Source organism: Vicugna pacos, unplaced genomic scaffold, assembly GCF_048564905.1.
Source record: "Vicugna pacos unplaced genomic scaffold, VicPac4 scaffold_118, whole genome shotgun sequence".
NCBI classification, from domain to species: Eukaryota; Metazoa; Chordata; class Mammalia; order Artiodactyla; family Camelidae; genus Vicugna; species Vicugna pacos.
The window spans coordinates 401562-454436 of record NW_027328798.1 but is presented as its reverse complement, the minus strand read 5'-3'; the positions used below and the strand labels follow the sequence as shown (position 1 = coordinate 454436).

General features: G+C 48.2%; 3 long non-coding RNA genes across 4 annotated transcripts; 2 read left to right on the top strand and 1 right to left on the bottom strand.

Annotated features, from left to right (window-relative positions):
• Nucleotides 1–25700: 25700 nt before the first annotated feature.
• LOC140694999 (uncharacterized) lies at nucleotides 25701–29341 on the bottom strand. Of its 2 annotated transcripts, none has more exons than XR_012070674.1 (3): nucleotides 29090–29341; nucleotides 28735–28942; nucleotides 25701–25969 (listed from the first exon to the last, which is right to left on the bottom strand). It is a non-coding gene; the product is annotated as an uncharacterized lncRNA (long non-coding RNA). The 2 variants fall into 2 exon arrangements; XR_012070675.1 differs by lacking the exon at nucleotides 25701–25969 and adding an exon at nucleotides 26631–26734.
• A 1831-nt stretch (nucleotides 29342–31172) lies between these two features.
• On the top strand, nucleotides 31173–36126 carry LOC140694998 (uncharacterized). The gene is made up of 5 exons (XR_012070673.1): nucleotides 31173–31300; nucleotides 33259–33379; nucleotides 33645–33843; nucleotides 35436–35552; nucleotides 35971–36126. It is a non-coding gene; the product is annotated as an uncharacterized lncRNA (long non-coding RNA).
• A 3231-nt stretch (nucleotides 36127–39357) lies between these two features.
• On the top strand, nucleotides 39358–48139 carry LOC140694997 (uncharacterized). Its single transcript, XR_012070672.1, has 9 exons — nucleotides 39358–39432; nucleotides 39582–39668; nucleotides 40003–40162; nucleotides 43075–43203; nucleotides 43547–43679; nucleotides 44067–44120; nucleotides 44397–44591; nucleotides 46360–46469; nucleotides 47865–48139. It is a non-coding gene; the product is annotated as an uncharacterized lncRNA (long non-coding RNA).
• Nucleotides 48140–52875: the final 4736 nt, after the last annotated feature.

Below are 52875 nucleotides of genomic sequence, written 5' to 3'. Positions count from 1 at the left end.
ATTTTTATGGTATTCTGGTGGAAATAACGCCCTGAGTCATGTGAAGTTGTGGCTGCAAAATTGAACAGGGGACTGGACATTTTCACATTCAGGACAAAAGTAGCCCCTGGATAGCCACCATATCTGCTCTCCCCTTTGCCTGTTCACCCCAAAAGCTGCAGGACTCTCCTGCTTGCAATGACACCCACCACTTCTCACAAATTCTTGCAAAGTTCACATCAGCAGCTGGTGGTGTCAAAGTCGCCATTTGTACTGCTATGAAGTCCCTCCATTACTTTATATCCCTTCTATTTTCTCTGTTGTCTTCCTAGCTACACTTGCATCCACAAGATGGTTACCGCACTAACATTGCCTCTGTAATCAGTCCAGGATATAGGAAGTAGAGATTCAACTGTAACCAGTCCCAGAATACTTGTCATCCCACTCTAGTGTCCCAAAAAATACTCTGGCATCCCTCATCTCACTCAAAGAACCACTGCATTACTTAGAGGTTGTAAAATTAGAGGGCTTTCTCTACTGGGAAACACTGTGGCTTGTGGTAGAGTTGTGATTTCAGTTTTTGCAACTACTTACAGGCAAAAAGACATGGCCCGCAAATTTTCTTCAAGCGTTTGATATTTAAACTTTCATTAGATACAGAGCCGGTGGACTAACCGCAATCTATGAACATATGGTCATATTATCAAATAATGTTCATGTCTACCTTACAGACATGTAAGGACTTGGATTACACCTGCAGCCTCTAGGCCTTTAGAATTGGATGTGAAGCATCCTGTGAGATAAAAAACCTCCTATCCAGTCACAGAACACAATTACAGACAACATGACACTAATGTCACTGAATACTTTAGTATAGTCCATGTATGGTTAAGTTACATCTCCAATTTCTCAGAGCTGGAAAGGAGATGTCTAGAAAAGCTGGAAAAGCCCAATTACCAAAACAGCTCAAAAGTTAAAGCAGACTCCTGCACCTCCCAGAACAGAGGGCGGAGGGGGCATTGCCCACCACTCTGTCCTCCCCCAGGACGTGGCATGTGGGGAAGCAGGCAGGAATGGGTGGCTGGGACTCGGAGGTGGAGAGGTGATGAAAGCAAGAGTGGAACTGCTCTGGTCCTAGAACAACAGAGCTGTAAAAAGCTCGGCTTCAGTTCAACCAACTCCCTCTCCCACTTTCCCTCCCACCTACGTGACAAACAGAGCACAGCCAGGCACTTTCTGCCCATGACGGTGACTACTAGCAGGAAAGGGACCAGGATAAAAGCATGTCCTATAAAAGATCAGTCTGATTTTAAGGCTATGTTATAAACAATGAACAGCACTCTCAGAGTGGGACACTTGTGAGGCGCTCAAGTAGGGAGGAGGAGGTTGAGGATCCATTTCCAGCACTTCCATGTCTTTTATCACTCCTATTTCTGACCTTTCCTTTGCCACTTTTTGTAGCACTGCCATCACTGGCAGGTAAAGGGGCAGCAATGTGACTTGGCCGTTTGGCTGATGGGGCTACATTTCCCAGCAGTGGAATGAAAAGGCACTGGAAGAGGATCAGCTGGAAGATGTGCACTGCGGTCCTGGCCTGTGCCAAACACTAACCAGGTGATCCTGGGTTAGGCTCTTAGTCTCTCTGGGCTTCCGGCTGTTTACTTATAAAATAAGGTTTTGTCATTACACAAATATATCCAATATGAAATGTAACGTGAAAGTCAAACATAATGACATCTCACCTGCTTGCCTCAGGGAACTGTACAAGCACTGAACACTATGTGAATGTAAACACAGTCTTAAGAAAACTATTGAGATAAAGCGCTAAACTGAACATGGAGATAAAGTTTTTTGGATTTTCTTGGCTTTCTTTTTTAACTGCAACACTGAATTAATAGTTATTAGCTATAATCCACACCACCACCACTGCGAATAAATAAAGAAGGCAAGCACTGCCTGGATGCCTGTTATTGCCCGATGCTAAGCAGGGTGAGGGGTATAAAGGAGGCTGAACAAGTGAGTCTTCTCCAGTTACCAGCTAAGTGAGGAGACACATTGGAAATCACCCAGGAATGGTACCAAGTCAGTACTCAAATCCAAGATTACAGGCTACTGATCATAAACAGTACAGGAATACAAAGAAGAGCTAGAAGTATTTGGAATAAATAGGGAAGACTCTATGAAGGGGATGGGGCTCCAACTAGTTCTCAGGGCAATTCTAATCTGTTTTAACTGAGGACTGGATAGGAAAAGGCTGGTGACTCCTGGTTTTTAATAAGGCACAGGTTACCCTAGGAGGCTAAGTTACATAATGATTGGAAAAAATAATGTAAGTCCAAAATGATGAAGGGTCGAGACTCCCTGGCTGAGATCTGGTTGTGTTAAGTCTTTGACTTGACTGTAGATGTTGGAGCACCAAAACTCTAGGTTGACTGAAAGGGGGGGAGAGAATATCCAAGAATTCAGCAGAAGGAAAAATTCATGTATCAGGGATGAAAGCTCTTCATCAGAGTATCAGCAATCAGAATAGACACTTGAAACCAACAACATACAGTTCAAGAAGCTGACAAAATGTGGAGGGTGGTGAGAGAAAGACAAATCAAAGACCACTCCAAGCCTTTGTGTATTCAAGACCGGAAGAATGATTATCCCACTGAATAAGTGGAGACGCTGCAAGAAAAAAGATTATGAAATCAGCTTTAGACATGTTGAATCTGACGTATGAGCTAAGAGTAGGTTTTCTCTAAGAAGCTCAAAATTCAAAACTGAAGCACAGATGTTGAGTACAGACTTAAGATGCAGATGGACAAGACATGATAAATCTCCTAAAAGAAAACATAGGCAAAACATTATCTGACATAAATCTTAGCAACATTCTCCTAGGGTAATCTACCCAGGCAATGGAAATAAGAGAAAAAAATAAACAAAAGGGACGTAATTAAACTCATAAATTTCTTCACAGCAAAGACAACCATAAGTAAAACAAAAGGAAACAACAAACTACGAATGGGAGAAAATATTTGCAAATGATACAACTAACAGAGGCTTAATTTTCAGAATATATAAGCAGCTCATAGAACTTAATAACAAAAAAACAAACAACTCAATCTTAAAATAGGCAGAAGACCTAAAGAAGCATTTCTCCAATGAAGACACAAATGGCCAATAGGCACATGAAAGAATGCTCGATATCACTAATAAACTGAGAAATTCAAATCAAAACTATAATGAAGTATCAGCTCCCATCAGTCAGAATGGCCATCGCTCAGAAGTTCATGAATGATAAATGCTAGAGAGGCTGTAGAGTGAAGGGTACCCTCTTACACTGCTGGTGGGAATCTAGTTTGGTGTAGTCATTATGGAAAGCATGGAAATCCCTGAAAAAACTAAAAGTAGACTTACCCTATGACCCAGCAATCCCACATCTGGGTATATAACTGGAAAGAACTCCAATGTGAAAAGATACCTGCACACCAGTATTCACAGCACCACTGTATACAATAGCCGAGACATGGAGGAAAGCTAAATGTAGCAACAGATGACTGGATAAAGAAGTTGTGGCATATTTATACACTGGAATACTACTCTACCATGAATAGGACAAAATAAAACCATTTGCAGCAACATGGATGGAGCTAGAGATCATCATTCTAAGTGAAAGCAGCCAGAAACAGAAAAATACCAAATGATACCACTCATATGTGCAATGTAAAAAAAGAGAGAAAAAGACACTGTGAACTCATCTACAGAACAGAAACAGACTTGCAGACTTAGTAAACAGTCAAGGTTACCAGGGAAAGGGGATAGGAAGGGATAAATTTGGGAGTTCGAGATTTACAAATGTCAGCCACTATATATAAAAAGAGATTTTAAGTTAAGTTTCTTCTATATAGCACAGAAACCTATGTTCATTATCTAGCAATAACCTGTAATGGAAAAGCCGATACAGCCACCAACTGAGGAAGCAAGAGAAGAAAGGAGAGTTAGTTATGCTGGGCTAGAGCCGACTTCTAAAATCCTTGTCAGCCACTGAGGCTGCCCCGAGTACACTGAGCTTTCCTTCCAGGGACAGGCGGACATGACATGCGTCCTGCAAACCTGGGGCAGCAGAGGCCGTCCCCAGGTCTGGCCCTAGGGGAGATGGGAGCAAGTCCACCTGCTCCCCTTGGGGCAGCACCCCTCCCTGCAGCCCCCGCCACCTGACTGCACCACGCCTGCCTCTCAGGAAACCACTGACTTGAAAACAAGTGGTCCACGAACATGGGGCAGCGGCAGGGAGATGGGCAGCGACCTGGCAAGCTGGTAGATTTGCCCCCATCTCCCCCACGGCCTGTCAAGGGCTCGGCCTCTGCTGCTCCAGGCACGGTCCGCAGGTCAGCCTGCTCTCGGGAGGAGGGCACGTTGTGGTCAAAGGCAGTGGCGGGTTATGGGGTCTGCCCATGGGAGCCCTTGGATTTGCTTCAAACTCCCCAGCGCATGGCCTGAGCTTGGCCTCTGCTGCCTCAGGTTCGTGGAACTCAGGTTACAGGTCAGCCTGCTCCTGGAAGGCGGGTGCTGTGCTGTCAGGGAAAGGTGGCGGCTGCTATGGCGGGATTGGGGCTGCCCTGTGAGAGCGGGGGTTGCAACAATTTCCCGCTGCTGCTGCAGCCATCCCAGCACACTGATCGCACCGAGCCCATCTCCCAGGAGCAGACTGACCTGTAACCTGAGTCCCACTAACCTGGGTCTTTAGAGGCCGCCCCCAAGGTCAGGCCGCGGGTAAGATGGGAGCAAATCCAGGGGCTCTCATGGGGCAGTCCCCATTCCATCCGAGGCCCCGCGACCGCACCGCACCCGCCTGCCAGGAGCAGGCCATCGTCTGAGGGCCAGTCGGAGATGCTCTGGAACCGTCCACGCGCCCTCCCAACTCCCGGGGCTGTACCTGCTCTCCTAAACCCGGGTAGAAGCGGCGGCAAAAACGCGGTGTTCAGGAACTACTAATACCGGGGTTACCACGAACCACAGCGGCGGCTGGGACCCGCCTCTGGGTCCTAACGGGACGCGCGGCCGGGACCTCACCTCCGCACCCCTCCCTGGGCGCATCCTCAGCTGCACAGCACAGGCGTCACCCGCCGGGTCCCCGAGAAGCGCGCCCCTACCAGCGCCCTCTTAACTGCCCGGCAGCGGCAGCCGAGCCGCGGGCAAGCGGCGGCCCAGGCCCCAGGCCGTGTTCCTCTTCCAGGAGCTGGTCCAGGAGCAACCGGCTGCCGCCAGCTTCCATGCGTTCTGGGTGGGTTCCGGCGTCCGCGCGTCTGTCCGTCTGCGCGTGCGCGCCCCTCCTCCTCCCGCCCGCAGCGCAAACTGCTCGGGTGGGTCTCCTGCTTTACCGGCCCTGGCCGCTGGGGCCGGGAGGAGCCAGGTGGGGCCCCTCCTGCTTGTCCCGCTGGGTCTCCATCCCCAGAGCCTTCACCCAGCCACCGACTGGGTCCTGGCACAGAACTAGAACCACGACTGCCCTAGGCTAGGCCTCACCCACCCAGCCCCACTTCCCCTGATCAACTTCCCCTCCCTGTTACTACCCTCCCACCACTGGCCAGGCCCAGTCTCCCACCAGACCTTGAAGACAGGGCTCCTTCTCCTCACACCATTGTCCCTGCCCTGACACTCCATCCTGCTAGGTCCTAACCTATGGCCCCTACACCCACAAGCTTACCCCTCATGCCTCAACACAGGACACCCAACAACCTGAAATTATCCCCCTCACCTCTCAGCCAGGTCATTTCCACTCTGATCGGGCCCCACACCTCTCAACCTGTACCCCCACACCATGGGATCCCCTTCAATCTGAGTGCACCCCTACTCTGAGCTCACTCACTCACCCCTCACCCTGTGGTTGGGGTGGGGAAATCCGTGCTCCAGTAATGATGACTACTGCCACCAGTGGGGGATCGAGCCTAGTGTGCACCTTCATAGTTAATGTCTGAGACTACAGGGTGAGGCAGGCTGGGCTGAAGGTGGTTCCAATTCCCGCCTTGGCACCCTGATCCCCGCAGCCTGTGCCTCAACTGACACGATGGGTCAGGTTGATCCCAGGCTGCCAGCCACTGGCCTTGGGCTTTGGGTGGTTGATGGTACTGATGGTGATCTGGACCCCTAGGGCGGAGGCACTGGGCACGCGGACCTTTGGTGTGGGGGAGTTCAGAGTTTGCACTTGATCCCAGGGTTACACAGCAGATGGTGGGCTGTGTGCATGGGGCTGTGTGCATGGCATGGACTCAGCACAGGTGGGTGCAGGGACCTTGTTCATTCACACCAGGCCAGAGGGAAGAGGAAAGGGAGTTTTTAAAGTGTCAAAGTGAGGAATCCAAAGCTTTAGAGCAAAGTAGGAAGGTGCACTGGCCAGGCCACCATGGATCTCACCGCGACGCTTGTCCCTTGCATCAGGGGAGACTGGCAGTTGACTGGCCAATGAGACATCCCCTGCTGTGGTATAGTTTACAGGCAATTGAAGGGATTTTGAAAGGTAATTTTAATCCAATAATTGTCAGTTTCTCTGCGGTAGATTAGGTCCAAAATCATGGTGAATCTGGCAAGGATCCTGCCTGAAATCCAGCCTGGGACAGTGGAGGACCCACCCAGGAATCATCCACTTAGCTCTCACCAAAAGTCACTGTAATAGAGAAGAACAAATCTGACTCCATATTGGATCTGTTCCTTTTCTTTAACCCTCTGTAGTGTTTTCTAGGCTTAGACTTGCTAGCTCTGCACTTTTTGTAAAACAGGGTTGCCTTTAGCCTGAAATAAACAGGAGAGCCTATTCTCAAAAGTCTGAGCTTTAAGGATATTAACACTTTGCACTCCTATAAAGATAACAAGTTGCAGAATAGAAAAAGTTAGTTTTGTTGCAGGTTTTGCAGAAACACCATGATCTGACCCACGTGGACAGCTGCAAAGGATTCCAAGAACAAGGAATTTCTACACCAACAAGTTTGCAACAACCAACCACAGCCCCTCCACTTTTTAGCAGAATAAGAGCCTGAAGTTGACATGTGGAAGATGGTTCTCCAAGATATTAGTCCGCCATTATCTTGGTTTACAGCTGTTTATGTAGACCAGGCCTCTGTAAGTCCTCTAACAAAACAAAAGTAGTTTTCTATTCTACAACCTGTTGTCTTTATATAAGTGCAAAAGTGTTAATATCCTTAAAAATCAGAGCCTTGAAAGTAGGCTCTCCTGTATATTTAAGGCTAAAGGCAACATTGTTTTACAAAGGTGCAGAGCTAGTAAAACTAAGCCTAGAAAAGAGGGCAAAGGGTTAAAGCCAAAAGGACAGATCTTCTATGGAGTCAGATTTTTTCTTTTCTATTATACTATATTCTATTTTTGTTTTAAGTATATAAGAATAAAGTTTAGCCTTTTTCCATTTTAAATTGTGCAATTTTAAGGAGCATTAATTGCATTCACAGTGCTGTGAGACCAGCACCACTTGTTTCAGACTATTTCCTTCCTCAAAGTAAAAGCTTGTATACAAAGAGCACCCCACGTCTTACCTCCCCCAGCCCATGACAAGCCCTAATCCCCTTTCTCTCTCTATGTCTTTACCTATCCTGGAGGTTCCCTATCAATGAAATCGTATAAAAGGTGGCTTTTTTTTGGTTTGTCTGCCCACATATCTTAAGTAGGGACGGGTGAATTATTTTTTTTTCACGTGAATTAGCATTTTTGTATTTTGAGAGGAAAGTCCAGATGGATTAAAGATGAGACGTACCATATGAAGCCCTTTTAGTAACTCTGTGTATAATCTCGGGGTAGGCACTGCTGTTCTAAGTGTGAAATCAGAGCCAGAAGGGAGATGCTTAGCTCTTCTTGTGGCAAAATCAAACCAAACAAAAGCAGAAAACAAAGGCCAAGAAAGACAGCTGGAAAGACAAACCACAGCCTGGAAAAACCTTTCCTCATGACCCAAGGTCGGAAAAAAGCTTCACATCCCTGTGGTCCAAAAAGCTCTTGAAGCCCAGTGTTCTGAAAAGAAACAAAACACACAGAGTCAGTTCCAACGAGAGGCAGTGCAGGTGGCCGGTTTGTGCTGGAGATGCTCGACCTCTCAGGTGAGGACACAGGCAGACAGACAGACTGCAGAGACAGCATTGGCCACCATCACCCTGGCAGGTCTTTAGCCCGGTGACAACCAGCCCTGGTGACAATGTGAGCAGGCAGAGGCCCCAGGAGGTACCCTGGAAGGAAGAGCAAATGGACGCTCCTCTCCAGCAGAACAAGGTGTAGGATACATCAAAGTGCCACAGGTGCATCCCTTCCCTAGCAGTGCTGAGCCTTAGAGAAGATCCCACCAAAGTGCTTGCACAATTTTCAAAGATAATGTTTCTTCAGTAACATGAATTCAAAATAATCAATATGTCATCAAGGGATTTTCAGAAGTGACCTGCCCTGGACCCGTACAATACACACACATAAATACACACATATACACATAAATATATACACACATACATACAGGAAAACAGACAGACAGACTGAAACACAGAGAAGCACGGGGAGACAGAGAAACAGAGAGAGAGACAACTCAGAGAGGCACTGAGAGACAGAGACAGAGAGAAAGAACACTGGAGCTGGTAATGAGTGGAACTCACATACATTTTCACAAGTCAGTCTATGTGTCAGAACCTGGTCCCAAAGTCGATCCACCCTCCAGGGGAGGGTGTGGGGATCCCACAAGGGTGTGGGAACAGAAGGCAAAAAATAGGAATCCATTGTGGGGCAGCCCACCACAGAGGCCGAGATGGGACACTGGGCCTGTATTTCAACATGACAGAATGACCTAGGAGGTTGTATGCCAGAGCGGACGATGTCAGAGTTGTATTTAATTTCAGTCTCACGACTGGGAGCGGGGAAGCAAGCAGCAAGGAAAGTGACTTTCTCCAGACCCCAGGGCAGACCCCGGCCTGTGTGGGGTGTGCTTTGAACTCTGCCAGCCCTCTGTGGGGTCCTTCCTTTGCTGAGTCTGTGCACGATCTCCCTGTGATGCCAGCCCGTGGGGGTGACAGAAGCAATAGGTGTTTCTAGGTCTAGAGACAGGATGGGTTCTCTAGGAAGCAGGGGCCAGAATGATCCCCACTGTGCTGATGGGGGATTGGGGAGGCCCTGAGAGGCACATGGCTTGTCCAGGATGATAACACTGCTGACTAGGGGGAGCCAGGTCTGAACCCAGCTGTGTCTTCAGAGCTGCGGCACTGGTTGCATCCAGGCCTCCCCAGGGCTATGGGGGGTGCCTGAGTTGGTGTCACTGTGTGTGGACATGGCATGGAGTGAGAAATGAGAGATTGGAAGCCCAGAAAGGCCCTTGAGGAGCTTTGTGTCAGGAGGAAGCTTGGAGAAGTGGACCCCAGGAAGTGACCTCACTTCCCTGGCAATAGAGCCCAACAGAACTTGGAACCGAAGTCACCAGGCACCCACTCTGTAGAGAAGTCCCTACTCAGCTCACCTGGTTGGAGACAGAGGCATGTTCTGCTGCATTCCATTATCCTGAGGCCGCAGGCCCCAGAAAGCCCGCAGCGAGGGTCTCTACCAACGCTGCCGGCACTGGGTCAGGTCTCACCCAAGGCACCTCTGGCCTTTTGGACAGAGAGACCCAAAGGTAACACAGGGAGGCCCAGGGCAGGCCCCTCCAGGCTGGGCCACCACTCAGATCCCATCCAGGTAGCCACACGGCCCCATCCTGCCTGGTGGAGGTGGAGCAGTCAAGTTGGGGATGGGTATCTGCCTCAAGAAAGAGAAGGACAGAGGCCTGGGGGGCCCAGTCACATAGACAGCCCAGGACAAAGCTGGCTGGCTGAGATGTGGAGAGGCTGGGAAGGGTCCTGCTGCCCGAGGTGGAGCCCATGCTCTCTGGGTATGTATTTTCCCTCCCGGATGTCTGAGCTGAAAAAGGTTCTGGTCTGATCTAGCAGCAGAGGGTAGAGTCTAAGGAATCAGGAGTGTTCCTGGCCGGGAAGGACTCTGAGACTTCCATGCTGGGTCAGCTGCTGGTCACTATCATTGCAGAGCCAGATACCACATATTGAAAAGAAGCTGATGAATAAGAACACCAACGCCCCCTCCCCAAGTGAAGGGCTGGTGTGTCACTCTTCTGAGGGCCAGCGCAGACTCCTGGTGGGTCTGGATATGGAGGGGTCCCCACCACCATGGCCCACAAATCAGTGGGGCAGGCCTCCGACCCAGACATCACCCAGGGCTCTCCCAGGGACCTACCCGGGGCTGACGGGTAGCTCAGCACACCCTGGTCTGACCTGGAGCACCGTGCCCACCTCGCTGCAAGTCAGGTGGAGGACCAGGAGCCCCCGAAGCAGAGACCAAAGGTCAAAAAGGCAGGGCTGGTGTATGTGTGTAGGTGAGGGTGGGGCAAAGGCTGGGCCACACAGGGAGGTGTCCCTAGAGGCTACTGTTGGGACCAGAAAAAAGAATGGCCTCAGACCACCTGTCTGGAAAAATTCAGTCACAGAACACATCCTGTGGGCACTTTCTGGGTGGGAGCTGTCTGGAAAGCTCTGGGAAGATTTCTGTCCTTGTAGAGGCACATGGAAAGGGAGGCAGGTGCGTAAAATTTTCCTCTCTCACAGCATGAGATCTTCCACAAGACTTAAAACTCTCTCCACTTCCAATAGTTACAGAGGAGGCAGGGGCAGGGGAAGATTTCAGAGACCAAAAATGGGACGAACTGGATCCTGCAGGAGACCTCGAGCTACCTCCTGCCGCTCCTGCAGCTCTTCCTGAACCTGCATCTGCAGCTGGACTGCTGGGCAATGGAGAACCAGTTCAGGCATCACCACCACCTGGGGTAGAGCCCCCTCTGCACCCACCCACACCTTCTTCTCCAAAATGTTTTCCAAAATCCCACCGTCAGTCCCCCCACAAACTTGACGTCCCTTCCGCTGGAGATGTTTTTGTTTCATTTTCTTTAGTTTCCTTTGCTTGTTTCACATCATTTATGACATCCTTTATTTTTCTTTTTAGAGTTTCATGTAATAAAATATAGACTTTTCCCCTTTTAAATTATGCAATTCAGGAGCATTAGGGGTATTCACAATGTTGTGCGACCATCACTACCATCTAGTTTCACACTATTTCTTTCCTCAAAGTGAAACCTTGGATCCAGAGCATGCACTCCCCTCCCTCCTCACCCAGCCCCTGACAACCCCAAGTCCTCTTTCTCTTTGCGTGTCTTTACCTCTACTGGTTGTTCCCTGCCAATGAAATTTTAAAAAAGGATTTTTTCCTTCCTGCCCACATGTTTTCACCTGGGGCTGAGGATTTTTGTTTGTTTTCACTTGAAACAGCATTTTTATTATTTTCAGGGGATATCCAGGGGGATTAAAGATGTGATGCACAAAATGAAGCCCTTTTGGTAACTCTGTGCATAATCTCAGGGTAGACACTGCTGTTCCCCCTGTGACACCACAGCCAGAAGACACAAGGGAGATGCTTAGCTCTTCCTGTGGCAAAAACAAAACAAAACGAATCAAAAAAATTAGTAAAAGCCCAGAAAAATTGCTTGAAAGGCAAACCACAACCTGGAAAATTCATTCCTCATAACCAAAGGTTGGAGAAATTTTTCCCATCCCTGTAGTCCAAAATCCTTTTGAAACTCAGTGTTCTAAACAGAAACAGAACAGGCATGGGCAGTTCCAATGAGAGGCAATGCAGGTGGCCAGTGTGTGTTAGAGATGTTTGACCTCTCAGGTGAGAACAGAGGCAGAGAGAAACACTGCAGAGACAGCATCGGTCACCATCACACTGGCAGTTCTTTAGTCAGGTGACAACCAGCCCTGGTGACAATGTAAGCAGGCAGAGGCTCCAGCAGATCCCCTGGAGGGAAGAGTGAAGGGACACTCCTCTTCAGGAGAACAGGGTGCAGGACGCATCAAAGGGCCACAGATGCATCTCTTCCCCAGAAGATCTGATACTTACAGTTCATCCCAATAAAATCCTTACACACCTATTCAAAGATGCCTTTTCAAGGGTGTCCATCACAGCACTGGTTGAAACAGTCGGAATTAAGGCAACACTAATATTGATGGAGAGGGGATGGGGTCCATTCGTTCTGGTTCATGTGGATGAATGAATGCTGTTCAGTTGGAAAAGTGGGTGCCTGGTCTCAACCCAATGTCAAGGGAGGCCTCAGGGTGGAAGTATGCAGACCCACTCTCTGCATCCAGGGTCCCATCTGCACGACCACATGTGTGTGAAATCAATATAGATGGAAATTGACCTGATTGTGAGTGTGTGAGAGACAGAGATGGAGAGAGACATACTGAGAGACACAGAGACTGAGTCATAAGCACCAAATCATTCATGACAGACACCGCTGTGGGTGGGAATTACAAATCACTTCTTTTTTAGGCAATATTTCAATTTTTTGTACTGTGTCTGTATTACTCTACTAATTCTAAAAGGATTAAAATCCTATGCTAATGTGACCCATTCATTACTCATCTATGGAGTAATTAAAGTACATTAATCCTATTTTTAAAAGAATTTAAAGCCTTCTCAGGACTCAGTTCCATGTCAGCTCAGTGGAAGCAGAGGTTCTCCAGGAGGTCGTGTCTCTTCTGAATCAGCATCCAATACAGGTGAGCAAGAAGTACCCGACTTGGACACTGAAGACTACAATAGATGAGAGAGTGTGTTGAGAGAAATTAAGACCTATATTCAAAGAGAATAATCCCATATTCATGGAGCAGAGGCTTCATTCTACTAAGATGACAAAGGTCCACGAATAGATCTAAGGATTCAAAGAATGCCTACCCAAATCCCAGGTGGTATTTTGCAGGAATTGACAATCAATCTAAAATTCACGTGGAAAATCCAGGAGGTCAGAATACATGAGTGAATCTTGAAAAAGAAGAACAAAGTTTGAGGAATGGAAAGTCAGATGGAACCCACGGTTAATACAAAACCTCTTTAAGCTGAAGATAACTGAGATTCAAAAGATGCAGAAGAAAAGCTGTCATGGAAGCCAATTCTCTCCTTTCCCTTTTCCCTATTAAGTTAGGTTGATAAAAAAGCCTTTAACTTTCACCATTTAACATGGTAGTTACTTTTCTGGTTGGCTCCTGCGTGTGCATAAATAAAACGTTTCTCTCGTTCATCTCCTCTTTACTTCTGTGGGCTCTTTGGGAGGGACTCTGGATTATGGGGACCTGCTCTTTTCTCACCTTCTTTAGTGACATCTTTTGTCCATGGTGAAGTTCTTAAAAAAAAGAAAAGTCTCATTGGTTTTGGGTCAGATTTGGAACATGCATACCTTTGGAGACCCCCTGGAGGAACAAGGGGGTTCAATACTGCCTGGAGAATTCACTTGTCAAAATGCCTAACAAGACGCTATTTGCAAGGGTTTTTTTTTTAAAGATTCTTACCCTAAAACAAATCCCCTATCTAAACCTCTTGGATGATCAAATATAAAGAAAAAAGGAGAATCATGTCTGGCCTAAGAACACTTGCTTAACAAAACGGAAGGACAGAATCAGTTTCAGAGCAAAAATTAAAATGCATTTATACCATCAACCCTCCCACCCTTTTGTACACTGTCCTCATGTAATCTGCCAGATGGCCCCCTGGAGAAGGCCCTTTGCCCGGAACTCGTGCTCATTTTCAGAGCTCGGCCAAGCGGGAGGTTGGTCCCCAGGGCCTGAGAGGGGCTATTTGTGAAATCTTCTCTGCTGAGACCCAGCGGACTGAAGGTAACTGTGTTCTCTGAGGGAGAGAGAGCACACCGAGCCTCTGTGGAGGCATCTCTGAGACCCTCCCAAAGGCACAAATCTCTAACTCTGGACACGGGAATTTTTGATTGGCATCTTAGTTGGAAATCTCCTCCTGGATAGAAAGAAGCAGATTCAAGATGTTGCAATTGGATGGGCAGGTCGGCCTCTCGAATTAGTCGATGAGGAGGACACGCAATTCTCTGCAGAAGTAGGAACACCCATCCCTGCTCTGCTGACGTCATGTACAGAGAAACAGACGCGACTCTAGGGGGAATTCAAAACCCACCAACCTTTCTTACCGACGTCAACGTCCCCACTTTATTCTCCTGTCAGGTCTCTGCACAAAAACTGTGGCTCATCCCCAAATATCACACACCCATCACCCTGTACCACTCTGTGTCTGTGTCCAACTCGAGCATTAAGGCCTGTGACCGTTACTGTTAAAACGTGTCCCCCTTTCTGCCCGTCTCCCGCCATCATCCCAGTCCAACCTCGGTGTCTCTCTCCAGGTCAGCAGCACTCTTCCCACTGGCTTCCCATCAGCTTACCTTGCCCTGCTTCCATTGCTTATTCCCCATACGTTACCCACAATGGTCTTATTAAAGTATGAATCAGATCAAGTAGTTCCGCATTGCAAAATACTTTCGTGATTTTCCATTGTATTCAGAAGGATATCCAGAGTCCCTACCAAGGCCCTATGTGATCCGGGCCCTCACCGATCTCTGCAGCCTCAGCTCTCACCGTTCTGCTCCAGCCCATCTTCACCGCCCCGATGGTCCCCACCAGGACAGCTGCGTTTCTAACTCCAAGTCTAGTACTTACACTTCTTCCGGCCTGGGAGGCTTTTCTTGTCTGTTACCTACGTGGCTTATTCTTTTGCTTTATTCAGGACTTTGTTCAAATTATTTACCCTCAGAGAGGACTTATCTGACCAGATTATTTAAAATAGCACACACATATTTCCTATTCAAACATTTTCTCTCCTAATATGCTTTATGTTTCTTTGTGGCAATTATTAGTACCTGGCAGTACATCATATATTTATTTGCTTACTGGTTTACTGTCTGTCTTTCTTACTAGACCTATATTCATGGAACCACAAATAACTGTTTTAACCAGTAACTTTCAAACCACCTTTAAATGAATTCTTTTATAAGATGAGAATTTCAGAGGCTTCCACGGGTTGCTTAGGGGAAAAAAGAAAAAGGATTCAGGTTGAACTAATTTATTAAGGACCTGAGAGTTGGTTATTTATTTTATACATAGTAGTGTGTACCTGTTAATCCCAAACTCCTAGTCTAGCAAAAGGCCTAGCTGACTACTATTTTTAAAGGAATTTTTTCTTTTTAAACTGGGGTTGTTTGAGATCTCTTTTCTTCTTCGTTATTTTTCTTTTTTTAAAGATTTTTTTTATTATTTTTTTACATTGAGGTACCGCAAATTGAATCCAGCATGTACTCTACCCCTTGAACTATACCATCCCCTCCAAAGACAATTATTTTTATACTTTGACAATACCATATTGAATTAAGATTTTTGTTCCATTTTCCCTTCATAGAGTTTATAACTGAGGGAGAGAGTCAGAGGAAGCTCTGGGCCAACCCTTCCTTCTCAGCGGGTCACTACACAGCAGAGGAGCTTGGCTGTCTCCAGGCCCAGCTCACCTTTCTGCTCTGAGGGCCGACTCAGGCCACTTCTCTTACAGGCGGCATGTTAGAAGCAGCAGAAAGCCAACTAGCGAGCAACAATGACAAAACTGACCCACCTGCAGTTGGACATCATCTGGTCTGAAACGTACCTCTTAAATCTCTTCTTCTTATTAGTGGATGGTTTTCAAAAATATTCCCAAGGAGATTAATCTCACTCCATTTATTCTGGATTTCTTGGGCCTTCTATGACTTTAACTGCAGGCTTCATTTTCTGCACAACATCTGCAGGGAAGCCAGGCAGAAAACGTGAACAGACCCTGCAGGCCGCGGCTGAGGCCTCCCGTCAAACATCCTTGTTGTGCAGAGCCTACGTTCATGGGACCAGTTTCATTACTGCTGTAATTAGTTCTTGTCCAAGTGTCCCACCGGAAATGTTTCTAGATAGAACGTGGCCTGACGCAGATGAGCAGTGGGGATGTGGGGTGCAGATGACACACAGACTGGAAGGAGAAAAGGGAAATGTTTCTTCAGGCTTCAGTTTGGAAGATTTCTGATTTTTATATGGACATTAAACTTGGTCAGGCTGAAGCACCATTTGCTCTAAGACGGGGTGATGTACACGTATCCCTACAACTTCAAAAAATATGTTGAAGCTGGGCGTAACAGCCTAGGGGACAGACAGCTTTGAGTGACACCTCCGTTCCAGGATGCCTATGATCTCGGGCTCACAAAGAGGAAAAGAATACACATATTTTGCCTCTGTAGTTCTATGTGAAATTATTTTGACCCTTGCCGGATGGTGTAAGATCAGAGAGCATGTAGTCTTTCGTACATCGCAAAGACGACAAGTCTTCTTGATGAGTCAGCACACTGTTTCCGATGGCCCGGGGTCTATGCCAGACATTAGCTGTCTAGACAAATACCATACAGCCCCCCATCCCTCAAGGAGATCACAGTGTGTCGTGGAAGATACAAATTTAAATAGATTTTCAAAACAATGTGGTAAGAGTCACTTTGCATCATATATACTATATGTTCAGAGGGGCTCTTGCACTGCCTGGGGCTGTGTTCTAGAAGATAGGGAAGGTGTCAGAGAGGAAATGCTTTCTGCACTGACATCTGATGGATTCCAGCAAATCTGTAGACCAGGAGAGTGCATGGTGGGGACGGGATTCTCAGCAGCTTGCGTGTCTCGTGCAGACCCCTGGTCATGTCTAAGAGCACTTTGCACTTAGGGAAGGAACGTCAGTGAGGCTAGAGGCTGTGAGGAACTAACGGAAGCTGAGGCTGAAAAAAAGCAGCAATGAGGTGATGAGAAGGTGTGACGTTAAATCAGAGAGCGTGGACTTCCTCACACACGCAGCGTGGAATTCTTTGCGGTTTTAAGGAGGAGAGTGACACAGATTAGTCATTAAAAGTGAGCAAAGTGGATTGTTCACTCTAAAGTACAGCACTGGGGAGACTAGAAAGGGGTGGGAATTAATGCAGTGGGGAGCGAGGAGCAGGGACTTAGTTGGGGGACATTAAGGAATAGAATTGTAGTACTGATGGGGGTGAGGGAGTGGAAGAGTAAAGGAAAACTCCCAGATGTTTGGCACAGAAAAGAGATGGGACAGTGATGCCATTGTTTGAAAAAGTAAAACTAGTTCTGGGCGAGTGTAAATCCAGACAAACAGAGCTTGAGATTTTTATGTGCTAACCAAATGTGAATGTCTACTTGTCAATTAGAAATATATTTCTGGGACTGAACTGAGATGTCCATGCTGGAAAAGATTTGACAGTTAATCATTGGACAGAGGGCAGTTGAAGCCACGGGAATAAATGCCACCCACTGACAGTTTACCAAAGAAAAGGGAAGGAGGGCACTTCTGGTTCAGAAAATATGGCAGACCAGAATCTTGAAGACCCACTCACTTAAGACACATAAAAACGTAGGACAAAATGCTGCCAGTGTTTTCCTGTTTTTTTTTTAAGGGCACGTTTATTGTGCTATGATACCTGTACAATAAAATACACATATTTCACATGTACTACTTGGTGAACTTGATAAATGTCTACACCCAGAAAACCATAACCACGATCAAGATAGCTAACATTTCCATCACTCCCCAAGAGGGGCACTTTTCGAATCCCCATATTTATCCCTTCCCATCTCCTTCTCTCCCTGTGAACCGTAAGTTTGTTTCTCTATGTCTGTGGGTCTGTTTATCTTCTGTATTTAAGTTCATATGTTTCTTTTTTTGATTCCACATATAAGTGATATCATATGGCATTTTTCTCTTTTTCTGGTTTACTTCACTTAGAATGACTATCTCTACGTCCATCCATGTTGCTGCAAATGACATTATTTGTTTTTTCATGGCTGAGTAGTATTCCATTGTATAAATATACTACTACTTCTTTATCCAGTCACCTGTCAATGGACATTTGGGTTGTTGCCATGTCCTGGCTATTATAAATACTGCTGCTGTGAGCATTGAGGTGCATGTGACTTTTTGAATTAGAGTTTTCTTCTGACATATGCCCGGGAATGGGAAGGCTGGATCATGAGTTAAGTCCATTTTCAGTTTTTAAAGGAACCTCCACACTGACTTCTCTAGTGACAATGCAGCCCATCTTGTGAAAGCAGAGCCATGCTCAGAAAGTAATGGGTATTTCTAAGGGCCAGACATGAAGTGCAGTGAGTGTGGCCTGTTCAAGAATCAGAGGGCAGTCTGCCAGGGCTGGAGGAGAGTGACAAGGGAAGTGTGGTACAGGTAGGAGTCAGACCATGTGGGGACATGGCAGGCTGGGATAAGGAGCCTGGACTTCCAGTAATCCCTTGGTAACCATGGGGCACTGGTTCCAGGACTCACCCTGAAGTCAACATCCATGGATGCTGACGCCTCTTGTATAAAATGACATAGGACTTGCATGGGACTCATGTACATCCCCCCATCTACTTTTATATATATATACAAACTTTTTTTATTGAGTTATAGTCATTTTGCAAAGTTGTATCAAATTCCAGCATACAGCACAAGTTTTCAGTTATACATGAGTATACACATATATTTGTTGTCACTTTCTCTTTCACTGTGTCCTCCTGTGTACTTTAAGTTATCTCTAGATTACTCATGGTATCTAATACAACATGAATGTTATGTAAGTAGTTGCCAGTGTATGGCAAATTCAAGTGTTGCTTTTTGAAACTTTCTGTTTTTTCAACAATATTTTCAATCCACCGTTAGTTGAATCTGCTGGATAGGGAGGCCCTAGATATGGAGAATCCCCAAGCTCCTCCTTCCCACATCCTATATTTTCACTGCAAGCACTGAAGGGGTCCAAACATAGAAGAGACCCATCTACCTGCTGGAAACCCTGAGGAATTCCGTCAGCGTATGTAGAGCAGGAGAGAAGGTTTAGGGCCAACTAGTGGGAAAGGAGGGCCTGCCTGGAGAGGATGGAGGAAGGACAGTAGTGGAAGCCATCACGTACTCTTACTGGAACTAGCTGACAGCAGTGAGGGACGCCAAGGAACTGGGTACACGTCACGTGTGGGGCGATCCTGGCCACCAGGTGCAGGGTTCACATAACTGGGACCCAGTTTGCAAGATCAAAATAACAAGGAGGCAAAGGGGCTGCCTCAGTCCCAGGATCCTGACAACGGCCACAGCGACGTGACCCCAGCTAATGCGGTTCCCCTAGTAAGCCAGAAAAAGGAAACTCTGAGCCAAGATATTGCAGATTCCACTGCAGCCACATGGATAACTAGATCTCTAACCTGACAAAATGTAACCACCAGAAACAGGAATCTTTCCTTTTCTCTTCCTTTGGAACTTTGGACAGGGAGTCACAAATCTTTGACGGGAACCACCTATAAACCAATAGAGAGCTCACTTTTTCAGGAATAAGCATGGAGAAAAAGAGTGGGGTGATGGTTTAAAGCAGAAGTCAAAGTTGAAGCCCATCTGAGAAATGGTAAAAACATGTTTCTCAATGAATTCGAGTTATGGCAAAAAGAAGGAGGAAGGTTAAGGAAATCTCTATTAATATCCATTCACCATAAAAGACTAGCCAGCCATAAAAAGACAACACCTTAAATTAATAATTTTTTTTTTTGGTGATGAAAAACAATGCCTTAATTTAAAACAAGGCTTGGGCCATCAACAACACTCTGAGAATTGTTGACGAGGAGAACATAAATCTGCATATAGATATGTAAGTGTTCCAAGTCCACCACTCAAAAACAATTAGTCAATCATGTGTCCAGTTGATTGGGAAATCCCAATAAGTAAATAACTCAAAAGTGGGAAAGACATGGGATTAAATAGTGGTAGTGAGCAATGAAATCCAAGATGTATATACCTATATTTTCTTTGTTAATGTAACAAACTTAAAGCAACTGTCTAAAAAGTAGTAACTGGAGCACACAAACACACACACACACAATTTAGAACAACAGAGAGGTAAAATATGCTAAATTTATCATTATTGAGGAACAGGATCTAATAGATTATTTCATTTTTGAGACTCTTATAGGAATACTGGTCCAATTGCATAAAAATTTATGAACTTAGAGATGATTTATAAAGATTTAGAGAGAATTTTCTTTAAGAGGCAATATAGCTTCCAAATCACTGAAGAGAAAATTAACAATAAAAAAATTAATTAATCTAGGTAATATGGAGTAACACTGACCATATTTACCACCCTAAAATAAACCACAAAATGGATAAAATATATGAAGCAATGATTTTTAAGACACGTGGAAACGATCATCCACTAGGACCTTGCCTTGCCACCTCGATACCAAGGCTCCTAGGCCTCCTACTGCCATCACAAAGGATGTCCACCAGGAGGCGACATTTCCTTCCTCTGCTCCTACTGCAGAGCCAGTCCTGAGCAGTCCTTTTCCAGGTGTTGGCAGGCAGCTCCCAGAAGTGCTCTCGTGGGCCTTGGTCCCTTTTGGCCACCAGCAAAGGGATCAAGGATGAGCAGTGAGCCTCCTTCCTCATCCAAGACCTAGGAAACTATCTGACTTCTGAGCAGCCCTTCACTCTTGTCTGCTGTCTGGTACTCTCCACCCGGCTTCCCGAGTCCCCGGCACGGGCAGCCTGCACGCTGGCCACAGCCCATCAGAATCTGTTCCCCCGCCAAGAGGCCACGCATGATCATGAGCAGGGCTCCAGGCCTCTGGAGCAGTGCGGCTTGGACTGGGTCCTGGCCCTGGGCGCACGAGCTCCATGCCCTTGGTTGAGTCAGTCAACATCTCTAAGCTACAGTTTCCTCATCAGTAAAATGAGGACATAATCAATATGGAAAAAAAACAGAATCTGAGGGGGACTAAATTTCTGGTGATTGAAGATAATTTTAATTTTGATTTATACAGCAAAGGACATCATACAATTTTTACTACATCGTATTTCTAAAGGACAGCTTCTACTATTAAAAGTAATGCATGCACGTACACACAAACACACGTGCAGACACACTGGCTCTAGTCCACATACATCCCCACGGGCACACACACATGGAGTCATGTACCACCCACACACCCATAACATACGCACAACCACACACATCCTCAGGCGCACACACACACATAACATACAGAACCACATACATCCCCAGGTGCACGTGAGCACACACAAACACACAGTCATGTACAACACACGTCCCCAGGTGTGCGCGTGCACACACACACGTCTTACACACTTTGGCGTTATTCTAAATCAATTTACAATTGAGGGTCACAGTGTCCATTGTTTTATCCACTCAGAAGGTCCTGACTTTGGAGCGTGAAGCAGGAGCTCTCCTCTCTGGAGATGGTCTTTACCAATTACAGTCTCAGTAGAGCCAACATAACTGCTCTGGACCTTTGGAAGTGCAGGCCAGAGCATACCTGGGAGCTCACATCCTGTACATGTAAACATGTTAAGTGCAGTAGGTTCTAAAGTCCTGCCTTTACAAATATACGTTCATTATAAGGGGGAAGACCAGGTTCAAATTTAGAATTCCAAGACACAGGGGAGTCCGGCAAAGAAAGTGAGCGTGTGGGGAGAGCTGATTCCCAGTCTCTGACCACTAGCCTGATCCTTTTCTTCCCAATGCTGGGTCCATCCCTTGCCACAAGTGGCCTTGGATGTTCACAGGGGGACACTCAAAACTCACATTCGGGATCTGCTCATACCCTCCATACATACAGCTGCCCTTTGGCCTCTCTGTGAGTCCTGGGAATCTGAGCTTCCGGGAGAGCCGGTGCAGGCACTAGGAATGGGTCAGGGGCTGCTGAGACAGGGCATCTGGGGTCCTGGGCTTCTAGAGCATGGGATGGAGCCAATGACCCTGCCCCCTTGGCCCTGCTGACTCCACCCCATGGAGGGCGTGGCCAGAGGAAGTGTCAGGGCCAGAGGGACCCTCTGCAGTGCAGGACCCAGGGCAGCGGGCCCCCTTGCCGGGGTCTAAGAGAAGAAGGCCTAAGGAAAGGTCTGAAGAGGCTGTAAGGTATCTTCATTCCCATTAATTAAACAAAAATAAAAGCATACCACAGGCGTGAGTGGAAAGGGATTTGTTAGAACAAGGGAAGGCACTTGCCAAGGTCTGGCCATAGAGGGCTGGTGGGTTTGTCAAGTTGATGAGGAACCAAGAGGCTGTTAGTCCCTTCTGGGTCTAAACACCTCTTGAATTCCTCCGGGTGACACTGAAATGCAGTGAGACACGGAACTCTCTTAAGTTGTTAAAATCTTCATGGTGAACCATTCAACTCTCTCCTCATTCTTGGCTGCGAAAGCACGATAAACACAGGCCAGAAACTCATCAGCCTGTTGGTTGGTTCACTATCCGTCTGGCGCCTCCTCTTGTAGGAGCCTTTATCACATCACCCAGGGCTGACCCGGCTCAGGATTATAGCTGATTTTCCGCAGGTGGCATCACTTGCTAGTGACATGAAGCAGGCACATTAGCCACCTCCCAAACACTGAGGCTCCTCCTGGGAGGAGACTTCAGACCCCCAATCCAGCCTCTGCACCACGATGTTCCTTAGTGTCACTACCGGTTTGCTGCCTTGGCCTCTAGCTTTGACCAGATCCTCGCCAGATTGTCGATAAATATCACCCATATACCACATCTAAGCTTGTGGTCCAGATGTGACCATGGTTCTTATTTTCTTCCCATCGATGGATTGTTTGATCTTTGAGTAATCATGTCGACAGCAAGGCCAGTACAGCCCTCTTGAGGCCTCCCCGAGCCGCCTCTGTGTATAACTGTCCTAGCACCCCAGGGGATCGGGTCTGAAGCCTGGCACTCAGACACGAGGATGTCAGCTGGAGAGACAGGAATTCACTCCTGCTGTGGCTTCTGCTGTGGCTCAATGTGGCCATAAAAACGGATCCCACAGGCCCTGACGTCACTTGACTCACTGCAGGGATGCTCCCACACTGCCGCGTTCCCCCAGAGACTGAGGGCTTTCTGCTTGTTCCGGAAGGCCCCACCCCCGAGGGGACACTGGGTCCAGTGGAGCGTCCAGCCTGCTTCCCCGCCAGCCCTTAGGGCCTTTGTGGGGCCTGGAACATCAACTAACCTCCCCTTAGGGACCCCTTTGTCCTTTGCAGCCAACAGACCTAGGTCATAAGCACTTTAACTCACCTGAGGGTGTTTTCCTCACTTCAGGGGCAGTGAGGACTGGGCTTCTTCACACTCCAAGTGCCCCCGGTCTGGATGCAGACAGTCTGGCTCTCCCCCCAGTCCTGCAGGTTCCGGCCACACCTCCTGCTGGTCACGGAGTCTGTGCTGTATTCTCTTCCAGGACAACAGGTGCACTCTGCCCCCCGCCCCGTCCCCACCAGCAGTGGCAGAGGTGGAGGACAGGCGGGTGAGCTTGGGCCTGAGACACTGCCCTGAAATCAGTGCCCCAGAGGCCGCTGGTGACTAGAGGGACCACGGGGAAGAAGGCAGCATGGGATGGGAGGGGGAGGAAGGTTCAGGATAACGAGATGAAAAGGGGAACAGATAGCACCGTGAGGACCTCGACCATGAAAGGGAAGAAGATAGACAGTGACAGCTGGAGCGGTGTTGGCGTTAAAAGCTGCGGGCATTTTCATTTAATTTTATTAATTACCATTACATATAGTGACATATTTTTATTTGATTAAAGATTAGGTGCCATGTCATATAACAGGATATAGTATATTATTTATTAAATAATACATAATAGTAGATATACTAGCATGTTATGTTCTGTTTATTTATTATCAGATAGTATATAATACATATGTAGTTATTTATATACATAATATATAATTCATGCATCTATATAATATATAACACATAACAATGTAGGATTATGAATATTATATTTTATAACAAGATTACATAACAATAATGATGTAATATTATCCATTGTATATCTTGGCTCATGACACATTCTCACCTTAGGTGCCTGTCAGAAGTATTTATGTATTAAAATTAATATTATAAGAAACAGTTGTGAACCTGTCACCCAGCACCAGAACAGGACTATTGACAGTGACATACTGTGTCCTATCCTGCCCTAGGCCTCTTCTCACAGGAAGCAACCAGCATCCTGAATCCTGGCTTACACTTGCCTTGTGTTACTTTCACACACACAACATTTAAGATCAGTTAAAACAAATGAACTGCAGGTACATGCAACGAAGTGGATGCATCATACACCCTATGTTAAATTGAAAAAGTAAGCCCAAGAAGGTAGCCTATAGTGTGCTAAGCTTTTAACTGTGTATATATATGTCAACTAAACTCACTAAATTAAGAACAACTACAGCTAGAGTCCAGGTGGGAGAGGGACAGATAAAAGGTGAGGTGAGCAGATTTGCTGCAGGTGAGCGAGTTCCCTTCAAGTAACATGTCATTCTCTCTGAAGCAGGAGGCAAGGCCATCTGCTGGGAGTCAGGGAAGAGACAGAGGGAAGCTTAGAGGTGTGCAGAGAGCATAGAATGTTGACACCACTGTGTGGCAAGTGGGGAAATGTGCTCACTAGAGAAATCCTGGAGGATTGCCTGGCAGTGGCAACATGCTGGGCATTGATTTGTAGTCTTAGAAATCTGTGCTGGGAGAGCCTGCTGCCTGCAGGCTCAGAACAAATAGAGCTGGGTGAACCGAGATGGAAGTCATCCTGGTGAGGAAATGAAAAGATCAAGGGTCAAGGGGGTTTTGTTTGTCATAAAGAGAGTGCTGACTGTGGATGCAGAGCTGGAAGGTGGGGAAGTGGAAGTAAGAGGAACGTGGACAGGTAGGAAAGCAGAGGAGTCAGTGCATGATGCCCCAGTGAGGGTGAAGGAGGGCCAACGAGGCTGGTGGAGAAGCAGCTGGATGGCTAGAGTTGGGCACATAAAGGAGAGAGGCTGGACCTGGGGTGGAGACACGCCCGGGTATGAGCCCGGGGGCAGGGTGAATGGGAGGTGTCTGGCTCAGGCTGACGGAGAAGAAGACCCTACAATGACCATACTGGGTGGTGGAGGGAGAATCAACATTGACGTCTTGATGGTAGGCGGTGAGGCAATACAGAGTTGGTGGTCCAGCTGCTCCTGACTGAGGCAGATGAGCAGGGAGGCCAGGGTGGCAGGCACTGCTAGGAATGGACTGGGTTTTCCAGGTGTTCCCAAGAGAGGAGGAGAAATCACCTCATGGGGGAAAGTGAGCACAAGGAGGTCAACCCAGGCTCCTGATCAAACGGAGAGTGTGAGGGGGCAAATCGTCAACTCCAGAGATGGTGGCCTAGGAAGCAGGGACCATGGGTGAAGTGAGGGGACACTCAGAGAAGAGAGAGAGATGAGTCTTCTGGGTGTAGGGGGAAGAGAGGCCCCAGGACAAAGGAGCACAGGGGCACAGTGATGAGGATGGACTGGCTCTGTTGTGACACTGCAGGAATGGCTGGATCTTTGTCCTGAGGGCTTAGTTTGGGGGGGCTACTGGCCTCATGAGGGCCCCCCTCTCAGCAGCCTGGACAGATGCTCCCGCTCCTGATAGCTCTGTGGCCACCACTGTTCCCGGAAGGGCTCTGCCTCCATCTTCTATCAGACATTCCTGCCCAGTCCCCGACTGCCAGCGAGGGAGCCTGGGCCTCAAAGCCGTTTGCCGTGGAGGGACACAGGCTCCTTGGAGAAGCAGGCTGATCTTATTTTTCTCCGTAACCCACGGCCTAGCAAAGCGCCAGCCTATGGGTGGGCCATTCAGGGGCTCGGATACTTCTTAAATTAACTCAAAGCAGTAGAATAGCAGAGCTGGAGGAAGTGACCACTGAGCTCACAGAGTTCACTGCCCACACCCCCATTCTACAGATGAAGAAACAGAGGCCAAGCAGCCAAGGTCATGCTGCTCTTTAATGCTGGCCTCTGTTGGGCATACCAAGTGATGAGCTGCACTGAAGGGCCTGAGAGGGGGCTCTGGGGTCAGACAGCTTGGGTTCAAGTCCCACCCCTGCCATTTACTAGCTGTGTGATTAATGACTGTCCTTCCTGTAAAGTGCCACCTCATTTGTTTGTCATGAACACAGAGTTCCTTGAACAGCAGGACAGAATTCTTTAAAGGTTTGCTGTTGCTTTTGTTACTATTATCACCAAGTGAACCCTGAAATGAAGAACAAAGACAGCAAGATTTTTTATTTTAAAAGATTTAAAATACGATGATGACTGTTTGATTTAATCTATTCAAGTTTGCATTTGACCCTTATTAACAACTGCACAATGGATGACTTTTGAGGAAATGTTACTTCATGTCTTTAATTCTCACTAACTACACAGGCTATTCAACAGGAAGCAATTTTTTTTCCAGGAAGAGGGACAAAAAGTTAACAATATCTCTGTACCTCTCGGTTCCCAGTGAGTTGGTTGTGATCTGTCAACCCAACTTTGGGGAAATGCCCTCTCCTCCTGGGCTCGCTGCACTGCCACGTGGCCTCCAGGGGGCGATTTACCCCCACACGAATCCAGTATCTTGGTTCATATCTTTGCTTCAGATCCCTCAAGGACTGCCCATGCACCAGGGCCCCATCTGCCCCGCCAGTCTCACCTGCTGGCCTCCAGGAAACTATCCTGGGTCTCAACCATCCTCTGTTCCTATGCCCGCCCCACTACTCTTCATTTTGTCCTTCAAGTGTGGGCTCCTGTGGCTTGCCACCAAGCAGGGGTCTCCCAGTCCTCCACCTTGGGGAACTGCATCGTCCTGCACAGTGCCTAGCGAAACTGTGTGGAGGCCGGAAGAATACAGGACAACAGGTGCTCAGAGGGGCTGCCTTTCCCACTGCAGGGGCCCTGGAGAGCTTTCTCCCAGCTGGTTATTCACAGGCGCTGAAGCTGTGGAATCTCGATCTTACCAATTTAAAGGGCATCATCACTAATTACAAAAGAAATCATTTTTTCAGTAGCAAAAGGAGAAAAGACTTTGTGCCCCATGCCCCCATCTTTCTTCCTCCGCCTTCAGAGGTGATTCTCACTCTCTGGGCAAGGGTAGAAAGCAACAAACAGAATATTATTTTTCAATGATTCTTCTTTCCCACTCTGAAGATTGCATCCCAAGACTGATGAAGGCTAGGATGGTTTGGCTTCCCTGTACTGAGTATTCAGAGGCTCAGGGTGGAGGGGGTTAGGGAGATAATTCAGCATTATGGAACCAAACAGAGACATTAAAAGGTTCTACTCTAAACAGAAAGGAAGCAGGATGCTATAGAAATGGGAAAACCATCATTGGAAATGAAATAACGAGTTACAAGACAATAAACATGAAGATGTAAAAAAGAAAAAGTATATCAAAATACAAAAAGGTGGGAAAGGGAGACGGGTAGCAAGAAAAGATAGATTTTTTCTCTTTCTTTTTCCTTTTTCTCATTATTCTTAGGATGTGTTGGAGCCTACGTGATTATCAGTCTAAAGGAAATAGATATGATAATGGGTTGATATACTTGAAAAATAGGGTAATCACAAATCGAAAGCATATAATAGAGTTGAAAAAAAAAACCAAAAAAGAAACAAACTCTAAATGGCTTAAAGACTTAAACATTAGACAAGACGCTAAAAAACTCTCAGAAGAAAACATAGGCAAAACGTTATTTGACATCTATCTCAGCAGTGTTTTCCTAGGGCAATCCACCCAAGCAACAGAAAATAAAAGCCAAAATAAACAAATGGGACCTAGTTACACCTATCAGCTATTTCAAAGCAATAGAAACCATAAGCAAAATGAAAAGACAACCTATGGAATGTGAGAAAATATTTGCAAAAGATGAGACTGAACATGGCTTAACTTGTAGACTATAAAAATAGTTCATACAACTTAATAAGAAAAAAAAATAAACAACCCAATCCAAAAATGGGCAGAACAACTAAACAAGCAATTCTCCAATGAAGATATACAAATGGCCAATAGGCATATGAAAAAAAGGCACAATATCGCTAATTATCTTAGAAATGCAAATCAAAACTACAATAAGTTATCATCTCACACTACTCAGAATGGCCACCATTCAAACATCCACTCACCATAGATGCTGGAGAGGCTTGGAGAAAAGGGAACCCTCCTACATTATTGCTGGGAATGTAGTTTGGTGAAGCCAATGTGGAAAACAATATGGAGATACCTCAAAAGACTAAAAAAAGACATCATTTGATCCAGCAATCCCACTCCTGGGCATATATCCAGAGGGCACCTTAATTTCAAAATATACCTGCACCCCAATGTTCACAGCAGCATTGTTTTCAATGACCAAGACATAGAAGCAACCTAAACGCCCACTGACAAATGACTGGATAAAGATGTAGTATTTAGATATAAAAGAATATTACTCAGTTGTAACAAAGAAGGAAATAATGCCATTTACAGCAACATGGATGGACTTGGAGATTATCACACTAAAGTGAAATAACTCAGACAGAGAAAGACAAGTAACATATGATACCACTTATATGTGGAATTTTTAAAAAAGATACAAATAAACTTATTTACAAAACAAAAACAGACTCACAGACTTAGGAAACAAACTTAGGAGTTTGGGATTAACAATTACAAACTACTATATGTAAAACAGACAAACAGCAAGGATTCACTGTAGAACACAGGGGAAAATGTTCAGTATCTTGCAACCTATAATGGAAAAGAACCTGAAAAAGAATAGACTATGTATATGTACAACTGAATCACTATGCTGTATACCTGAAACTAACAAAACAGCTGTATATCTGAAACTAACTAAACATTGTAAATCAACCACATTTCAATTAAAAAAAAAGATAAGCTCTAAATAGCTGTATTCAAAGAAAATCTTCAAATCTTACCTCCTACAAAAAGTAAAATGGGAAGCTTGAGCAGGACCAAATTATACTGAATGAGAGGTTACATACCTTCTCCAGCACGTGGCCCATGGTACACATACATCGTGTTTTCCTTCAGGTAAGAATGGCCCTTACTGCCCAGGGAGCGAGTCCTGCTGGGACAAGGCCTCTGTGGCAGTGGCCTCCTTGTCACCGCTCCATCTCACCAGAAGGCCAGGGTTTTCAGAGGGGAGGGAACACAGAGCTCATACACTTCAGATATATTTCCTGAGAAAAACTGTGGAAAGACCAAATTCACCTGCAGTGCAGGAAACATGAGCACGGCCCCTAAGCAGACTGACAAACCCGAAGCAAGACGGCCCGATGTTCACATCGGAACCAGAACAAAAACCGTCTGGCCCCAGTTAAACGATCACCATCTCACCTGCAATGAACTGTTCGTACTCATTGTCAGGGATGTTTCTGTTGAGACTTGAGAGATCAAAAAAGTCAGACCAGGGAATCCGGACCTGGTGGATGTCCAGGCTCTGCTAATGGTAGAGGCGGCCCCAAGGGGGTATCACCAGCACCGACTCTTCCATTTTCAGCAGGGTCTTCAGGAGGAAGGCGATGTGGATACAGACGCCCCTACGGAGGCTGAAGCCCTCCGGAGGGTTGACATAACACAGAAGGTACCTGGCAGGGAGCAAAGGAGAGCGGGTCTTCAGAGCCAGGTCTCTGCACAGGAATCCCGGCTTAGATAGAACAGATACAATGGGAATCTCTGCACAGCACATGGCCTAGACTCAAGACACGTTCAGCAGCTTCTGGTTTGTATAGTGGAGGCACTGCCCACCGATCTCTGTGTGGCCAATTATTTCGAGTCCGGGAGCACATGTAGAAGACATCTTGGCATCTGTCTATCAACGCTAAGCACCTGACTAGTACCTGAGCACCCGTTCTCCAGGGAATCTCAAACTTCTTGGCCTAAAGACCCCTGTACACTCTTAAATACTGAGGACTTCAAAAGGCTGCTGTTTATGTGGGTTAAATCTATCAATAGTTCCTGTGTTAGAAGTTAAATAAGAACTTTAAAAAATGCTTATGAGTTCACTTAAAAATAATAACAACCTACTACATGATACCATTAATACTCTTAAGCAAAAAATAAGTATATTTTTCTAAACAAAAATCATTAATGAGAGGAATAGCAGTGATTTTAATTTCTGAGAATCTCTTTTGGACTGGTGAGAGCTTAATTCTATCTGCCTCTACATTACCTGTTTTGTGATATCACAGACTAGGTTTTCCCTGGAAAACCCCACAGGAAACTCGGGAGTGCAAGAGTGTGCAAAAGGCAGGTGACTTCCCGGCGTTCCTACGAAAATAGTCTTGCATCTCAGGGGCCTCGGACTCACTTTGATAACTGCTGCCCTACCCTAGGCGAGACTCTCCTACACAAGAGCCAGGCAAGTGTCCTGGCTTCTTTAATGAGTTACCGCAGCAACACCCCTCCCTTCTCTGTGTTAATGTTTCCCACAACCTCCATTACTGCAGATGAGGATGTAATCCTCAACTGAGGCCTCTAATCCCAGAAGACTACCAACCTTGAAAGGGAGGGCCCATTTACCATCTCTACACCCCGCACAGTCTATTTTGAGTCAAGCCCTAGATAACTGCTAATTGACACTGACCCTTGTCTTATTCCTGAGTTTTAGCGAAGGAGCCAACATCTGGATGGAACTGAAATTTCCCTGCTGATATACAAGGCTGATAAACCACCCTATTCCAACATCTGATTCTGGGGCTCTTCAAAACGCGGGTAAGGCCCCGCTTCATAAAAGACGGGTCCTCCACCTGCCCTTCCCAGGGGTTCTGGGAGGCCGCGGCCACGCAGGGCTACCCGGAGTCGCGCTCCAAGCCCCAGAGCCCGAGGGGGAGGAAAGCCGGAGGCTGTGCCCCAGCCCTGTCCCCCCCGCCCCAACCCGCTCCCCGGCACCACAGCCCTCCCCGGCCGCCACACCAACCCGGATCCCACCCCGGTCCATGTCCACTGGCCCCGCCAACGGCGCTGCCGTACGTTTACCGTCAGTGAGACGCCGCCCCAGAAAGGATGTCGGCCGCCGACTGACGCGGCCAGAACTAGTGGCCCGGCCAAGCAAGCCGCCATCCCCAGCAGCAAACACCGCCATGGTCCCGGGCAGCTGCACACTTCCGGAGCCCGCTGCCTGCCCCAGAAGCGCACGCCAGCCCGCGAGGAGCGCGGCGTCTTTATCCATGGCAACGCCGCGGGGCCCTCCCCTAGCGCTTGCGTCTGCGTCCTCCCGAGGCTAGACGTGCGAGAGCAGAACTTTCGGAGCCAATGGGAGCAAGGGCGCGGCCAGGACGGGGGTGGGGGGAGGCTTATGGGGCAGCTGGGTGGGGCCGGGGCGGGCGGGGCCGCGCGGAGGTCCTCAGCTTCAGGTGGCACCGGCCGGAGGCTGGGGCAATGCTGCCAACAGTGGGCGGGGCGGCGGGGCAGCGGGGCGGGGGCACCCTCACCTGTCTGTGTGCGGGGCTCAGCCTGGGCTCCGCGGCCTCCGCTTGCACCGGAAGTGGACCCAGGCTACCGGTGGGCAAGATAGAGGACTGAGCCCAGGCAGGCACGGCTGGCCAGGTAGGGCACCTGAAGTGCAGATCCGCCAGGCCGGCTGCCGGCCTTGAATACGCGCTGCTAGGCAGTTTCCAAGAAGACGGGATCTGTCCCAAGAGGGGAGGTAGGGCAGGGTGCCAGATGCCTGGTTGGGTGCGGTCTTACAGGAGAGCCACGTTGAGAGGGTGCAGAGCAGCCCCTGTGTTGGCGGGGCTAGGAATTTGGGGTATAGGGTGGGGATGATGTGTGCCATTCCCTGTGGTCTCCCAAAGAACTCGCACCCCCAAGCAAAGGACCCTGCTCCCTCCACCCTTCACTGCATCCCCTGCCTTCCCCAGCACCACCGCCCCTGCCCCCGGAGGGTCCCATGACCTCTCCCCACACCAGGCACCGTCCCTGTTACAGGTACTTATCTCCTGGTGGTTCCAGCCCAAGGGTGGGGGCTGTATCTGACCAGTTAGGATGCCTGGAGCCTTTGTATGAAACCTCAGACTATAATGCAGGCGTGCACAGAGGCCCCTCAAACAGGATTCCCTGCATTCCCTCCCCACCACGCACCCACAGCGCAGCTGCCACACCAGGCCAAGCCTGCTGGAGGACCGCTGTTCCCTCTCCACCTGTCCCTGATCAAGAGTGCACCGCCCACACTGCTGGGTATTTAGTGGGCCTTAGAAGAGCAGCTGGTATTTTCATGGACAAATATTTGCTCTTTTGGGAAGAGTTGAGTGCAAAGGGATGTAGGGTATGCCTTTTCTGTTGTCCTGGAACTGGTGACTAGGATGCAAACTTAAGTCAAAGCAGTTTTTAGAGAGAGCCGCAATATATCTTACCCAAAGATCACTGTTCCCCTACAAAGGCAACACCACCTGGCGGGTGGGGTCCTGGTCCCTCTTTCTGGAGGTTGGGCTTTGCACCCTCCAGCTGGGACAGAGCCCGAAACAGCTCTGAACACGCTCCAACAGGCTTTCCCAGCACAAACTGCCTTTATTTTGAATCTGGCTGAAGGAAGCAGCTGAGAAATCTGGGTAAATCTTCCTGGGTGTAACCATGCCTTTTGTGCTGAATGAAAGAGCGGCTCTCCACATGCTAACAGCTTAGAACTGAATGTGTGTCGAAGCCTTCATGCATGTAGCATGTTGGGAACAGCGTTTCATGGTGAGGGGAACTCTATAACTTACATGTGTATGGGGAAGCCCTCACTCCAACAGGGTTTTCCTGCACAAACTGCCTTTATTTCGAAATTGGCTCTTGCTGAGAAATCTTGGTAAGTGTTCTTAAGTGTAGCCATGCCCATTATGCAGGATGAAAGAGCGGCTCTACACTTTTTCACATCTCAGAGATGAATGTGTGTTGAAGCCGTCATTCATGTAGCGTGTTGGGAACACAGAATTTAGTGGTGAGAACTATGTAAATTACATGTCTATGATGAAGCACTCTCTCGAGCCGGGTATTCCAGTGCATACTGCCTTTATTTCGAAACTGGCTTCTCAGAAGCCTGTGGTCTCCACTGCAGGTCTGTCTCCAAACCCAGGGCCAGCATGGTAACTCTGCTCCCCCTGTCTATTCTGGAAGTTCTAGGTGTCCTCCATGGCCCTTCCACCATTATGTTTTTGGAAAACCCCGCAGATGGAATGGGCCTGAGAACAGGAGAGCTGGATGCCAGAAGCCACTGCCCAGTGTGAGGCTCCTGGGAGGGGCATCTCCTCTCCGTGGGCTCTGATCTAACCTCCCCTCTCCCCCACCCCCACCCCTCTCCTCCTGCATTTCCTGATTGATCCCTGGATAATGGTCCATACCAGGAATGACCTGGGAGAGGTTTTATGAGTCTTTAAGTGGAAAAAAAAAAGAAATCTTTAGACAAGTTACTGAAAGTAACTTCCAGCTTTACTGGGAAAGACCTCATTCCAATGTTTAAGGCTAGTTGACAGGGTGTCAAATTGCTTAACCACTCACATCTGAGCAAGTGCTACCTCTCTCTCCAGCTCCCCGCAGCATCCACCTGTGGCAACTTGGCCAAAAGAAGGCAAGAAAGCTCTTTCCCCTCGCCAGCACCAGCGTGGCTTTGGAGTCAGTGGAGGCTGAGAGAAAGAGCCCCGCCCTGAGGTTTGAGGGGCCTCCAGCCACAGCCAGAGGAGCGGGGGTTTTCAGAGTGGCCCAGCAGGGAAACCAGGCAAGGCCACCTGGCCCAAGTCTTCCCTGCCCAGAGAGCCCCATGAACTGCTTTGGGCCACACTCCCCGTTTGGGCCCCCTGCAAAAAGTTACCACGGGAGCCACACCTGAGAAGGCAGAAGGACAGCCCTTTAGCCTGGGGTCCCAGCAGGTGTGTCCTGTGAGACCTGTGGCCACATAAGTTACTTGTCTCTCCAGGTCACTGAAGGGACTGTGCTGGGCATCTTGGTGGTCAGGGACATGGGAACACCTCTAAACTCTGAAGAAGGACAGAGAGACTCTTCCTGGAAGCAAGGATTCCAGGGAGACACCTTGCCCAGAACTGGGGGACTGTGTCCTGAGTAGACCCCTGGGAGGCAATGTGGGGCTGTGGGGTCCTCTTCTGAGAAGGGAGCAGGTGAGTTTTCCGGGGGTGGGGTCCTGCTTTGTCCAGACATGTCCTTGTGTAAGACTCATTTACAAACACCTCCAAGTCCACCTAGGGGTGGCCCCAGAGGTGGGGGTAGAGGAGGAGAGTGAAGGGTGCAGAATTAGGGCCCCCTGAGCCACCCAGGGAGCCAAGGGTCAGTGGGAACATCTTGGGAGTCTAGTGCAGGGGTGGAGGACGAGCACTAAGAACATGCCAAGTCATGCAATAAAGTGACCCATGACCACGAGACACAGGTGGCCGTACACCAAAAGAGGCAGATAGAAATTTAGACCCAGGATCTGAGAACCTTGAGAGGGGCTGGAGGGTCCCAGGAACCCTCAGGAACAGCTCTTCTAGGGGCACAGACATCCCAATACACACATTTCTCATGGAAGCTTTTTGGGGTGCAGAGTGAGTTACCAGGATCCTGAACTTAGTATGGAATCCCACCCCCTTGTTCATCATGGTACCGGGCAATAAATTGCTGTCATTTGTCCCTGGACATGCACAGGGGAGCTGACTGCTGTGGGGGTCACTGCAGGACTAGAATCTTCTGGTGTCTGCTCTGTGACCACAGAAACCCAGGGGGATTTCTCAACGGGAGAACCTGGAGACCATGCCTGCAAGGACCACCCTCATGGGATGGCCAAGGAGCTCGTGGTACCCAGGTCACCAAGTGACGAAGTTGTGAGGTTGCCTGGGGTATCCTGGGGGCATGTAGATTTCTGAGGTCAGCACGTGGGCCCAGCACTGCTGGATGGTCTGCACAAAGAGGGGCCTGCCCTCCTGATGATGGCTCTTAACACCTGCAGGGAAACTGCTCCCAGGGCTCCTGGAGGTCCATATTGAGAGTGTCCTGCCAGCCTTGTGGGGTCACCTTCCCCTGATGCAGAAGCAGACCTCTCTCCCTTGAGGCCCAGGGGACACCTGGCTCAGGTGCCACCTGTGTGCCCTGGACACGCAGAGCCCCAGAGCTCTGGCACAGCCTGGGGTGTGGTGGTGTCCGGGCAAGAAAGGCCCTGGGAAGGGGGTCATTCAAGGGCAGAGGCCACTCTGCAGGGATGCTGGACCTGGCAGCAATGCACTGCTTCAGTACTCCCTTGGGTTGTGTCTCCAACCTGTGGGATGGAAGGGCCACTCCTTCCTGCGGTGCAGTCGGGGGAACTAGATCCATCGTCAAGGTCAGCCCTGAAAATGGAGGCTGCGCTACCTCCATTCCTGGAAAGAAAATCAGTCCCCTCCAGTCCAGGTGATTCAGAAAGTCATTCAGCAATGTTCGGGGCCTCCACTTTAGGCTTTGAATTAGAGCTGAGCGGCTTAGGAGGCCAGATCCCTGTCCGTGGCTCCAGGAGCAGGCTTTCTGCTGGGGGACAGGATCCTCACAAACACCTGTGTCTTTGTGGGACACTCCCCTCTGACAAGCTGGGAGGCAGGGTGCAGTTGTGGGAAATCGTGTTTACATGAGCAGAGGGCCACCATGTGGTGGGGGCACAGGAGACTGTGAGAATGAGTCCCACAGCCTTTCTGGAATCAAAAAACTGGCAAATGTGAAAAAGTGCATAATTTGTTTTATTGAACAGGCTGCTTATGTACGTTTGGAGGACCAGGTTCAAGGACTCAGCATCCCTCCAGGACAATAGCCTCAAGAGAAGAACAGACAGAGCAGGAGGAGATCTGGGGTTTCTCCCAGGAATGAGGTGGAACAGGGATTTCTGCAGATTTGCAAGGAGTCCCCGACCACTGAGCATGGGGTTACAGCCCCACGAGCCCCTGTCATGTTTGGCTTGGGCTCTGGTTCTGGCCTGCTCATGTATTCTTCCAGCAGAGTTCCAGAAACTCAGAGGGTGGAATTAGAGGGGCTGCGTTTGGAACCTAGTGAGGAGTTGGAGGGTCCTTTATATTGAGTCCCTTCATCCTAATCACCGTAGCTGAAGCCCAACACCCCCCAGGCCCCCATGGTTGCCGTGGAGGGAGAACAAGCCTGGCAGGCGACCTAGGGGTCCCACTACTGTGTCCTTCCCTTGTCTTCGTTCCCTTTCACCCCGGAAGGTGTGATTGTCTCGTGTCATGGTGGCCTCCACAATGTCCCTCCCAGTAATCTCTCTTCTCCATCAGGTGGGGTTCCCAACCCCGCTCAGCCTTCTCTGCATGGGTGCTGAAGGACCAGGCCCACCTGAAGTTCTGAGCTCGAGCAGTAAGGTGGAAACAAAGAAACCAATGGAAAAAAGAAGCAAGTGATTGTGGCAAAGCTCCCCACCACAGAGAAGCTGCCCTGAGTGGAAGGGAGAGTGTGGGCATGCCCGTTTGTTTCCTATCTCCCAGTGCTCTTAGCTTTCTTATTGCCTACCTGCATGGTTACAACAAAATGATCTGCAAAACTGAAAATATTAACTCTCTCGCTTTTACAGAAAAGGCTGGCCAGCCTCTGGTCCGGTACCAGGCAAGAGATTGGAGTTCCTTTCCAGTTTGGAAACATCTTGTCAGGCCCAGGTTTGCAAAGGTCTTTAAGAGTAGTTACGGAGTTTTGCTTTTAAACTTTTTTACGGCTGTATATACTTGTGAGATGTGGTTGTGATGTATAATTCTGAGCCGGGATTTTCTCAAACTGTTTCTCACTTCTTATACCAGACATTCCTAAATTCCAAGTGGAACTGCATATTAAGGAAGCCATGGAATTTAGCAAAAGGATACAGATCTCATTTCCTTTTAAGCATCGATGTACCTCCATCATGGCAGTATTTGTTATGTGTTATTGATAGGGGAACTAAGTAGTAAACAGATTAATAGAAAATAGGGGATTTTAGGTACACAGGTTCATCTTTTCAACATTGTTTGTAATATTTGCAGTTTAAGATGACCATTCATGAGAAACAGGCAGCCTGTTAGAATGAAATAGCATTTCCTCTGAACCATAATTAATTTTTATTTTGTAGACAGCAGGAAGGGTAATAACACATCACACTTTTGGGGACGTCAAAGAGAAAATGTAACTTTCTGGGAGCGCACTCCCCCGCCTCCCCCTGCCCTTTTTACTGTCCCATTCTCCCTGGAAGGCTCTTTCTTTTCTTCTGATCATGGCTCCAGTAACTCTTTCTTCCTCCTTGTTCCTCAGCTGGTAAAGTTAGTTTTCTACTTTGAACAAGCAAACAAGCCAACAGAAGAGAAATTTCACAAGCAACTCCCAGCACATCCGCTCGCCTTCTGATGCCTGTGACCTCACTCTCGGTGCCCCACCGCTTATTAAAAGTGGCATCGAAAGCCAGTTCCTCCAAAAGTCCCCGAGGCCCCATCCCTCCCATCTTCTCTGGGTTGTCACTCCCAAAACCATCCTCTCTTTCACTGCCTCATCTATTTTGTTCTCCTGCTAGTTGGCACCATCAGTATATAAACGTCCATCCTCTTAAACCAACAGCACTCCTTGACCCTTATTCACCCCCACCAATTGCCACCCTGTGTCTTTGCAGCAAATCTTTAAGGAGTTGTTTAAACTCACTGTCTGCATCTTCTCTTGAGCCATCCCCTTTTACACCCATTCTGGCTTTTCGCCTGATCCCTCGCTCTATGGAAACTGCCTTGTCAAGGCCTTCAGTGACCCCATGTTGCTAAATATAGTGGTCAATTTTGACTCCTCATCATGCTTGGCCCCTCGGCAGCATTTGACCCAGCTCTTCCATCCCTCCTACCCCGTGTTCCTGCTTCACTCAACCTCCAGCCCATCTCTCTGTCTGTTTCTGCTTTTGGCCTGCTGGCTGGTCCTTTGCCAATGTCTCCTGTTTTTTCCAAACATATACTGTGGGTGTTCCCCAGGGTGGGTTCCTGGGCCTCTCCTCTCTCTCTCTATGCTATTCCTTTGGTGGAAGCAACCCAGCCTTGGAAATTGGCATGCCATCAATTTCTCGATTTCTCCAAAATTCCCTGATTTCCCCTTTCCATCTGAGCCTTTATCCCTGAGACTCACATCACATTCTTTTCCTTTCATTCATCTTGCTTTCACATTCATACATATGTTCTACTATGAAATTACTTTTCCAAATTTTGAATCAGTACATATATATCATGTAAAATGCTCAAATATGTATTATTTCCACTAAGATGCTAATTCTACCTTAGAACATTTCTGCACTTCTGTATTTATGTGAATAAAGCGAATAGTATTTCTACAAGCCTCATAGTTAAACACTGTTAGTTTGGGGCTATTATGTAACATGAAATAATGGTACATCAACATAGTCGTTTTTCATTTATTTTTATGTAACACCGAGATGAGGTTTTTGCCCTGAAGACTGGTTTTATTGAAATTTTACCTACGTTACGGACAGTCAGTTTATGTGAAAGCCCTCATTTCTCCCCTTTTTGATATATGCTCCATTTGGCTATATATAACATATAACTTGGCATGAAACAAAATTCCCAAATCATTCACATAATACAATTAATATGTTTAATTATATTTTTTAAATGTTAAAAAGAAAAAGAAAACAGATTCCTCTACCTATTAGGCACTTCTGTGGCAATATGTAACACACCCCTTAACCATGACATTGAAGAACTGAGCTGATACCAGCCCCTTTCCACCTGCTCAGCCCCACCTTTTCCCATCCCCTTTCCCATCCGGAGAGGACATCCCTCCCATTGTCCAGGCCCAGATGTTGGAACCATGTCCTTTCTCTCTCTTTCTTTTACACTCACAGACAGCAAATCCAGCTTGTTAGAAAATTCTGGATATTCTGTCTTAATTAAATACCTGCTCTCTGCTCCCCGCCCTCCTAAGAGCCACCTTCAGCCTTTCCTGGATACCAATAGCCTTCTGTTTCCATCTTTGCTTTCCTACAATCTCTCATCCACACAGAGTCAGAGGGAGCCTGTAAAAACATACATTGGGGGTGGTGGGTGTTGCTCAGTGGTAGGGCGCATGCTTAGCATGCTTGAGATCCTGGGTTCAATCACCAGCACATTCATTAAAATAAATAAATTACTTCCCCCCAAAAAACACAAACACAAAAGCATAAGTTGGACTACATCACCCCTCCCCTCAAAACTCACTAAACGGGTCACCATGTCATTAGGAGCCAAAGTCGTCACAAAGGCCTCAGGACCCGGCGTGCTCTGCCTCTCTGCCCACACTCTCCCCTTCACTCTGGGGGCCTATGGCTCCGGCTCTTCCTTCTTCCTCCGGATCTATTCTGCTTCAAGTTCATTACTCCGTGAGATCTGCCAGGATTGCCTTATTCTCTCCTGCCTGCCTCCCACCCCACCGCCATCACCCGAGTTTGCTCATATCACTCTTTTTTAAAAATTTATCCAAACTCTTGCTACCCCAACATGATGCCTGTTTCCTCTGCTAAAATTCTGAGCCCCCAGTGATGGGGAGTCATGTCTATTTTGTTGACTGATAAAGCCCAAGAGCCTTGGGAACGGTCTAGTTAGGAGATTCCCGTATGTAGTAGGAGCTTATACACATTTGCTGAATGAATGTAGATGCCCTGGTCCAATCCGATGGAGCACTTCTGTGACGTGCTCAAAGAATAACTCTCCTTTCCACCTGAGAGGGGGTGACAACTTCCCTGGTGATTAAAGGCAAGAATTTTTTGCTTTATGCTGTTAACCTTAGGCGGGGAGACTGGGGGATCTTCATATATATTTTTAAATTTGGTTCACTCTGCAGTTGGTCTTTGGTCTCTGTATAATTTTGAGAAACTCTTTATGAGTGATCATTCTTTGATCAGATTGAACAGGTTCCAGGGGGAAGGACCAAGCCTGTCCCATCAGCCATTCTATGTGTCTTGTCCTGGGACCCAGTGGATGCTCAGCATGTAAGTGAACCGACAGGAGTGAGTGAAGAGATGGGAGCATCTCATTATTGTGGCGGATCTCTGTCCAATGCCTTGAGATTTGGAGAAAGGTTTACGAGTGCAGAAGGGAGAGGTCAGGTCCTCTGTGCTTTTCCTGAGTGCCCTGGCCTTACCCATTCCCCCAGCCCCCTCTGGGCAGCCAAGCCAAGGAGCTGGGCCACCAGGGGTTATGCTGATCAATAATCCACCTTCACCCCAATTCCGGGGGTAGGTACACATGGTTGTAGACACTGGAGTCAGGTCCTTGGAGGAATTCCTCACCGAACTATGTTTTGGACCTTTTATTTTTCTCTAGAACCTCCAGCTGAAGAAGATTGTTTTAGACACATGAAAGTTGAGGACACCTTCTGTCCCCTCGCAACCCAGGTGGGGCTGGGAGTCTGCTGTTTCTATAGCCGGTGGGCTCGTGTTGATTTGGGCATCCCTGTGCCTGAATTCCTGCAGTACACTCGGTGGTAAGGTTGGGGGTGCCTGGCAGGGAGGGAAGCGGGTTGGGAGACTGTACAGCTGGGCTGATGTTAACCTGGGGTGAGCGGGAGCTTGCTGATGCATGGCATCTCGGGGCAGGGAACTCTCCACACTCAAGAGGGGTTCCCACTCCCGCAGGGTCCCTTTGATCAGGGTGCTGGGCTGTCAGGGGACCACAGGGGTCCCAGTGAGGATTAGGGTGCCTTCAGGCAATGGGAAGTGTGGGGTCCAGTGGCAATTGAATTAACTGTGCACCCAAACCCAGCCCCCACCTCTTTCAGCCTGTTTCCTAATCTGCAAAACTGGAATGTTATTAAACATCTCACGGGGTCATTGATGGGCTGGGACAGACTAGACAGTCAGGAGCTGGAATTCCTCTGTCCCCTGATTGTTTGCCTTCTTTCTGACTATTTGCTCTCACAAGCTCAGTCTCTCTGTCTCTCGCTCTTTCACTTCTAAGTGTCTCTCATGCTCTGGTTTCATTTGATTTCCAACCACCGCCCCTCCCCTCCGCCAAACTCCAGATGAGTGAACTTGATTTCTATGTGTCAGTTCCAAATTCCCAGGAAAGATGCTCTGTCACCCTCTGGATCTGCTGTCCAACCCATGAGTTGTGGCCAGAGGAGCGAGTCCTTCTGGGACCAGCAGAGGGTCTCTGCCGAGCCCCCAGCCACCACTGTGGGAGCACATAGCTCTCCGTGGAGGAAGTACTGGCTGTGACCTTGTGTCACTAAGTGTGAATTTATGTCTTCTCTTGAACCACCTTCATCCTCCTAAACAAAGATGAAAATTAAACACTCCCGGGATTTGTGTCATGGAACACTCAGGTTGGGGGCTAATGGGGCTGGAATTTCTGCTGTATTTAAGGGGCTACACTGAATCCCCAACGAGAGCCTACAAAGGGAACAGCACCGGCCCCACCCGGCACTTAGGGCGCTGAGTCTGCGTGACGGTGAGCCAGGCTTCTGACCACAGCTCAGGGGTCTGGTCTGACCAATTAGCCTTTGAAACCAACCAGCTTTGGATTCCTCAATCCCACCCTGAGGTTTTACCTGAACCATCAGCTTCTGTATCTCTGAAGACAGATGCTGAGGACCCTTCATGTAAGCCGTTCGCACAGCCCTGTTCAGGCCTTTGTGCTGCACGGTCTGCCCGGCGAGCTGACCGAGGTTGGTATTTTACTGATGTTAGAAGTAGTCTGGTTTCCCGATGTACTGTTTCACTGAACAAGCAACAGAAGCCACTTCTCGCTGATAAAAGCAGAAAAGGGACATAATTAAAAGATACTGGGAGGGTGTGTGAAGTGGCCAGGACCGGAGCCAACCCAGGAGCTGTAGGAGGTGTTAGGGAGCCCCAGGCACCAGGCTGGGAGGGGTGCTACCGGGCCCCCTGCCACCCCAGAAGGGACCCCCCTCCACCCGACCCTCCACCTCACTCACTGCAGGTTCATGTCCCGGCAGGGCCAGGTCACACTGAAGCCACCAGCACACACCTCAGTTGGGGAGCTGGCCCCGTCTGAGCTGCGGGCGTGCCTGGTGTGGGGAGAGGCCCAGTTAGAGGAAGGCAGTTCCCCTACTGTTCTGAGTTAAGGTGCAAGTCAGTGCCCATCACTCAGGAGAGCCAGGCTGGACGGACCTCATTGTGGTGACTAGGCTGTCTGAGTTCACTTATTACTTTCTACGTTTGAAGGCCCTGGAGGGAGAAAAAGTGAAGGTTCTAGTACTTATTTTGTGTTTCCCACGTACCAGGTGTGGTAAGCAAGCCACTTCAGACAAGGCCCGGAGCAACCACGTAAATAGGCCACGGAGCAAGTCGTGCAGTCAGGCCTCTGTGGTCCCGAAACCCGTGTCCCCATCGGCTCCATAGTTACCAGTGGAAACTAGGGGGATTTATGGGACTGTGTGCTCCTGTGAGGGCTGGGATATGTGTGTTTAAGTCCACATCTTCAGAAACTCGGCTAGAACCACAGCCACTGATTGCACGGTGGCAGAGGAAGGGAGGATTCCAGCCTCTGGTCCAGCTCGTGTGGAGCTCAGAAGTTCTTCCTCCTGTCCTGAAAATAACACCAAATCTGAGGGAGCTGCAAACCCACTGCTCTTCTTAGATCCCAGAAGACTGAGGGGGAAAGCTGCTTCCAACCCAGAGAGGTTGCAAAGGGAACAGCGGGCAGGCTTGGAGAGTCACAGCTCCCAAGGCAGAACCTGCTTTTGTAAGAACCCCGGGGGCAGGCAGATTTAACAGGTCCCTGAGGCCAGCAGGAGGCTCAGTGTGGGGAAATCAGAGTGTGACAACTCCAGGGGGCCAGTCAGAGGGGCCCCATGCTCTTTTTCATGTATTTTACATCCAGGACCGTGTCCTGTTCTCAGAATGAAGGTCAGAGGATAACTCCTCATGCTTCCTGCCTGGAGAGGAGAAAATAACTGTATTGAAATACACCCAGAACATTCTGTTTCATTGGGGGAAGTTGTTTTTTGTTTGTTTTTTTAATGAGAAATTATTTTACCAGAGCCTAACCAACCTGGGAGAAGGGAAATCCCTTCTGTGTCACCCAAATTGGGGTGGGGGGAAAGAGACACACTTGTGGAGGTCACAGCTCAGGGCACAGGCTCAATGAGAACTAATCACAGGACTGCAGATGCCCTGCTCTGTCCCGCTCCCCCAACACCTTACCTCCATGTCAGTAGGGCCCGTGTGTAATAACAGGAATAATACTAACAGAAGTAAATGTCTCAGGAGTGTCTAGGGAAAACCCAAAGACAGCGGGGAGATGAAAACAAGGACACACAGGCTGTTTTAGCCTCTCACACCAATAGCTGTAGCAAACTACACACAGCCCAGCCCCAGCAGATAAACAGACAACCTCACAGAAGAAATTATTTATTTTGGTTCTCTTACCCAGTGCATTCCATGGTGCATCCTCGCCTAGAATTGAGTGGAAGCAAGTCCATCTCAGAAGGGACATAACTGAAGAGGGATGGCTTCCCAGACTCTGAGGGGCAGAGAGAGCACCAGCCTGGGTTAGAGAAAGGTGAGGGGTGGGGTAGGGTGTGGGCTGCCTTCTTCCCCATATAAGGAACCTTCCTGAGGCCAGCACAGTAGGAGGGAGGGCCATGGGGTGGAAGCAGCCAGACTTCATCCTGAGAACTGTTGGGATGCCTCAAAGGGACCATTCAGGTGCCCAAACTGGGCCCTGATTGAGGGAGCCAGTCGGTCTGACTCAGAGCCCAGGACTGAGGTGGGCTCACAGCAGGCCGGTATTACTTGGCCGGATCCATTTCACTTCTCCGAAGCCCTGTGTAAAACATGAAGCGTGGACGGCCTGGTGAGCACAGCTCTGCCCTCAAGACCGGTTTCAACTCCTCTCTTCCCAGAGAACAGCATCTCTGAACCCGTCCTGGGTGACCTCACAGAGATCACCCTAGTGGCCCAGGCTAGTGACCGGGAACATGTACCTTCCTGCAGGCAACCCCTGACGTCCACTGATGCATCATATACTGGCAAAGAGTGAGTCACTGTGCATTGGTCTAACAGCAGAGGCTCTGCCAAAGGCCCAAGAGGTGGTGTGTGGGACATGCAGGGGTGCAGGAGTGTAAGCAGCGCAAAAGTGTAACTGGTGACAGGGGTGCAGGGGCTGTGGAGGGCGCAGGCATTTCAGGGGATGTGGGGGAGGAGGGATGCAGAATTGCAGAGAGTAGCAGGGGTGCAGAGGTGCAGGGAGTGTAGGGATGCAGGGAGGTGCTCAGGGACCTGGCCAGGATAAGAAGGCAAGTGCACATCCTTGCAGTCAGCCTGACCCCGGTAGGCTATTGCAATGCTTTTGGGCGGCGGCGGCGGCGGTGGCGGTTGGGAGGCTGCCCGGGCAAGCCGATCGATTTCTTCTCTTCCCTGCAGCCTGGCCTGGGGTGGGGCTTGGCCGCCGGAGATTCACCAAATGTTGCACTCCAGGTAAGCTTGCTCCTGGTAGGTGGGGCGGTTAGGTCAGAGGGCGGTGGCAGCGGCAGAGGGGCGGAGCGGGTCTACCCCTGGTGAACGGGTGGAATAGCTGCCTTGTCCCGGCTGCTGGGCCTGGGAGCGGCCTCTTCTTCCCCAGGTCGCCGGACACTCCTGTCCCACTCAGCTTGCTGAGTGCGGAGTGGGGGCGGGGCCGTTAAGGTGCGGGACCCACGGGGGGAGGGAGGCTGCCGCGGGGGAGCCGATCAATTCGCTCCGCTCTCCCCGGAGGCGGAGCCAGGGGCGGCTTCTGCTGCCCTAGAGGCGGGACGCGGGTCTCCAGATGAACTTGCTCCTGGGAGGCGGCGGCGGAGGCGGCAGGGGCAGGGGATGTGTTCCAGGGAGTTGCTCCATTTCTTCTCTCCCCCACGGCCTGGCTTGGGGGCGACGTCTGCCGCCGGAGATTTGCCTGAGGTCCGACTCCAGGTGAGCTTGCTCCTGGGAGATGGGTGCAGTGCGGTCAGGGGGCTGGTAAGGTGGTGGCTGCAGGCATAGGGAGGCTGCCCCGGAGGAGATTGTGGATTAGCTCCATGTCTGCACCGCGTGGCCTGAAGGCGGCCTCTGCTGCTCCAGGTCCCGGGACACCCCTGTCCCACTTTGCCTGCTGGGGGCGGGAGGCAGGGTAGTCAGGGTGCAGGGGTGGCGGTGGTCGGGGGCCTGCAGCGGGGGAGCGGACCATTTGCTCCCATCTTCCCCGCGTCTTGTCCTGGGGGCGGTCGCTGTTGCCCTGTGTTATGAGACGCGTGTATCCTAGTCGGCCTGACCCCGGGAGTTGGACTTGGTACTTTGGGGGTGGTGGCAGCAGCGGCAGGTTTTCCCATGGAACTTGTCCATTTGCTCCCACTTCCCCCCATGGTTTGCCCTGGGGGCGGTCCCTGTTGTCCCAAGTTCGTCGGACGTCCATCTCCAGGTCAGCCTGCTCCCTAGAGAAGGCCACTGTGAGGTCATGGGCAAGAGTGGTGGCTGCTGCGGGGGTAGGGGCTGCCTTTGGTAGCTGGTGGATTGGCTCCCGTCTCCCCGATGGCCTGGTGTGGGAGTGGCCTCTCCTGCCCCAGGTCACCAGACGCACCTGTCCCACTCAGCCTGCTGGGGGAGGGGCGCCCTGGGCGGTGCCTTTAAGGTGCGGGGGTGGCGATGGCGGGGGTAGAAGACCTGCAGCGCGGAGCCTGTCAATTTGCTCTCCTCTTCCCCGTGACCAATCCTGGGGGCGTCCTCTGCTGCCCAAGAAGCCGGATGCCCGTCTCCAGGTCAGCTTGCTCCTGGGAGACGGGCCCGATGTGGTCGAGGGGCAGAGGCAGTTGCGACGGCCGGCTGCCCCGCCTAATGGGGCCACTTCTTCTCCTCTCCCCTGACCTGGCCTGGGGACGTCCTCTCTGGCGCAAGATTCGCCTGACACCCCACACCTGGTCTGATTGCTCCTGGAAGGTGGGCGCGGTGAGATCAGGAGGTGGAGAGGACAGGGGCTGCCCCTGGAGAGCTGGAGGATAAGCTCCCATCTCTCTGCAGGCCTGACGTGGGGGCGGCCTCTGCTGCCCCTCGTTCCCAGGTCACACTTCTTCGGGTCATATTTCCCCGGGGTTGCGGTAGGGTGCGGGGGCGTCGGGGTGTTGGCGGGGGTATGGAGCCTGCCGCTCGGGAGCTGGGGGTTTAGCTCCCATCTTTTCCGCAGATTGGCCTGAGGGCAGCCTCTGTTGCTCCAGGTCGCAAAGCAATTTCTCTGACAGCTTAGCCACCGGAGGTGGGCAGGATGGGCTGAGAGGGCTGAGGCAGCCGCCAAGGCAGCGACGGAGGGGGCTGTCCCTGGCCAGCTGGTCAATTTGTTCCCATCTCAACCTTTGCTGCCGCAGTTTCGCAGAACGCCCTTCTCCAGTTTATTCTTCTCCAGGGAGGTGGGCGCAGTGCATGCAGCCCGAGGTCTGGGCTCTCCCTTGGGAGGGGCAGAACTCTCTTGTTCTCCTTTGTCTTTATTCTTCAGCGAAGTGGTTACTGGACGCAATTCTTAATTCTGAGAAAGTGTAGCCTGTGTTATGGAAGAGCTGCTGGACAGTGAGGTTTCTGGGTGGATTTTCACATCAGCTGATGCCCCAGGCAGGCAGGAAAGCTATTACTCAGAGCTTCTTAGTCTGGGGTTGGGGATGGCCCCGCCATCCTCACCATGCTTTTTAAAAATGTGTTACTCCCCTCTTTTTCCTAGGTGACATTTTAGGTTATTGGGTCTCAGATTGCTGACACACTCATCCCTGTTCTCAGACATCTTTTAAACTTGGGTGAAGTGATAAGTAGGGGAAGATGATTTACTGAAAGGTAAGAATACTTAAATTCGCATTAAAGCTACATTCTGTCAATCTTTCTAAAATGATTTTCCTCTGATTCTAAATCCACGACCTAGTGAATGTTGTACTCCTGTGTAAATTATTGATCTTCACATCACATTTGTTGAGTGGTCAACGAGATTTGTTAATTAGATTATTCCTGAAAGGAAAAGTTCAGGCTTTTCAGAGTTCCTTGTCTGATGTCACCCAGGCAGTCACAGTAGAAGACAGAGCTGATATAAAAATCCCTCAGCTGCCTGAACTGCAAAGCTTCTGGGATTACTGATCCCTGAAATGCAGGTGACTCTTGATGATAATCTGGGGGATGGTTTAAATGATCAGATTCTTCCAGTCCTATAAATGGGTTCCGTGGCCCCAGCCCCGGGAGAACTGGACATAAGGGCCATATCGTGTGTGGTGGGATGGGAAGGCAAGGTGTAAGAGCTGGAATCACTGAGATTCCACACTCGCTAAACACAGACTCCAGAGCCTAATTGTTGTCAGGTTCTGTTCTGGATTTGAGAGTGTGTTCATACATGATTCTTGCCCTTCTGGAGTCACTGCCTGGGTGGAAGTAACCTTTACATAGATCTGTGGAGGATGACATTTAAGTAGATGGGCTGTTATGGTTCTCAATGTGCACAGGCTTGCTCTTCCAGGCACTCGTGGGACTAACGCGAGTCATGTTATTCACTCATTCACTGATTTATTACCCTTGAATTGATCACTCGTCCCACAGTAAGTGAAACAAGGTAACAGGAAGCTGAGTTTTGTCCCCTCTCCTATCACTGATTGTTTTTCAGTCGGGCGCCCTGCGTATGCATTGTGAAACGGTGGTATTTCGTGCCCAATGGGGCAGCACTGTCAGTTCTGAGAATCAGGGGAGACACATGGGTAGGACAGCACCCTGACACACATGGCACCCCCCATCCCGTGAGACAGAATTGTCGATGCTCAGGTGACCCGATGTAGACTGCGGTGCTAAACCTGAGCATGTTTAGTTATCCTGGTGGCTATGAAAATACAGACTACCAGTCGCTACCTCTGGAGACTCTGAGGGTGTGCACCCCAGAATTCTGCATTTTAAGAAGCACTTTAACGAATCCTGATGAAGAGATCTGAGTGTCCCACGGAGAAACACTGGTGTGCGAGGCACCAATATTGAGGATTCTCAGGGAACGATGTCTTTTTAGGATGGTCCATGGGCCCTCACTTTAGACTTTTGCCTTGGGTTTAATTGTATGTGTTCAGAAGTGATGTCTTTCAATTCCAGTGCATGTCAGCATGCTCTGTGCAGGGATTTACTCTCAGTAGATGGCAAAAACTATGATTCTTCAGGTCACCGAGCTACACTGTGAACGATATTTTATTTTGGTTTTCTTTGTAGCAATGCAGAGTCTCCCGAGAAGAGATTTAGACTCAACAGCTTTGTGTCAGACTTTGGAAGACCGCTGCTGCCCAAGGTGTTCTCTGGCAGTGCAATGACGAATCTAGGTCCCTCTTTCACTGCTACATCAATGAAGTGGACCACTTGGACAAGGCCAAAGCTGGTATCGCTACCATAGCCCTTTACAGTGTTATTCGGCTCCAGGAAGCCATCAGATGCAGCAGGTGGCCAGAGGAGGAGCCGAACAGACTCATGAAATGTGACATCCCCAACTTTATCAACACGGACCAGAACTCTGCCTTTGTGGAAGATGATTTCCTGATTTTGTAACTACCGATTGTTCTAGAAAATAAGCCAGTTGCCCAGAACTCACACAAAGACTTGAATTGAGAAACGTGCTTTCTCAGGTATCTTTCTGAAGATGTGAAGTCTGTCTTTGTATGGAAGGAAGTCCCCTTTCACAAAACTGAATGTGTTTGTGTCTGAGAGAGGGAAATGGAGACAGAAAGACGAAGAAGCAGAAGAGAGCCCCCTCAGAAGAGATCTAGTTAAGGTGAGTTTTTGTGCCTTTAAAAAACATTTGGGGTTTTAGGGGGAACAAAGTATTTACACTGTCTTATTCTCCTCATTGGAAACCTTGGCCCCGTCGTCAGAGTCAGCGGCCTTGAACGGGGGTTGCACGCTGCGTTTCATCTGGCACTGCCACTTCCACGCTCTGCCTTTAGCACGTTGCTTTGCCTGTCAGGGTTGCCACCCTTTTAACTGTAAGGTGAGGAGTCTGGAGTAGATGACCCACCCCAGCTCTGCTGTTTTGCAAATTTCTGATTTCGTATTCGGATGAGTCTGGGATACACCCAGAGCAGTATAAACCAGGCCCTACCTCCTGCCTATTGCTGGGGCATCCCTCAGGTCTGTGCCTTCTACTCAACCCTTTACTGAGCCCAGCTTTTGTCAGGAGCCCAAGTGCCTACCGGGATGGCAGGGGACTTGTCTTTCGTGGTCACGGTGGCCAAGAATTCTATTGGTGTGCTGAAACAACTCTTCTGAGATCCTCCACCCACCCCTGCTCAAACCTAATGACAGCACTACGGTTCCTTTCCTAGGAGGAGGATCAATCCATGGTGCATTTTATGACAATCCTGTCCCCAGGGATGCACGGAAGTTTATCAGCTGAGTGAGGGGAGGTGCCTCTGTGTCCCTGTATCTCTGTCTGCTGACAGTTCGCTGCCACCGGCTACTGAACAAGAAAAGTGCTATTCACCATGTTGTGTGTTTTCCAAATGTGTAGGTGATGGTCTTGTGGCTCGTGCGTGGGCTTTGATTTGGGATGGTGAAGGGCTTATAAATACCTCATCAACATGTATTCGAGGTGGCCTGGTGCCACACAGATTTGATTCATGAAGGCATCAAGCCTGCACACTGGTTTGGAAACAACTTGGTTTTGATCATTCACACTGCATGCATGACTCGCTGCTAATCTCTGGGTGGTTTTTTCATTTCAGATTTATTCACCCCATGTCTTGCTTAAGCTGAAAAATACATTTATTTCACCAGAATATTCTCTGATTCTTTGTTTACACACATCCAGTTTTTTTAATTCCTTTAAAAATGATTCTGTGTTTATAATGCCTCCTAATTTCTATCATCTCTATGTTGCCAGTGGCCTGAGACATGCACCAGATTTGATGCCGGAACAGTTCCACCAAAAGAAATCCCTTTGCCGTAATATCTTTTGAGGAAAATATTATTCTTTAAGGCTCTAACAGTAAATCGTAGAAGAAAGCATGGAACATTTCTTGTAGTTAATACATGTTCATGCGAAAAGAAATGATATTTTCATTAAACAATGTTGATTTTAATAACTTTTACAAATGTGAACATTATTATTCATAATTTAAGTAACCAGATAAAACCACAGTTATTTATTATGAAGATTGAAAACTATTTACACGGTCTCTTAATTAGAAGTAGCTTTATTAGAAGACTGAAGGGTATTTAAAAGATGGAAAAATACCCATGATGACACCATCATTTTTATTAACTAAATATCAAGAACTGCGCAGGGATAAGATTTAACCCTCTGCAAACTGCCAAGTTAGCATGAGGTAGTTTGTGGATGCTGCCAGAGGACAGGACACTCCCCCAGGATCAGAGACAAAGGACTTCCTGCCAGCACAGCAGGCAGCCTGTGGTTCAAGTTCATATTGGTTCCTGAGTTCCTTTCCTATTGCTGTTGTAACAAAGGACCACAGACTCAGTGGCTTAAAGCAATACACATTCATCTTCTCACTGTTCTAGGGTGCAGTAGTGCAAAGTCAATGTCAGTGGGCTAAAACCAACGAGTGGCCAAGGCTAAGTTCCACACCGAGGCTCTTGGGAGGGATTCGTCATCCTACCTTTCCCAGCTTGCAGAGGTGCTCACACTCCTTGGCCCAGGGCCCTGTGTCACTGTGACCTCTGCTGCCACTTTACATCTCTGTCTCTGACTATATAGATATAGAGGAAGAGTCTTCTACATCTGGTATGGACCCTTTTTCCTACATGGACATTGTATCCCTATTTATGTGCAGATGAAAACCCCTTCCCTCCAGGGTGCGGTGGCATCAGCTCACAAGATGACCACTCTGGGCTTTAAGTGTCCTCTTTGTATTGTCATCAGGGAACTTCTCTCTCCATAGTTAGCTCTGTGTTAATTTGTTGTTATATTTTACCCAGAATTACTGAAAGTTTTACTTAAAAGGGATCCTAATTAGCTCTGTTTACCTGTTTCCAGAGCTGAAAGCTTCAGTTCTAGAGTATCAGTTTGATTTTTCCTAAAAATACATTCCAGTATATTTCTCTGGTGAAAGTCTCTACCCTGTTATCTATTGTCCCATCATTTCCTTATTTTCTTGAATATATTAAAAGTATTTTATAGCCTTTATTGGTAACTCTGATGCCTACATCACCTGGGGTTTGCATCCTTTGTCTAATGCTCCTTATTCTCATGTTATCTGTCATATAGTCTGGACATGTTGCATGTCTAGAAATTCTTTATTACATGGCAGACATTGCAAATGAAAAATCCATGTTATCTTCCGTGAGAGCTTTTCTACCTTCCCGTTAGGCAGACAGTGTGAGGGACTGATCATGTCACTCCAATCAGGCGCTGAGGTGGATCAGGACTAAAGTGCCTTTTTTCTTAAAACAGCTTTGAGGTATACTTGGCAAAATAATTTTCACACGTTTAAAGTGTACAGCTTAATACGTTTTGACGTAAGTATATCCCCAAGGAACCATGACCACACTCAAGACAGTGAACATACCCATCACCCACAAAGCTTCTCTCCTGACTTTTGTTGTCCCTCCCTCCCTCCCCGTCTCTTCTCCTGGGAACCATTGATCTGCTTTCTATCACAACATATTGGTTTGCATTTTCAAGATCCTTATATGAATGGATTCATGCAGTATCTACTCTATGTTGTCTGACTTCTTTCATTCAGTGTAATTATTTTGAGAATCATCTGTGTTGCTGTATTAATAGCTTGTTTGTCTTATAGTAGAGTATTGTTTAGTGCTGAGATTTTACTGAAGAGTTTATTGTGAGCAGTGTTTGTATAGACCATCATTTCTTTCTGCATTTACTTCTTGATGGATGCATGGGTTATTTACAACTTGTGCTATTATAAATAAAATAGCAGTGAATATTTGGTTACAAGTCTTTGTATGGACATATGCTTTTCCTTTCTAAAGCACCAGATGAGGAATGTCTGGATTATATGGTACACAGGTGTTTACCTTTTTAAAAGAATCTGTTAAAGACTTTTCCAAAATGGTTGTACTATTGTAAATTCCTCGTGGTGTGTATCAGTTCTGGTTGCTCTACTTCCTTGCCAGCACCTTGTAAGGTCAGTCTTTCTAACTGTATTCATTCTAGTATGTATGTGAACTAGTATCTCACTGTGGTTTTTAAAAGTATTTCTCTAATGACTAATGACACCTTTAATCAGCATCTTTTCATATGCTTATTATCCATCTGGATATCTTTACTGAAGTGTGTTTTCTGGCCTCATTCATTCAGGTGTTTGAATTATTATTGAATTTTGAGACCTCTTTATTCTGGATCAGATACAATGAGAGAACTTTATCAGATATATGATCTGCAAATAGCTTCTGTCTATGGCTTGCCTTTTCATTTGCTTAGCAGTGTTTAGAAGAGCATTGAAGAGTCTTCATGTTCATAAAGTTCACTCTATCAGTTTCTTTTTAAAATAGATGATACTTTTGGTGTCATAGCAAAGAAAAATTTGCCAAACCCAAGGCCATAAACCTTAAGCCTATGCTTGTTCTCCTAGCTGTTTTATAGTTTTAGATTTCCTATTAAGATCTATGATCCATTTTGAGGTAAATTTTGTATATTTTGTGAGGTGTGGATCAAAGTTCATTTTTTTTTTTTTTTTTGCGTATCACGATCTAATTGTTCCAGCACTACATGCTGAAAAGATCCTTTCTCCACAGCATCCTTTTTGAGAATCAATTGTCTGTATAAGTCTTGGTTTAGTTCTGAACATTCTATTGTGTTCCATTATTCTATTTTTCTGTTTTACACCAACACCATAATTTCTGATTACTGTAGCTTTATAAAAAAAGTTTGAAAATCAGATAGTGCAAGTCTTCCAACTTTGTTTTTCTTGTTCAAAGTTGTTTTGGATTTTTGGGATCCTTTGAATTTTTATATGAATTATAGAATAAGTTTTTAAATTCCTTACATCCTGTTCTGCCAAAATTCCACCCATGTCTTTGGCCGTCTCCAAAGCCACATTTTCTGAAGAAGTCTCTCTAGATCCCAGGTGAAAGGAATTTCTCTTTCGTCTGTGCTCAAATCACATTTGATATTATTTGATTACATTTAATCATATTTGCCTGTATGTACTTGTCTGACCTTTCCAGCCATTTAGTAAATCTCATAAGATTAGGAATCTTGACTTGGTTCCCTCTGTGTGCTGAGAAACTAGTTCTATGCTTTGCAGGA